Genomic DNA, 62,441 nt, shown 5'->3' with positions numbered 1-62,441 from the left:
TAATCAACTCAAATTGATTAAATAAATTATTTGAGAACAATTTTCCTGCATCACAGCTTTGTTTTGTTAACTTCCCTGGTGCTAAACCTTGGTTCCACTCTTGTGTTTCACACGGACACTTATTGTGACGTAAAAGACGCCAGATTAGTCCCATGTTCAGTTGTTAGTTAGATAGTTAGTTGGATCCAAATGTGTTGAAGACTACAGTGCACGTATTGTTAGTAGATGTCATTTGAGTTGTTTGTTGTTGTTTATATCTATAGATGTTTTTATTTATAGTTTTATGTTATTGTGTTATTTTTATATATCTTTAGCTATTTTTATATGTAGGGCACTTTTCTACTGTTGGTTGTTGGCATTTCGATATAGATATTTTTTTTATATATCCTTTTACTTTTATACTTTTTGTGGTTGTTGTTTCACGTGCTTCTGGAATAAAGGACACATTGTTTGTCATTTTCAGACATGTCTTTTTCACACAAAAGCAAAAGAAACTCATGAATTTGAAACTGAATCTTTAGAACATTTATTTTTTGACTGCCCATTCACCAGGACATTTTGGACGGCATTTCAAGACTCGACATCTGAGAAGGACACTCAGTCGCCCAGACTGGAGTATAAAGACATTAAATTCAGAGTTATAATGAAAAACAAAAAAAGGGAAATTATGTATAACACTTCAATTATTATGGCTAAACAATTTATACACAGATTTATGAAAAGACCCCCACTGTTCTTAGCCCTTTCATGCATACTGGTCATTACAGTGGACAGTTATTCTACAGCTGTTCTCTTGTATATTCATGGATTTCGTTGTTTTAGTTCCATATCAGCCAACACAGTGGATGCTTATGCACCATCCCATAATACACTGCAATGCATACCATGACTGTAACTTTGCTGTTCTTCATAAACCTGATCTGCAGTAACATGTTTGAGTGTAAATCAATTGCTTGTTATTGTTATTAGACTATAATTAACAGTTTGGGGTTTTTTTGAACAAAAAGGTTTTTTTTGCATATTATGTCCATGATGTGAGTAGTGACTAGTATTAGAGTATGTTAAAATGTGAGAAAACATCAGCATTAAAAATGTTTTTATTTAATAGTTTTCACACAATATATCAGTAAATTATATTTCTTTGCTTCAAAATTAAACTCATGGTGTCCAGCTGAGTGGACATTTTTGGAACTCCATGAAAAATAGGTTTATGAGAAAATTTTCTATCGCATTTTTTTCATACCTAAAGAGGAATAAAAACACTCAGGAAAAAAAATCTTGATTAAGTTTGTCATAATTCATGCATGAAAGGGTTAATTTACATAAATGAAATAACAAACTTAAAAAAAAAAACCCACTGAAACATGTAAAAACCAAATAAGCTGTGTTTGTGAAAATTGGAATGTATTGATTCCTGATTAGACCTCTGACTTTATTTTGATATTTATTTATTTATTTTTTTATTTTAATTTGTTTATTTATTTTTGTAATGTTCTTTACAAATACTGTTCAAATAAGTGATGTTGTTGCTCAGTCTGAAAAAAAAAAGTTTTTCTATGGCACAGGTGTCAAACATGCGGCCCGGGGGCCAAATCGCTAAAGGGTCCAGTCCGGCCCTTGGGATGAATTTGTGAAATGCAAAAATTACACTGAAGATATTAACAATCCTTTAAGTTCACGTTCCACAATCAGACCGATTCAATCTCAAGTGGGTCAAATCGGTAAAATACTACCATAATAACATAGAAATAATGACAACTGCAAATTTTTCTCTTAGTAAATGTAAATACAGACCTGATCAAAATCTTAAGACCAGTTGAAAAATAGCTAGAATTTACCTTTTGCACATTTGGATCTTAATGAGGTTTTAAGTAGAACTACAATATACAAAAGCAAGAAGGGGGAGTGAGACAAAAAGCACTTTGAAAAAGTAATTTATTGAAAACGAGTAAACTGAAATAGGCTGTTTATCAGCTGATCAAAAGTTTAAGACCGCAGGCTATAAAAGCCAAAATCTGCTCCAAATTCTCATTTTCTGTCGGGCATTCACACGGTCATGCCCTCCTGATGGCTAAAGCTAAGAAGCTTTCTCTTCTTGAACGTGGTCGGATCGTCGAGCTGCATAAGCGAGGCCTCTCGCAGCGTACCATTGCTGCTGAGGTTGGACACAGTAAGACAGTCATTCTAAATTTTTTGACAGATTCTGAGCATTATGGAACAAAAAAGTCAAGTGGTAGACCCAAAAAAATGACACCTGCGCTGAGCCAGAGGATCCGATTGATTGTCCGTCAAGACACAGGGCGGTCCTCGACCCAAATGAAGGCCCTTACTGGTGCCGACTGCAGCGCAATAACCATCAGACGGCATCTGCGGGAAAAGGGTTTCAAAAACAAAAAACGAATTCAAAGACCTCGTCTCCTACAACGCCACAAAACTGCCCGTTTAGACTTTGCCAGGGAGCATCAAACATGGGACATTGAAAGGTGGAAAAAAGTTTTATTCTCTGATGAGAAAAAATTTAATCTTGACGGTCCAGATGGCTTCCAACGTTACTGGCATGACAAGGAGATCCCACCTGAGATGTTTTCTACCTGGCACAGTGGAGGGGGGTCCATCATGATCTGGGGTGCTTTTTCATTCAGTGGAACACTGGAGCTTCAGGTGGTGCAGGGTGGTCAAACGGCGGCTGGTTACGTGCAGATGTTGCAGCGGGCATCCCTCATGACTGAGGACCCTCGTCTATGTGGTAACAGCTGGGTTTAAAAACAGGACAACGCTGCAGTTCACAATGCTCGCTTGACCAAGGACTTCTTCAGGGAGAATAACATCACTCTTTTGGACCATCCCGCATGTTCCCCTGATTTAAATCCCATAGAGAACATTTGGGGATGGATGGCAAGGGAAGTTTATAAAAATGGCCATCAGTTCCACACAGTTGATGCCCTTCGTGAAGCCATCTTCACCACTTGGAGCAATGTTCCCACCAGCCTCCTGGAAACACTTGCATCAAGCATGCCCAAACGAATTTTTGAAGTGATTAACAAGAACGGTGGAGCTACTCATTACTGAGTCCTACTGAGAAAATTTTTTGTTCTGGTTTGGAGAGTTTTTTGTAATTTTTTGAGCGATGGTCTTAAACTTTTGATCAGCTGATAAACAGCCTATTTCAGTTTACTTGTTGTTTTCAATAAATTACTTTTTCAAAGTGCTTTTTGTCTCACTCCCCCTTCTTGCTTTTGTATATTGTAGCTCTACTTAAAACCTCATGAAGATCCAAATGTGCAAAAGGTAAATTCTAGCTATTTTTCAACTGGTCTTAAGATTTTGATCAGGTCTGTATTTTCATGTATTTACACTAAAACAAAGTATAATTTTGCAAAAAATGTGAATAATCGGAACAAATATGAACAACCTGAAACGTTTTAAGAGAATAACAATGTTAACAGTATTCTGTCTGTTACTAAATGTTTTGTGTATTTGTAGATCCACTGTGATCTGTAAGTTATAATTAATGTACATGTGTAAATGATAAACTGAGGCATAATATTGTTAAAATTACACTTTTTTTTTTTCAGTTTGTTCATGTTATTCACATTGTCTGAAAGAATAGTTTGTAGATGTAAACCTTTTCATTATATAAATTTACTTTTTTTGCTCTTAAACAGAGGAAAGTTTGGAGTTGACATTATTTCTATATTATTATGTTATTTTTTTTACTGGTTCGGCCCAGTGCAGATCAAATTTAGCTGAATGTGGCCCCTGAACTAAAATGAGTTTGACAGCCCTGTTCTATGGAACTTGCTTGAATGTATAACCAGAGTTTGATTAATAAAGTTGGAAAAAAAACCAAACATGTCTTTTTTCACATTTTTACAGTTTTTTTTCGCCTGTTCAAATAATTGTTTACACGAATTGATTCCAAAAGTAATGGATAGCTGCAGCTCTGATGTCTTGTCCTCTGCCATCTGTGTGTGAGCAGCAGCAGCAGCAGCATCCCGGTGGCCGGTGCCACACCCCCAAACGGCGTTACCGCAGGAGCAGCGGTGGTGTGATCATGTGACGCCTGCATTTCCGACACAACAATACAACATCGTATCGGTCCGTATTCACGCTCCCACTCTCTCCCACCCCCTCCACGCCTCGCTCTCGGTATGGCGGACGGCGAGAGGTCCCCGTTACTATCAGATCTGGGAGATGGTGCACTCGGCAGCGGTAACGGCGGGGTGTCTCCCGGTGCGGCGTCCTACGGTGTGCCTAACAAACCACTGAGTGAGTATCCATGGTGCTCACTCTCCTCCACCCGACTCTGGGCTGCGTTAGCCTAGCTTACTTTAGCCTCTACTGACTGGGCATCCCCGGTTAGCCTGTTGGCTCAGCTGGAGGAAAAACAAAGACGCGGCCGGCCGTGACTGTATTTGTGCTTGACATGATGCAGGCAGCCTGGGCATTGAACTACCAGCGGATAGAATATGTGTTTATGACCAGACGTGGAATAGATGCCGAAAAGAGTCAGCTAACTAGCCAACCCAGAATCCGTTATATTAGCCTGTTAGCAAGCTTAGGCGTACCGGCACAGTGTCTTTGTGAAGCTTTGTCTTTTAAACACAGTGTTACACTCAGTCAACTGTTTTATTCGCTATCGCAAATTAATGTTTTGCATTTATTTACGCGGACGTGAAAATAATGCTTAGGGTACTCGTGGGCTAGTTAACTGTACCACTAGCTAGCTAGCATCCATGAAACACCTGATTTGATTGACACATGGGAACGCCATTGTGGAAGCAGCAGAGGGATGCTGCAGGAGACCAATGCGACCAATGGCACCTCAAATAGGGAGGGATTTAGGCTAAATAAATCAATATGAGAGGCATGTAATTTAGCCCATAATTATGTTGTGTTCCCACTGTCTGCTCTAAACCTGGTTGTACTGTGTCTGTAGAAGTGACTAGCTCAGAACAGGTACCAAGGTGGATTAAATTTCTAATAAAGTCCTTTAACTCCTCATGTTACACAAACTCTGTTTTTTTTACCCTAACAAACAGTTGCATGCTTTTTCATTAAGCATGGCAGCACTCAGCATTCCAGAAGTGTTTTTTTCTCTAAAGCTTCTTTCAGTTGAACTCGAGACCAAATCTTATTACCCTGTTAATCGTAACGTAAGGGGTTACTTGTCATGGGAATTAAGATTTTTTCCAGTCTGTTGCGTAACTCTTGTGACTTATTCACTGAGGAGTTCATTCATTTTACTGGTTTGCAACCTTTGTATTCCTCTTTTCGTGTCTGCTCTGTATAGATTTCCCTCCGTTCCCCAGCCCCACTCAGCCCTCGGTGCTCCTAGGGGAGGACCCTCCGCCCTACTCCCCTCTCACCTCCCCAGAGAGTGGCAGTGCCCCTGTGATCAGCTGCAGGGTGTGTCAGAGCCTGATCTCAGTGGAGGGCAAGATCCACCAGCATGTGGTCAAGTGTGGAGTCTGCAATGAAGCTACGGTAAGTTTTGTGAGGAATCCACACTAGATACAACTCTCACCAAGTTTGTGTTGTTTATTTATTCACAAACACATATGTACAAAAACCTGAGCATTATCTTGTTTTAGAGGAAAAAGAATATATGCCAAGATCTAAGTACAACTATGCGTTGTCTTCACAGCAATTAAAAGTGAGACTTTCACACCTTCTTTTTTCAAGCTTCTGAAAATGACAATTTTAGGAAAGCTGCTCTGGTCTAATGCATTTACAAACTAACCTGGAACACCTAGATTCCAACAAAAAGTAGTGTAGCCTTCTTTTTCAGATGGACTGCAGTATAAACGAACCTGACTTTTCCTCGATTGAAAAATGAGACATGCTCGATACAATTTTAATAGAAATCATTCATCCATGTTTTGACAGACATAAGAACAGCCAACCATAATTAAGTAGCGCCACACCGAACCAATCACGCTAGAGCAACAGCAAGTTAGGTTGACGCACACAGCACAGGCGTAAGAGCAGCCACAGCACACATGCTAATGTTTGGGCTGCAGCGGGAGGTAATGAATGTTCCCTCAGGAGAAAATTTGACCAAGAACTCAGGCGACTGGGTTACTGAAAAGTAGGGTGCTGCATTGAAGCCAGGAGTCAGATGTTAAAAGCATGTTAAGTTTCATTTTCGGTTTACGCCAGTTATGGCAATTAAGGAACACACCCTCGCGTATATGCCCTCGGCATTGTTTCGAGAAGATGGTCTGTTTTGTTTGTGTTCTCTTTTAAACTTGAAAGCTTTTGCCTGGTGGTCAGACTTTTAGTCTAGTTTTAAATATAAGTACCTGTGTTATTTATCTGAAACAGTTGTATAGTGTCCTTCAGCACATCTGTCACGTTCATCCTCTGACAGAAAATAAATCATATTTAAATCAAAAATAACCTTCTGAGGTCCTCATATCTAACTTATGAGTGACACAAAATTTAAGCTTGACAAAAATAATGATTTGATTTATATTGTGATGCATATAAATCAGCCCTACTTTAAATACTAATGTAAGCTGAAAAGTGAAAGTATGTTACATTCCATTCTATAGACTATTACCTACCAGTCCACTACCAAGTCAAGACAATCTGCACATGGTATTTTAATCAATTTGTCCAGAATTAATTTGATTTTCACAAAACCTTATTGCATAAAATTGAAGAAAAGTTAGGATGAGACTCAATTACTTTTTCTCCTCAGGGAGAAAAGGGGTGTGTGACAGCAGCATTGGAAACAGACTTTGCTGCAGTATACTAAGGCAGCAGATGCAACATAACCTTTTTAGTACTGCATGAAATGAATGTGTGGATACCTGGTCGACCCCGTCTGTTCTGATACTGATAAAGATTCTTGTCCTTTGGGTATCAGCTAAGTACCACTCTGATAAAGAGGTTAATTAATGAGCAGTATGCTTCACTCTGTGGAGGAGATGAGAATCACTGTTATATTAAATTAACATCAGGCTTGATCTTAAACAGTGACTTCTAACTCAATCAAACAAAAAGTAATGAATGCATATGTAATACATATAGACCCGAACCTTGCAAAATCTACAGTTGGTGTGGCAAGCTTCTGACCCTCTGGGTAAGACGAGATTTATTTTGTAAGGATTTACTTTCGCAAAGCCCTTGTATAATTGAATGAGTTATGCTGTAATAATTGGACATTATTGTGCCTTATGAGTTGTGACATCATTGTTTTCTATCTGCAGATTGTCAAAGTGTGTGTAAAATGAAGTTCCCTGTCTTTTACTCATGATTCTGATGAAGAACATAAATGGAGTATTCCATTCATAGCAGTGGATTTGTCAACATTAAACATTAAACTTCCTCTAACTTCCTTCACTCCAGCTCCTTCTGTTAAAGCTAAAACTGAGTTAGTGATTCCATGTCCTTGCTTGTCCCCAAGTCAACTAAGGACATCATTTGTGAGTTACAGGGACTGACAAGAAGGACTTTGTATCACATGTTTGAATGCTTCGTGGATTCTCATACTGTATGCTTAGATCTGTGCCTCCATCTAGCAAACAAGTGCAGATATACCACACATCGGTCGCAAAAATAATATAGAATTGAACTAAATAGACTGGACCATGGATTAGAGCCATTGTCAAGATACCTAATCTAGCTGTTTGGATCAGTATTGGATCAGTAATGGACTGACATCCCATACCAGTATCAGAGCTGTGCATCCCTACTTGAAAGCACTGAAAAATCAACAATATTTAATATAGTAGATCAGATTTCAGGAATACCTAAAGGGTGAGGGTGAAAAAATATTCATATTGCAGACACGTTATTCTCAGAGTTGTGGCAAAAGTAGCCAGTATTTACAGTAGAATCCCAATAACTCGATCAAGTTTAATAATGCATCAAAAGAATAATTTGTCTGCATTTATAATTGTTAGAACACTTGTAGGATAATAATTTTGATTGAAAGACACTGCAATAAAATACAGTATTTACCATCTAATATTCAGTTAGTTTGCATCTCTAGCACCCCCCAGAGGCAGTGTTGTACTATAGCAGTGGTTCCTAAAGTTTCACAGCCTGGGAACCAAATACTCTTATTGCATGTTTCCCCTGGACCCAAACTTACAAAAACATGTAATGATTTACCTTGATGTTCTTATTTTTACTGACGCTTGAATCGTCAGACTTCATTGAATAAATGCAGTTCTTCTCATTTTGTCTTCTATATCGTTTTTGTGTTCTTGGCATCTTTAATGTTTTTCTTTCAAATCATTTTTTGCCCTGGTGCATCTTTAACATTCCTTTTTTAGCTGTTTCTTTTCCACCACACCCCACTACTCGAGTGTGTTCGGATGGACAGACAAATGATTGCGATACACTTGTAGGAGATGAGCTGAAAAAACCATATTCGGCAAATGGACATTGTCATCTGCCCACTTCTTGTAACTTGTCTTCTTTTACTCCATTTTCAAAATGATCAAAACACAAATGAAATGAAGCGTGTAGAAATAGAATAAACAGGTTTGCAGTTGCACACTGGCTGTAGTGTGTGAATTCAAGTGTGGAACGCTGCAAGTGTTTTCCATCTATCAGCATTCTTTAGCAGACAGCCCTGCCCCTCAAGAATTCTGGGGAGTCTGGAAAGACCTACCCCCCACTAGGAACTTTTTTCAGGAAAGGCTCAGGGTTGAGGGAAAGGGTTTTTTTTTTTTTTTTTTTTTTTTTCTAACACAAGTTATTTCGATGGAAATGTGCAGAGTTTTTCCAAAAGTCTGGTTAAAGCTAAACTTCCTGTGGTGGAAATGGGGCTGGATTTCAATATCATAATATATTGTGTATTTTATTATGTATTTCATTGTGTATTTTACTCTGCCAGTTAGTGGTTCAATTAAAAAAAACAGTCCTGCCAGCGATTATGGCTCCCAGCCCCAAGTTTGGTAAGGGCTGTACTGTAGTCCAGTCTTTGTGACAGATATACTCAGTTAGATTACATTGCACCAACCATGACCGAACAGTTCAGGACAACTGCATGTACCTTTACACCTCTGATCTTATATAAAAGCTTCAGGTTGGTGCCACCAGTGATCTTGGCTAGAGTGTGTAATATTTACTTTGTTTATCCATGAGCAGAATAAATAATTAACAGGTTAACATCAAAAACTGCTGCACATTTTGAATGAAGCCTGATGTAACTGGTAGGGTATGGACCAAGGATGAACCTGTAGAATTTTAGAGTAGATCCATTAAAAGGGCCGGAGTAGGATAAGGGGGCCTTGGCAGAGGTACGTGTCCTACCCAGTGCCCCAGAGCTTAGTTTATGCTGTACTTATGCGGCTGTAGTAAAATGATGATACACTGAAGTTTTCCATTTACCTCCTCAGTGAGAAAGGGAGTGTGATGATTTGGACAATTTGAACGGGCTTCTGAATATATAACAGCATGTAATGTTGACAACCATCACTGTCATATTCACAGGTTGAAAAGGACTTCATGGTTGTGCATCACCAGCAAAGCAAATCACTGTACAGATGGAACAAGAAACAAAATATGTCCAGATGCACCAATAGAAGCTATTCACAGACGGATTAAACATGTGAATGTGCAGAAATATGTTCAGGGTGGGAAGATATGCATTCTAAATACAAAAATGAGGAGCCGTTTACACAGAAAGCAGTATGAACAGGCAAGTGTTTATAGTTAGCGTTACAAATGGAAATTACATCATACGGTGGCAAGGAATCCCTCAAATAACAGAAATATACAAAAAATGAAAAGAAACAAAGCTCCTTTCACAATGCAAGCCTTAGTGCTCTTGTCAGATTCATTGCTCAGCACAGATATTTTTACATGTGGATGTTCTTATTATTTTTAAAAACTGACTTTTCTTGTAGAATTCCTTTAAGTCTTAATTCTGCCAGCTTGAGCAAAAGAACAGTAACAAAGATGCCACATTCCACATTTTATCATAAATAAGTAAACCTGGAGGCCACTGAAGTCACTATTAATGGTATTGATGGTTTTGTTTATAAGTTGTGTGCAATGGAAGCCAGCAAATTTATGAGCAAATGATCCCAAGGATAATGAGAGAAATCTACTACATCAGATTCAGTACAGAGGAATGTGGAGGTGCAGTCTGGTCTAGAAGTGGTGGATAATAAAAGTAGTAGTAGTAGTAGTAGTAGTAGTAGTGCTAGTAGTGATAGTGATAGTAGTAGTGATGTGCAATGAGGTTCATGGCTGGTGAGGCACTGACTATTTCAGAGTCAGATCTATAAATATATGAACCCAAAAGAATATTTTTTGCAGCTGCCTCATGAGCTGAACATAATGATGGACACAGGACCACAGTTAACTGATAAACTAAGCTTTATTGAAATGTTAGAATCAAACCAAAATGAAGACCAAATGTCTCGGTACAAGCGTCTAAGGCTCAGCTCACCATGCCTCTCTTCCCTGTATTTGAACAGGAAATGTGGAAATTCTACAATTTTGAATTGAAAAATAATCAAAATTATTGGAATCACAGAAAATAAGTTTATAGTACAGATCAGCAGACAAATATCATCATTTATTTCATTTTATCATTATTTGTTGATTGTTTTTTTCTTTTCATGATGACAGGTGAAACTCTGCCTCCCCTGACTTCACTTCACTGAGCAGCAGTAATAATACCTTTTGCACTTTTCAAAACAACTTACAAAGCACTTTACATAAAAAAAAACAATTTAATATTAAAGTTGCTAGAACAATAATAAAATAATGAAACAAATGGTAAAATCAGTAAGTCTAGATCAAAGGTGTCAAACATATGGCCTGTGGGTCAAACCCGGCCCACCAAAGGGTCCAATCTGGCCCTCGAGACAAATTTGTGAAATGCAAAAATTACACTTAAGATATTGACAATCCTTTTATTTCAGGAGCCATATTCAGCCCAATTCAATCTCAAGTTGGTTGAATCACTAAAATACTATCATACTAACCTATAAATACTGACGACGCCAAATTTGTCTCTTTGGTTCAGTGCTCAAAAAAGTAAAATTGCATGAAAATGTTTACATTTACAAACTATCCTCTCTCAATATTCTGTCTGTTACTAAATATTTTGTGAATTTGTAAATCCACTGTGATCTGTGAGTTGTAATGCACTTGTGCAAATGAGAAGCTGAGGCGTAATGTTAAAATTGCACTTATTTTTCTTAATTTCAGTTTCTTCGTGGTTGTTTGTGTTATTCACATTTTTTACTGGATAGTTTGTAGATGTAAACATTTTCATAGTGTAATTTTACTTTTTTCATTCTAAAACAGAGAAAAGTTTGGAGTTGACATTATATATTATTATTTTACTGGTCTGGCCCACTTCGGATCATAGTAGGCTGCATGTGGCCCCTGAACAAAAATGAGTTTGACAGCCCTGGTCTAGATGAATGATTTTTTCGAAGGGACTTAAGAAACTTATCTTCCCTGATACCCTCTGGTAAACCATTCCACAGATGAAGGGCTTCTATGTAAAATACTAAATCACCTTTAGTTTTGAAGTTCCACATCAAATTTTAATCAAGAGTGATGCAAAAGTCCCTAGAATTCAGATAGTATTCTGTCTTATGCTTCATTCTAAACAGTCCTGACTTTTCCCTCCTTTGTTCAAACAGAACACAAGCACTGTTAAAAAATAATCAGTCCATCAGAAAACAAAAAAAAACAGAATAGCTGTTGAGAGCATGCCAGACCAACAGGGGCCATTATAACCCTAAAGCCAAGACAGCCAATCAGAATCCACAAAAATATCTACTCCATGAGGCTCTGTTCCTCAAAATAGTGTAAGAGGGAATGTGTGTCTATGTGTAAATATTTAAAAAGTCCTGGTAACAGGTTTATTGTGAGCACTATATCAACCACTTTACCACATATTACTGCATTGCATAAAATCACATCAAACTGAGAAGACTCTTTAAACATCTTCGCTCTGGAAGGAAAAAGGCAATAAGCATTGACAGAGCTGTGTTTTATAAAATGCATGTAAATGTATGTATGGTCTCTGCCTCTGATTTGGGATCTTGTATGAAGTGTCCCAACTCACAAATATAAACCTCAGATTCATTGTGATTTATGAAGTTCATACTGACATGGGGAAATGATGTATATGAGAAAGAAAATCTAATTTGGACCCCTTTTGCCTGCAGTCTGAACATATCTTAACTATTGCATCAATCACCTTTATACGCCGCTCCTAAGGGGGGGGGGGGGTCTGTGATTGTCATGAGGTGACTATAAACAGCTGATAGACTTTAAGACTGCAGGGCAGAAACAACTGCAATCATAAAACAGACAGAAGACAAAAACTTAACAGGCCAAGTTCCATTCCTTTAACAATGGCAGATTTAGAAAATGTCATTATTATTTATAGAGAACAGCATTATGATTATTTCACTGCCCCAGGTTAATGTTGAAACAGCTGTTTTTATTGTAATACATGGTTGTAATTAAAACCTAAATTATTTCTAATACAAGTCACTTGTAGAAACTTGCAGTTTTCTCCATCCCTCCCTGTGAGACCTAGACAGTGTTCACTCCCACAACCGTTGTAATTGAAGCTGATAAAGGAGCAGGAAACACAAGAGTCTATCTGATCTGGGTAGTTGGAAAGAGAACCATCAGCAGGACAGACGACAGGAGGACGTCCTTTTAAGCCCAGAGGGAACGTGTAGTTCTTTAAACTACGGAGACCAACCAAAGACTTTACTGTCAGATCAAACAATGGCTCTGATTATGATTGTGACTTTCCCAGTAGTCCTATGGGTCACTATGGGTATTTACTGAGACACATCAGACTGCCCCAACAGAGTATTATATATTTATATGTAAGAATAGCCTGATCTGTGGGCTGACTGGGCTGTAGTAGTACTCCATTTATTATGTATTATGGTGTCATAGACCTTAGTTGACTGGTGAACCATACAGATCCGGCCCCATGGTTTGGCACACATGAAATATAGTTTAATCATAGTGTGTAATACAGTTTGAATTTGTGCAATAAGTAATTGTAATACCTAATAATTCCTTTTAATCTCAGTGTAGACTCGCAGTGAAAAGATACAGATTAAATAGTGTGTATTCATATTCATCACAGGGGCGTGATGAATGCAGGTGACAGAGACTGTCATGGCTAGTGGCAAAGGCCTCTGAATCATTTAGGTTTCATTTATGAACTTCCCTGTAAAATATAAGGATGAGGAAAAAAAGGTGGTGAACAAACCTGTTATTGACTTTTGGCATTGCTCTCAGTTTCTATTAAAGTTAGTTTACTCGCTCATAATCTGGACAAAAGATCATGTGATTATCTTTTGAGTTGAAGTTGAAACCAAACAATAACTTGACCTCTAGTTTTCTTCGTGTGGGTTTCTGTAGAATTTTGTCTGTGATGGCTTTTGTTGTTATTCGACTTCAAACTAATTTTTGCATCCTTTTTGTCTGATATCATTAAAACATTCATTATCTAGATGAAGTAAGATCATGTTTTCATTATTATGCATGCATCTGTGACAGCTGCAGTCTTTTTTTATTTACTTGGACTGCAGCCTAATTTGTCCAGCCAGAGTTCATAATGAATCAAAAACATTTTTGCACTTTAACATAACTCTCAACCATCTGGGTGTATGAGACTCATTGCACATTGAAGTTCAGAGGCCAGACTTGCAGCTGTCAGACTTTTAGTAATTCTTCAGAATTATTTCTTTAGCAGCAGAAAAACAACAGCCTATGCTAGTGACATAATGCTACAAACCCATAGGTTAGTGTAACACATAAGTCCAATGCTCTCTGTAAAATAACATAATTAGATTTAAAATGAATGGTGGCCAAACAGAAAAGGTTTGACAGCACCATATCCCTCTGAAAAGCAGATCATGTGACATCATATGAGTGATCACAATCACAAAATCATGACATGGCCCATCCTTAATGACCAGCAAACAGAGAAGCCTTATGCTTCAAGCTGACTTTTCTCCTCTATGTTGACTGTAAATACACTGTATATTTCTGGTCACACACAGTCAATACTTCATTTATACTCGCAATCACCAGTTAATAATGAAAAGACTATAATCATGTTTTCTGTCTTATTAAAATGCAACAGGGAGGTGCTAAAGTGTTGGTGAAAATGAATCACTAACAGCATCATTTCACTTTAGCACTAAACCCATGGCTTCTTACCTGTGACTGCAGTACAGCCACTTCTAATATCTCTGAGCGCTTCTCTCTAGTGTTGCTTTATTCATGCCCATCAAGAATAATTGGCTTGTTATCTACTCCTATTCTAATATGGTTTTGTTCTGTCTTCCTATCTCGGCCTCCTGCTCATCTCGGCCTCCCTCTGCAGCCCATTAAGAATGCCCCAGCAGGGAAGAAGTACGTTCGCTGCCCTTGCAACTGTCTGCTCATCTGCAAAGTCACTTCCCAGAGGATTGCCTGTCCCCGGCCATACTGGTGAGACACTCTTCTTGTGTGTGAGCGTTGTGCACACCACTTCGCGAGAATAAGGAGAGAAAATGTGTGTGGGTGAGAACACTGTGTATTTGTGTGTGATGAGGAGAGGAAGAAGTGAAGCAGAGGAAACAAGGTGCAGCGGGAGCAGTAGTCCCTCAATTAAGGCTATGCTCTCAGCACAGTTTACATGTGGTGCTCAGCGAGCCGGATGAGGAAATAACAGCCTCATTAGAGGAGCCAAATCATGTGTTTCACTTCTGAATATTTTCTGTGGTATGAGAGAGCTGTTTTTGCAGAGGTTAATGTAGAACCAGGTGACAAATGAGAGGTTTGTTCCTGGTTGACTGTGCCCCCATCCATAGGGCACCAGGGCTCGATGAATGGGTTGATGAGTATGAAAATGATTGGCCTTCACACTCAGCACATTTCAACCCAAATGAACACCTATGGCAGCACAAGGGGTACCTGTACAGCCAGTGTCAGGCTCGTGTTTTAAAATGGACTTGCAGGGTTTTCCTCTTCATTATAAGCTGAGGTGCACCACCCAAGCCTTTTTGAGCACTGCCTAAGTAAAATGACTTAACTAACAAAAAGACCAATGCTGCTTTTTCACTGAACACATCAGTTTGATTCGCCCTGACACAGCACAGTGTTTCCACTGCATGAGACCAGGGACTACCAGCTACTATCAGATTCTTTTTCCAGTATCACCTTTGCTGAGGTTCCACACAACCTAAAGTCCTGTTAAACATAATATTAAGTCATGCAGATGACAGTTGACACTATGTCAGTGTCTTTTTGTTGTTATATTGTGACATGAGATGCTAGCGGGATATCTTAATAAATTGACCACAAGTTGGAAGTCTAAGCAGCTGTGTTTTCACATGGAATAAAAGCTTAATGTAAGTTGCAAGTTAAAGTTTGATCTTTCCCCCTGGTTGTTACACTCATGGCTTCAGTCGTTCTGATACCAACAGAGGAAAAGTATTAAAAATGACAAAAGTTATAGAAATTCACCAGTGGACTTCTTTGCTGCTTTTTGGATGTGTTTTTTTTAATTATCTGATCTAACTTTATCTAACTGTGTACCCAGATGTCCCTCCACCCCCCAACTATGAAAATGCAAATTTTTCCATAGGCTCTATCTTGACAAATCAACCCCACAACAATGTTGCCTGAAAATTTCTTAAAAACCACATATTGTGCAAGAAATGTGGCAGTGCTGTGTTCAGTCACATAAACATTTTCCCTAAGGTACTAGAAGACTTAAACACGTGCAAAAAGTTTCAATAAGGAAAATATACAGATTCACCTCATTATTATCAACATTTAAAAACAGGACCTGTCAACAGGAAACCAGCCGCAACCATTGGATCTGAAAAGTTACTTAGCTTTTATTCCCCAGTTTAATCGGGTGTCAGCCAAAGGTTTGGGTGCAATATCTAGGCCTTAGAATTAAGTAAGAAGTGGGTTTTTAAATTATGTTTTTGAGTCACAAGTTTAATTCTGCCACCATTAACAAAGCACCAGATGAGAGAATATCACAGAGTCACTGATGTATTGTATACGTGTGTGAATTAGAGGTGTATAAATTTCTCGATTCCAAATTGCGTGCATCAGTCTGACTATATCTGGGTAGAAGCTGAGTTTGAGCCTGTTTTTGCTCAGATGCAGCACAGCCTTTGGTAGCTTTGAGACTCACCCTGTGGCCTGTATCTGGCAGCCTTCATAGCCAAGGGTTTATTGCTTTATTTGGTCATAGAAAACCTTCACCACCTGTTGAGCCGTGTTATACCCTCCCATCCCAAAGCCACTTTACAGATTTGACCTGCCTTAGACCTACACACCACGACTAAACCAAACCACAGGTAACACAACATAGTTTGTAATGATTTTTTTTTTTTTTTTTTTTTTTTCAGGAAATGATGAAACCTTTCTTAGAGCTGCTATTTGAAAACATCTGTATTGTATTGATTCCAGCTCTACTTGCGTGATGGACTTCCTGCAGATGGATTTGGTTTTGCTTTGTCATGGTTACAGACTGAGGGGGCTCATACACACCCTGGTATGGGAAAATGCAGCTGTTCCTATTACATACGGTTATCATCTGATTAAGTTTTTTTTTTTTTTTTTTACACATCCTTAATATACAAGGGAGTTAAGATTTACCTGTCTAAAGACCATTTATATGGAAAAATAAATGTATAGTATTATAGAGTGTATTGAAAATGCAGCCACAGATACATCACAATTCGTTGACAGATGAATTGTAATTGAATGGTGATGCCACTGAAGATTCACATTCTAAGTGTAAATATCTGTAGAAACAACACATGGTGTACATTTAACAGATTAAAAAACATCTTGAAGCAAATTTGTGGATATTGGACTGTACAAATGAGACTGACTTGACTTGAATATCTGTTCAGAGAATGGTCTGTCATTCCTCTAGTAGAGTTTCAGAGACTTGTAGAATCAATGCCAAGGCGCATTAAAACGGATCTGCAGGCACATGGTCTCCCAGCACCAGTTCATACAGACCACAGTATATCATTTGTATAATTTCAGTAGTCCTCAAACCATTTAGTGAATCGTCAATCTCTGTGGATCAAGGCAGTATCATCCCATTAAAGACCACCCGGGTCTGTGCTTTCATTTGTTGCTCATCTGTTTGTATTGCGTGTTATTTGGAGTGCTGTTTTGTGCAGGAATTGGAATTATGTTGAGGTTTAATTTTCAGCTTGTACCTTGCAGCTACAAACAAAAAAAACACAATTTAACAGCATGTATCTGCTTTAATTATGCACTAAGTTCCTTCAGAGTAGCTACCAGCACTTGCATACTTAGCATAGTCATTCATATTAAAGTGGCGCAGAACATAATCAGCCCACAAGCCTCTTTATTTATGAGCGAACACGGTCAGAGGTACCTGTTTATACCAGCCGTATTGGGAAAATTTTGACCTTATTTCTGGGTAGAAAGAAAATATTAAAAGGTTACTGACACTGAAAGAGAATGTGGAAATGTCTGATACCTCATGTTGGGCAATGAGCAAATTTAAAAGCTAAATTACACTGTTCACAGGACAAATGGATGTCAATTTGTGTGGATTTTTGTCATGCGTAAGACAAGGCCTGATATCCGTCATTTGGCAGCTCATCTGAGCATCGCACTGCCATTATTGAAGGAAAGATATGATTCCTTGTTTATGCTTGAGGCACAAAATTAACAGGGACAATATTTTTAGTAGTCCTTTTTTGTTCATTTTTCACTGATTTAAAAAATGTGTAATTTTTAAACTGTACATCACAAAATCTCTTGTTCTAAAGATTTGTAAAGCTTAATTCATGTGTCAGCTTCAGTGCTGATCAGGTTATAGCTGGAGGTGAGTTTAACTATTTTGCTGTAGTTAAATATATCCATTAGGGAAAGAATAATTTCAAATGTCAAATGATCACAGTGGAAAGCCTTTTTATCTTTGACAATGTTGCATATTTTGCTTCTTTAAAATATCTACATTGCAGTCACATGACAGACTTTAAAAGTGATGGGATTATGAGGTTAATGTAACCTTTTAGAAAGTTGCATTACTTCACTTTTAAACATGTGGGGAAATTTTGTAGGAGTAAGCTAAGAAAAATGGCAAATTCTCATGAGGTTATAAAGGTGATTGTGGTAATCTTACTTCCATCTAATATTGAGCGTGTTCAGCATGATCTGGTTTAAACACTGTGCTTGGTTGAATACTTTTTTTGTATTTAGTTTGAAATCAGTTTTAAAATGACTTAATAATAGTCTTAAATTGAACTTAGTGAAAAGTTCATGCTTTACAAAAAAGCACCTATTTAACTTTACTTAAATAATATGAATAAATAAGGCCTCTACCTCAGTTTGATCATTTATGTTTGGATCTCTCCATGTAACTTTATTCATTGTATAGTTATCGCATTTGACAAAATGTTGCTAGAGGCACCTTCGTTTTTAATCCTCAAAGGCCATCTCCTCCTTTCTGACATGAAATTGCTCCAGAGTTTTTCCCTCAAGTGATTCTGTTTTGCATTCCAACCAGACACAGGGACCAAGCCAGACATGTCTTCATGCCATAGTCTGAAAGGAAAAAGATGTAGAACAGCAGCAAGGGGTGGTAATGAGGTGGTGAGCTGTTGATCAAAGGCAATTTGGAAAAGTAAAACTGTACTGTACTGGATTTGGGAAATAGAATGGAACAAAATATCAAACAGTATGAAAATATCACAACATTTAAGATGTGTAACAGCACATCAGTAATAGTTATTGATGGTATGTTATCATTCAGTCTCTTTTTTCAGTATTTAATAACTGACTTATTCTTTTTTATGGACTGTATACATTAGCTGATTAGCCAAGTCATATAACACTGGGGTAGAACAATATAAGCTCAGCTTCTTCCTACTCCATTTCGAACATAAAGTGTTGTTAAAGAGCCGCAATGAAATGGTACATCGTGTGACATTATTTCCTCTTTTTGTTTAACCTTATTGCCTTCAATATTCTGGAATGTTCTATTTAAATTTTTTCTCTTTGCCTTTTGTTCACCTTTATATTTTATTCCTACTTATGTTCAAAATAGAGTTTATCATGATCCTGGATCAGCAGAAACAGGGGCCGATTTCTTCCTCACTTCTATACTGAGTAATGTCTGGACTCATTTGTGCTCTCTGTTTGTCTCTCGGTCTAGTAAGAGGATAATCAATCTGGGTCCAGTCCATCCCGGTCCGGCCAGTCCAGACCCCCAGCCAGCTGGAGCCCGGGTCTCCTGTGGACACTGCAGCAACACTTTCCTGGTATCATGACACACACACACACACACACACACACACACACCAACAAACACACACACACACTCTGCTGTATACAATCCACCAGTCTGAGCCTCCATTTAATGCTTCCCTAGTCCATACAGGAGACCTGATTTGTTGTAAATGGAGCAAAAGTTTCCACCCATTTTGAAACTTTTCTTTTGGATTTATATCAATGAAAACAACCTACACAGCTTCTATACTTTTCCTACATGATCTTTGGTTTTACTAGTTATGAATGTATCCCACCTAAGACACAGCTAATACTCCAGGAAGGAGTCATGGACAGACTCTTTTCGAAGTATTTCTAAATAAATGCTTTTCTTGTTTTTGTCAACAAAGTGAAGTAGGGGTCATTTTTCTTTCTTAAAGGTCCAGTTTGTAGGATTTAGAGAGATTTAAGTTGAGAAATATAATAAGACTAGTAATACCAGTATCTAGGGACAGAAGTTGTCATTCCTGTTTTTAACTTCATTTCCCATCATGCAGTGTGGTACTGTGCTTCTGGTCAACTGAGCAACGTGATTGTAAGGCTATTTGTATTCCAAAATGACTAATACCTCCCAAAATATTGGTCCTATCAACTTGCTGAGATATTTAATGTGGAGATGAGGCTATTCCTCAACTGTAGGAACCAAACTGGCCAGGTAAAAACTTCTCAATTTCTCAGAACACACACACACACACACATACACACACACACACACACACAAGACCTTCCAGTATTATGGTATAGAGAGATATTCATTCAACCTGATGAAACTGCTGTATATCAGTAAGGGTTTCTATAGGTTTTGATGAGGTTTAGGTGCTCAGTGGATCCCAGTGTTTTCCCATTGAATCCACTGATTACCTGAACATCCTCCTACCAGAAAAAAAAAACGTACAATTTCACATGCCACTGACATTACCATATCTGTATACAATATTGACCGAAGACGAAGTACATAATAGACAATAAACAAACTATTTTAAAACAAAACATCCTAAAGAAGTCCACTGAGGATCAACTGCATCCGTTAAATGTGACATTCATTCACTTAGTTTTGATTCTCACACTTGATTTGCCCAAAATGGCTCAGGTGCTGAATAATTTAGAATTATAACCACAATAAAGTTGTTCAAGCAATAAGTCTTGTTTTTTATCTTTATATGTGATAACATATTCTGAGGTGAAAGTTAAGCTTGTTCGTGTGATAAATACACATGTGAGCTCCACCTTAAATTGATTTGTTGCAATTTTGCATGTGTTTTTGCGTTTGTGCCCAGTAAATTAAATTCCTGCCCAAAGATTCCTTTATTTAACTATTTGCTATTAGTTAATACTTTGATGTAGAGCTATAGCAAAGAAATCAATGAATCCATGACTTATTGACTTATAAATTAATCTGCAACTAATTTACTAATTTGCTTTTTTAAAAAAATTTCTTAAATACAATGTTCTTAAATGTGAGTATTTTCTGGCCTTGTCTTTAACAGTAACTGAATATCTTTGTTCACAAGATCATACAAGATATTTGAGGATGTCATGATGGGCTCTGGGAAACACTTTTTCATAATTTTCTGACATTTTATACACCGACACCAGCAATTGCTAAATAAATAGAACATATAATCAACAGATGAATCAACGCTTATAAATAATGGTTTGCCGCAGCCCTGGTTTGAATGGAGATGTAGCAGAGATGGTAAAAACCAGGGAAATCCAGGATGTTTTCAGGTCACCATCTTTTAACAACATATTAATTATTTCTTATTGTCCAGCAGTAATGACAAACATGAAATAGGCTATTGTTTGTAATATGTGGTAGCAAACAGAATATGTCAGACAGAACAAGGTCTTTCAGTGTATCACCTTGGCCTTTTGGAAGGCAGAAATTGCTTGTTTTTCTGTTATTTCAACTACACACCAGCAGATTAATAAAGGGCAAATAATTAAAATAGCTTGACAGTTCCCGTCTTCCCCTGTCGCTTTTGAATTATGTAACCTGTAAAAAAAGGAATCAAAAGCAAGTCACAGAGAGCCAAGGTCCAATAAAACATTTGTGACGAGCTGATTTATTTCTATGTAAAACAGGGTTGTAATAAAGCCACTTTGGCGTTTGCTTTAAATTAAGCTTTTATTAGTTATTTTATTAGCAGCTAAAATATCTTGGCCTGGAAGGTTTTTGTTGTGAAATGATTTATAACACTGGCAAAAAAAATCAGAGCACCAGGCCCGGTACATGTTGAGTTATTGGTGTAGATCAATAACCCTATCAACTCTGTGCTGATATATTCCGGTCATTTTGTGCTAAGGGGAAGGTAAAATTTGAACTTACAGCTCTTTTAACAATGTGGGAGACAGGTAAAGATGGCCGCAATGTATAGTGAAAGAGCAGGTGAGTCAGAAAGAGAAGAATGGAGCTGTGGAAGGAGGTGAGATGGATGGTACGAGGTGTTTAACATTCGGTTCAAGCTCTTCTCAGATGCTTAAAGACAGAGCGCTGACTGAAAATACAAATCCATGCCCTGGGTGGCGTCGCGGCGATCCTTTTGTCACAGATCTAGCGATAATGTTCTCTGCACCTCCCATACAGAGTGTTCCTTTCAGAACAAGAAGAATGTACAGCTTGCAGAGTACTCTTCTGCTCTGCCGGGTCTACAGATGTATCATAGGGAAATGTAAGGAGGGGGGATACGTATCAGCAGCCGGAGAGAAGATTATTTTTCTTCCTCATTTTGGGCTGGCAGGTAACACCTGTTTGTGAGAACTGCAAAGGTTGTGCTCAGTTTCTTGAACTGTATTATCAGTCAAAGCAGAGGGCACATTTAAATAACACCGTCTGGAAGAAAGCAGTTTTAAAGGTGCAGCTTAACCCGAACAGTGACTCAGTCGGACCAGATTTGTACGTATTTATCGAGTTCAAATAACTGATCCTTGGCTAAGTCCTGGTTTCTGTTCTGTTCACACCCCTGCCAAGCCTCCACATACAGCACATCCCTCTACGGTGCTTTCAGTGTCAGTCGGAGATCTGCCATAGGAAATAAGTGTACATTTCTGCATCCTGCAATCACAGAAGACCTAGAAAAGTCATTGAATTTAATATATTCTTATTTACCTGGGCAAAAGTCTTGAACTGAAATAAAATCATGAAAATCATTTCACATCAGTTGACAATCTGAAGTCGCAGATCAACAACAATAGTTTTAACCCAACTGCTGTCAGACTGATAAACACACACAAATGTCAGAGATAAATAGTGCAATATATGGAGGGATCACAACCACATTGTGCAATATTGATTGACTTGGGCTATATTCAATGCAATACTTTTAAACATTGGATTAGTACCATTTTTTTATACTTTTATCACAGATTTTATTATGTGCATTATTTATTTATAGATTTTTAAATATATTTTTATACTGACTATTTTATTCTGTCTATAAGTGTTTTATCTGTGGGTTGTTTTTTTAAGAGACCAATGCATATAATGATGGGAATGTTTAAATGACAAATAAAGAATCTGAATCTGAACAATATAATCACATAATAGAACAAATGATGAAATTGAATGAATAGAATTTCCAAATATTAAACAGTTAAATTAGGAATAAAAAATAATTTGGAGGTGGGTTTTTCTCTGTCTTGATGCAAAACTCAGTCACATCGCCAGGCCATAAAAAAAGACCTACATGCAATATTTTGTTGTACCACTTTTAGCTTTGACTGCAGAACAGAATCGCCACAAAATATGTCACAACATTTATTTCTATCCAAAGTTATAGTAATTTTTGGCCAAGATCTTGTATTAATGATGATGAGTCGGACCACTGTGTAGTGGTTGTGAGTCATGTTCAGGTCTAATCTGTGGTGTTCAGGTCTGATCTGTGGTGTTGTGGTGTTCATGTCTGATCTGTGATGTTCAGGTTTGATCTGTGGTGTTCAGTCAGTCATGTGCGAAAATGTCTCATGCTTCCTGAACCACCCCACAATTTGACCTGATGAATCCTAGCATCCATTCTTTATGCTCTCAATTAAGCTGATGGTTATTGAAATGAGAAGCTACTCACTGCATCAGTTAGGATTAAAGAATTTGTGGCAGCTGAAACTTATTAATCACTGCTGGAAATATCAAAAGGAGGGGAAAAAAAAGACTTGCAGTGAATACTACATTCATGTTCATCCAGCTGATAATTTGGTGCTTTTCCCTCTGAGATCAAATCTCTTGTTGTAATTTCAGTGGACAGAGTTCACAGACCGGACGCTGGCCAGGTGCCCACACTGCAGGAAAGTGTAAGTATCTATATTATTCACTCACCTGTGCCCTTTTTCATACAGGCCTTTTCTTGTTGCCCACTGAACAGGGTCATGGTGTTTATCTAGTACAGGGCATGTAACACATTTATCTGTGAATCAGACCAGTGACCTGTTCTTGTGACTTTGCACATAACCTCAAGTACAGCACCTCACTTTTCCCACACTGCACGCTGTATTTCCTCATCTTCATATCATGAGGTCTCCGATCCATCGGATTAAGTGCATGTGTATGTTGTTTTTTGCTTTTCTTTGAACTGTATTACAGCACATATTCTTTCATCACCATCTCCATAAGCTCTTTAAAAATCAGTAGGAATGACAGGAATAACCATGTATGATTGACAGTTCCATGCAGTTGTATAATCAGGGTCCAAGCCTAGTCTAATTGTTAGCATTATTTTTATCTCACCAGCCGATTGGCCATGAGCTGTTGTGAAACAGTGTATTAGGAAGCGAGCCGTGTACCCATGATTTGCACGGTTAATTTTTGAAAAGCACAACCAAAAAAATGGTGCACAGCTTGCTCAAAGCCGTGCTAATTATCAATATAATGTTCTCTTACCTTGTCATGGCCTAATTTTGGGTAAATCCATTTATTTTTCACAAAAATGAAGTGAATCATCAATTAACTCTAGAGGGTCCCTGGATCCGCCTGCACTTCCTGATGACATGCACGATTTAAGATGTCAGCAAGACTGAGCCTCGCTGAAAGTCTGTTTTAATTTGTGTGGAAAGTGCAGATGTCAAACTAATACTGTGAAGTCAATCATGTTGAAAGCACATGGAAGACCAAAGTTATGTAACACAATTTTTGGGTGGTAGTTTTAGTCCGTCGCTTTTACAGCTGCCGGAGTATTACACACCCTGTTTTGGGTTTTTTTTGTTTTTTACACCCCCTGTTCCTCCATTTCTGCCTAATGCACTGTTGTGAAGGCATTGTGTCCGGTGTCGCTTTCATTATTAATTTCCTCAAACATCTCTGATGAAACTACTGGTCGGATTCATTTAAAAAAAAAGTTTTATGTAGCTTCCCTGGGACAATATCTGCAAAGTTTGTTCACAGTTTTGAGAAATTCAGATTTTTGAATTTTTAAAGTATTAAAAATGTGCCTTTACTTATAATGGTCCTTATTTTAGTGGCTTATAGCATGCAGATGGTTCAAGATATCAATATAGTTACTATTGAGCACTCATAGAAGTTATATATGGATTTTCACTGAATTAGTTCAGTTCTCCTCCAGTGAAAGCACCACCCCCTTCTATTGGGAGATCGATCGCTTGCATCAAGACCACAGGAGTCTAACATAGCAGCAGAACCTGACAACCTCACAAATTCAACTTGGTATTGATTCTTGACAGAACATGACTCTGAGATACAGGGACATTGGTCCTATTTTTCACTTTAAAAGTGTTTGTGTTGCAAAAAGTATATCCCTTATAATCACAGACTGGCAGATTGATTGTAAATTCTATGCAATACTTGGATATAAAAATTGATAGGATTTATCACAATGAACATTTTTGCAATTGCTTCAAATAATTTATTGTTGAGTAATAATTCAGCAAATTTATAGATATCTTTGCTGCATTGGGCTTTTGTTCACATTTTAACCCAAGTATTGAAGTGTCAAAAATGAAAACTTATTCCTCCCATTCATCCATGTTTCCTGTGCCATGTATATTTTCATTCTATCTAACCTATAAGTCAACTGATAGTGGATTTTTTAGTCCAATATGGTGATGGTTTGTAGCAAGATAAAGCCAATATCATACCTGCATTACCCCAAAAACCTTCTAAGGAAATCAAAACACATTTTGCATATGTGACATTAACTATGGTTCACATTTTTAGAAACAGTTGAACTCAACATCTAAGTGAAAGTAACATCGTCATCAAAAGAATTTATCAGACTGTCCCAAATACAGACAGACCCAAAGACAGACCCAAAATAGCCCAAAAATGTGCCCTTGAATTTGTGCTGTATCATCTTCATTATCCATCTTGTATAATTATAAATATTATATAAATAATCTATTTATAGATCCATTTTACATTGAGACCATTTACACACACACTAATACTCTGATCATTATTCGGTTTCTGGAGTTATTCCACTGATCATGTAAATGTCATAATCTGATCTGTTTCATCAGATAACAGCACAATCTGATTATACTAAATCAAATTAACACACTTGGATTTCTCCTCAATACTCTGTCTTCCTGCATGTTTACAGGTTAATCTGATTTATTTCATTCTTTTATATCGGCACATGTGTAAAGACAATTGAAATCATAGAAAACGGAAGTTAAGTAGTCAAACATGAGCTGAAGACAATAACAGGAAGTTTAAGTCTGCCATCACTAGCTGTGTATGTGCTTTGAAAGAAATCCAATAATGGATTGGGACGTCTAAACCAGGGTTTACGATTATCACATTTCTTAAGTGCATGTAAACGTGTCAAATCTTATTATTACAATTATCTGATTACTAACATTTATCAGATTTTTATGGTCGTGTAAACTGGCTCAGTCGCTGAGCCACAGAAGAGTCGATGTGTATTAAAAATTTCAGTTGTTACAAAATTGAATGACATAAAGGGATGGCCAAGATCAAGGAAGGAGCTAAGAAATACAGATGTGGGAATGAATGAGAGGGAAAATGAGGAAGTGACAACAGAAAACGCTGGAGTAATGTCGACTTCTGTCATCACACAATTCAAATCCACCTGAAATCAACAGGTCTGCACCGACAGAACTCCACTGAAAGCTATTTCTGCAGATGCACAATTAATGGCGATAGCCATGTAACAAAGTATTCACTCCTGTCTTAAAGTGTACTTTCCCCTGCGTTGGGGTGTTGCTGGGCAACCATTTTGCTCAGCGTCACAGAGGAACTACATTGCTTGGCAGAAGAAAGTGTATTTGTTGCTTTGCAGTGTGCCTAACAACGCCCCTGAGCTGTTCTAAAATTGCTAAAGCACAGCCTCTCTGGGCCCTGTAGCCTTATTAAAGTCATGTACTTCTAATCAGACTACCTGCTGTATGTAAAAACACCAGTTATTACATGAACATCACCTTGTGTTTCATTACTCATTGTATTACCATCTAGAAATAGAAAGTCAGACAAATAGAATTGTAGTTTGTACAGCCATGTTTTGGTTCATTTGCCATATATTTAGTTTGAGTTCATAGTGTTACATTGGGTTTGGTGCTGAACTTTATACTTTTATGGCACTAAAAAACTGGAAAGATTCTGTGGATTTTATGGAATTGTTACAAATTGTAGTTAATACAAAATGCTAATAAGCAGTAAATCTGATCAAGATCAGTGCGTGTATCATGTCCCCACAACTTTAAAAAAAAATTTTTTTAATGACATTATGTTACCAAATTCAAGTTGTAGTAGTAGACCCATTTTGTATGTTTTAAAGCACTGAGTGGGAAAATGTTAAGGTGTTGTATCATTAAACTAAGTGGAAACAGACAAGTTTTGTTAAACCACACTCTGATAAGTTGGTTTATATTTTTCATGGAATGAATCAGCTTTGAACCTGTAAAAACAAGGTTTCATTCAGGACCTGGCGCCGAAGCCAAAGTATTGTATTGATATTCTCAATACCCAGCCCAACGTGTACTACAATTACTGTGCTTTTTTTTTTTTTTTTCTATTTATTCAAGCATTTCTTTCCCACATCACTTCTGCAGCTCCTCCATTGGTCAGAGGTATCCCAGGAGGCGGAGCTTGTGGTGTTTTCTACTCTGCTTGCTATTTAGCATCTCCACCGCCGGCCTGATGGTAAGTAGACGCTGTGATACAATATGCTTTTCCTTCTTCACATGAACACCAAACCCACCATTGAGCACAGGAAACAAGTTTTCATCGGTTGTGGAATCGGCAATTTACCACAAAACATGCCTCTCTTTTGTAAACTGTGTCCTTTAGCTTCCCCTTGAAGTTTTACAAACACAAAAACAGAAGGAAAGAAAGGCAGTGAGACGATTATAATCTGTCCTTTTGTTGTCACTTGTTTAACATGGATGTGGTGCAGCTTGCAGCTGCTCTCCAGACACTGTGACAGGCCTCTATTTGTCAGCGAGATACAGCACAAACACAGTCTAGTTATAACTGTAAGCAGCAGCAGCAGCCTTGGTATCCATCTGTAAAACCAAACAGTTACTGCCACTGGGTTTTGACCTTCATCTTACCTTTATTTCCATTTTTCCTTCTCTAATTGTGCCCACAACTGTTCCAGGTTCATAGTGGATATAATACTGTGCGTTACTAGCTTTTCCTTTTATGAAGAGAGTGAAATAAGCCCGTAATTACTGTTTGGGATTTTATAGACAGTTAAAAAGGAGTGAAAACGTGCAAAGATGCACAGAGTAGGAGCTACAGAGTGGAGACATTTCTGCTTTATGGACAGCAGAGGGCGCAAGATGAACACAAAAGCACACTGAGGAGTGTTGGCATGTAGAGCAGAAAATGAATACATGCCTGCCAGAATAGAGAGCAGTAATCAAACAGCAGTGAATAAATATACTGTGTGTTATTGATATAGCATAGATCTGCTGTAGTAGCATTTAATGTCACAGAATGTATTGAAATGGCGTTGAATAAAAACCCAGTTTTAGTCATAAAAATGGCACCAAAGCTATGTTTTGATGGTTTAATCTCTGTAGGTGTCTGCTGCATTAATAAAATTTAGTGCTGGAACCCAAGACCGGTCACAGAGCAGACTTGATTTTCACACCACATTTAATTAGCTGAAAAAAAAAAGCCCGTTTTAAATGGAGGTAGTAAAGAAATAAAGGGAGTCTTAAGATTTATCAGCGTAACAGCTGTAACTTTCTGTAGCCATGATGTGTAATCCACTCAGCACTCATAGACAGTTAAATGCAAAGAAGTCCCCAGAGAGCAGACTGAGTCATTAAAACTTTGCACATCATTTACAGGAAGTAGAACGACCATCTGACATGGGAATATACATTTCTGTCCTCTGTGTTTGATATTTTTCTGGCCTGCTTTACCAGTTTTGATTACCTTATGGTTGGATACAGCTGCCTGTCAGTGTCTTTAACTGCTATAAACAACATCTGCCTGTTTATTCTCCTGGCGTTGTAACTGTGCGTCTGTGCAGCCAACTACACAGAAGCACTATCACTGACTTGTTCTGGATATAGAAAAGAAAATGGATGAGTAATGTTAGGCAGCTTTAATTATCCCATCCATAAGGAGATGACAGCATCAAAAAGAATAAAGCATTTCAGAAAATTTGATGAAACCCATGAAAAGGCAAAGTATATAAAAGAATGTCCATGAATCAGGCCTCGTATATTTAACAGAAATTAGCCGCACTCTTGTGTGACTGTAAAACATGAATTCATGTTTCAATATTCTCCCAAAAATCCCTGTGGGTTCTCTCAAAGTCACTTTTGCCATCTTCATTAAATGATTTTCTTCTGAGCAGCTGCACACTTAATACTTGATGGGAAAGCAATTTTCTCTCTTAGCCTCAGCCGTATTTAAGTATTAAATACGAGCACAACTTGTACTGTTTCATGAAAATGTGGTTATTTGAAAGAGGAAAAATGTACAATTGCATTAGGATTCTGCAGGTGGATTTATTATCCATTCTCAGAGACTCATAAATGAAAGTCAGTGTTTGATCTGATTCAACGTCTCAACGTGATGCTGCTGTTATTGGAAAAATCCCTAATATCAGCGTGAACAGACCTCATCCTTTTACTGTCACTTTAACCCTTTGTTGCATAGCAAACAGGAGTCGACTGGGTTTCCATATTCTTTATCTTTGCAGTGAATTAATTTTAGTATTCAGTATCCCAGATAGCCTTGTTTTCAGTTGTCCTTTGTTTTTATTTTGTATCTTTACCCTGTAATGCACAGCATAGGAGGAAAAAAAAAAGACCCATTAGTCGAGTGTTTTGTTTTTTGTTTTTTTTTTACTATACCTTAAATATTAAATATTCCAGGTATTAATTAAATACCTTGTATTTGATGAAGGAAAATTGTTTTCATTTTTTATTTTTTAATTTCATAGTTTTTTGGTTATATATCTTTTTTTAATCAAATCAGTTTATTGTATTAACATTATTTATATATATATATATATATATATATATATATATATATATATATATATATATATATATATAGTGTTTTAATCCCATTTAACATGTGTATAAACCTCATGAAATAATCTAAAATCTTTATGTATTCACTAATGCAACAAAGGTGAAATAAAAATGGTAGTTTGTTTTTTGGATCCCCATTATCTTACAGCAGTGCAGTTGCTAGTTTATGATATCAAAAGAAGACAAGTGCATATGAATACACATAAAAGTAGAAAATACCAAAATAGAATGTTCATTCTAGATGCAAAACATTGTTTGGATTACTGATTTCCAAGTAATCGTAAGTCATGTAGGTAAAACTAGATGTGTTTTTAGATGGATATACTTTATTGATCCCAAACTGAGCAATTGTAATGGAATGTTATGATTGTGGGGTGTGTGGGGTTGTTAGTTAATACTTGAAGTATGTGAGGCTCTGAACAGAGCTGAATTTCTTAGAAAACTACAATTATTAAATGGTAGTTGGTTCATAGACATGTGAAATGATCTGAATATTGTAACTGTTCATAAAGTGAAATGGGATGTCCCTAACAATATTGCCTCCTCTGTGAATAGGAGTAAACTGTAGTCAAGTCTAACGCTGCTTTCATGTGCTATCAGGAAAATGATTCTTTCCACCAGTGAATTTGAAATTACCAGTGCATTGCGTTCAAATGCTTTTTTTGTTGTAGTGAAATGAAAAATGGCTGACACACAGTTTTTTGTGACCTGCTGCTTGGGTAAAACAGTTTTGAACGTGTTAATTCATCTGCTACAGCATTTTTGTACTTTTTTTTTTTTTGCAAATTATATATACTATAAATGTGCAAAATCATCAGCTAACAGCAGCAGAATGTTAATAAAAGCATTGTTTATCATTGGCCGTGAATCCCTCGTTGCTCTCCGCCATGTTGAAAAGGTCAAAGGTTATTTTCAGCTTGGCAGCTCATACATCACATTTTTTTTCCCAGTTCTCCTGTGGAAAATATGACGTGAGGGGGCGTTCAGGTCCAATTTCCCAGTTTGTAACTAGTATCTACCATAATTTCCACAGCACGGGAAGGCAGCATAAGTCTTGTACAGAGAACCAGGACGTTACTCCACACTAACCTGACAGCCTGATGCCGGACACTTCTGTTGGCAGTTTTGTCATTAGTAGCATATCCCATAACTTAGGCGTACCTGAAATGAGATGACACTCATGAATTAACACTTTGCATAACTATAGTTACAAAAAAAAGAGTATTTTCTGGCAACAGTGACACATTTTCCTACTTTATTGATGATCTTGCTGAGACCAGGATAAATGAGGATCCAGATATTGTCATTCCTACGCACTAGATCTGATTGACCTACTCTAACTGGGTAACTTTCCTCACAGATGGGGCTGTTTGGAGGTCACTGGGACGTCATGTCTGTCCAGTCTTATGAATGTGACGTCTCAGGAAAACCTTGATGGATTTTCTTCTAGTTTCGTGCAGCCTTTCTCTTGGACTGATTATACACAGCCTGGCTAAAAAAAAACGTCCCACATTCTGATGTTTAGTTGGACCTCCTTTAGTTTTTATTATGGCCTGCATTTGCTGTGAAATTTTTATACTTTTATGCGTTGTCACAACATTTATTTCTGTCATTTTCAGGACACATAATGTTGTTGAACCTAGACCTGACCAACTGAAGTAGATGGATAGACTTTATTGACCCCAAACTGGGAAATTTTTGTGCAGCAGCAGCAGCAGCATGACAGACTGTAAAAATAGAATACCAGAATAAAAATTAGAACACAAACACACTATGCATAATAAATTTGAAGTATAAAAACAGAACTGGTAAAAAAATATATATATATATCAAAACAGTAACATGCAACAATAAGCTGTAATGTGCAAAGTAAAATGGAATTTTTTACTAAGATAAAGTTTAATATAAGTAAGTGCCCACTGATCATAACACTGTACTCACAGCCTTGGACTGTAGGCACTAGGCATGATGGGTAATCACTTCATCTGGACTCATCAGACCCAAGGTTCTAATAGTTTTGGATTTTTCATTATAGTTTAGTTTTATTTAGTTTTGACTTTTTTTTTCTCTAATTCAGTTAGTTTTAATTAGTTTTTAGAGCAGGTTTGCTAGTTTTTATTAGTTTTCATTATTTTCTAAATGCTTAGTTTTAGTTTAGTTATAGTTTAGTTTTAGTTTTCTCGTATCTTTTATCTTCTTCGCCATCGTATCCAAATAAATCCCAGACAGGACTCTGCTGCTTTCTCCCAACTTTAGTCTCCATGCTTCCAGGTAGAGTGGGGACCAGAAGATGACTCTAAACCACAAGTGACGAGAAGTGACAGACCATGGAGTGCCGTATAGTGACACCAGCTAAAATTGCTCGAGTAAAATAAATTGATTTCGTATCAATCCGACGTTGACAAAGACGAAAACGAAGGGAATTTATCCATAATTTTTATACATTTAGTTAAGTTTTGTAAGCACACAATACAGTTTCAGTTAGTTATCATTTTTTCTTTTAATTATAGTTTTTATTTATTTCAGTTAACAAAAATGTTTTTTCAAATCTAGTTTTCATCATTTTGTTAGTTTTCGTTAACGATAATAACCTTGATCAGACCACATGACCTTTTTCCATTGAACCACATTGATGCTCTCTGTCAAGCTGATGGTTGTTGAATAAATGAGTAGCTAGTCACTGCATCAATTAAAGGGTTAAAGAACTTGTTCTCAAAGACCTCCCTGTAATTGACAAATTTCCATGAATAAATTAAGATACAAGGATAGTGTCATGTGATTGAGTTTATGGTTATTTTTTGGTGTTTTTTTTTTTTTTTTCAAGCAAAAAACACAGCCATGCGTAACATAACACTGAGTGTAAATGTGGATCGTTTTTGACCTGCAGCTTGTGCATTAGAAGGGGTCGGCTGCAGTCACATGACCCACATAATCCATGCACATGACATCCATAATTACAGCTTTAGCACTGATGGCAGTTGTAATGAGACGGCTCAAGTCCAATCAGGCTAAATGCATAACATGCTCAGAATGGGCTTAAATGACCACATTTCCATACCGAGGTGGATTTGTAAAACTCTCTTTTTCTCTCTGTCTTTGTCTCTTGAGGCTGGAACATGGCTGAAGGCTCAGACCTACCCGGGGATCTATGCCTCATGGGCGGTGCTGCTCCTGCTGGTCCTCGTCACCCTGGCCCGGGCCTTCTACTGGGCCTGCATGAGGGTCAGCCAACCCCTCCAGAACTTCACATAGAGCCTCCCCTTCTCCCTTACTGCCCTGCCACAGCCTCTTTACCCAGCAGGAGGAACGATGGCTTTAACAAAAACACAAAAAAATGAATACCCAATATTTATTTAAATCCAAACCCTGGAGAGAAAGTTTTCCTCCTTCTGTCCTTCCCCTTTTAGTCCAGTGTGTTTGGAAAACCGGATGGTGGTGGCTGCGACTGCTATTATCTATTGGTAATTATGATATGTATAGCCTAATGTACTATTTAACTATTCTAATCTCGTGGCCAATGTGGGGTTCATTTTAACATTTTTAACACTTCTTCTGCTCCTTCCCCTCCTGCGCTGTTGATAAATTTCGGCTTTTAGTCTGTGGCACATCTGTTGCAATCTCGCAACTTGTGAGACAAGGACTTAATGGTTAAGTCGTAGATGTGATTACTGCCCTTTGTTTGTTTCGGGGGGACTTTCAATCCTAATTTGACATTAGGCTCAAGCATTTAAATTTTCTTTTTTTTTTTAAGAGGAATTATTTTGTGAAAGCAAGTCAGATAAAGCAAACAAAAATTGAAGTCGATGAGCAGCTGGAGGGACGTCAGCCTCCACCCTGCTGTGACTCCGAAAATTTAGTAGATGTCAAATGTCTGAAAAATTGAATTCAGCAAGTATGTGAAGGAAGGCTATGATGTTTCTGAACTCAGTGTTTATGCTGAATTATCCCCTGGGACTGACTTTGATCCAAAGCAGCATGAAAAGCCTTAAACAGGAGTTGTGATAGAAAGGATTCAACTCGCATACACACAAACACACACGCACTCATGCATACGCAGCCGCATCACTTCAGACCGTCAACACAACAAAAGGAGGGCTGCTCTGTTGGAGTTACACAGCTCAGGAGCCAGTTTAAGTCTAAGGCATCCCAGCCTCGCTCTTCAAGGACGGAACTGCAAACAGACGACGTCCTCGTATCAGTAAAGCCAATGCCGATTTCCATGGAAGGGGGATACTTGTCGTGTTCAAGTGTGACGGCAAAAGGTCAAAACCAAACAGGATTACTCTTTTGATTCCTCCAAAACATTAGTTTTAATATTGCCTAAATGCTACCTTCCATGACAGATCCCATTGCAACATATCAGAAACAAATCCCATTCTTTCATTTCCAAAATGTAGGCAAATTACACGTTTTTCAGGGGGTTGACTGTGGGTAAGACTTAATAAAGGTTGAAGACACTGGTACTAATGCATTACTCATGATGACTGAATGGAACATTTATCATGAAATCCCCATTTTTCATGAACTAATGATCAAGTCACTGTGTCTTTCTATGTTTACTTCACACTGACTTGATCATCACATGTTAATTCACCGCTTTGACTGACAGGTGTGTCGCTGCCATGTGGGTTTTGATTGACAGCTTGCTTGCCTGCAGAGTCTGAGTTTTGGAGCTTCTGTGTGTTAAATCAGAAGGGTTTTTGCTCATTTCTGACAGAGAGCTCTATTCTAAAATGTGCTTAATGAATTACAGTAACAAGAATGTCAGAGAATTCTGTCACTCAAATATTTTCTGACGTTTAGGACTTCACTACAATAGCTGGTCTGTTAGTGGAACTTAGCTACATAAGGTAATGTTGGTGTAAATTTATATAGTCTGTCAACTAGCCTGATAAAGACAGCTAATGCTAGTTTTATTATACATCATGCAACGCTGACATTACTGTTATTAAACACAACAGTATGTGTTAACACTTAGTAACATGTTGGTGTTTAATACAATATGTGTTTTCATAAACGTCTAATGCCCATTTTATATTTTAACGATTGAAAATGTTCATAAAAAACATGCTTAATTTAGCAAAGAATATGTTCTGATGTACTGGACATTTAACATCTGCTGACTCTTGACGGATCCCTGGTGTCCTCTCAGATATTTTCATAAAGTGCAAAAACATGACTGGTTGTAGAAACTTATCAGACCAAGTTACTCCTCTGCCTCCTCCATGAAAAAGTGTTACTATTATTGAAGATGAAAAATGACAATGGGGTGAAAAAAAATCTTCTTTATGGTATAGCACCACCTCTTGAACCCCTTCCTACCGTTGCTAGCAGTCTGGCCAGTATGTTTAGGAAGTTGGGGGTTGCATTAGGTTGGCAAGACACCCCCCACCCCCCCACCCCCTTCTCCAGTTCCAACTAAACTCTGATTCTAAACAAACACAACTCGGTGAGTGACACTGCAGGGGCTCCATCCACTGGTTCCAGGTGTATCCAACTTGGTACCATGTCTCACTGCTGGTCTTAATATCTAAGTAATAAATTCTCCCTAAGACATTCCTTATAAAACTCAATTACAGATGTGGGAGCACAGTCAGAGTCCAGTTATTTCCAAAAAAGTTTTGTGAACCTCAGATAATGCTCATGTAAGGCTTGAGCAGTCTGAAACAAATTAAACCTTGTTCCTGGGGGTCCTGAGCTTTTTAAGTATAAAATATAGCATCCCAGTCAGTGTTATAAGGTTATGACATTAACATTAATTAATTGGTAAGTGTGAGGTAATGGCATAAAGCCACAGTGACTTGATGATTAGCTCCTGGTGTGCAACAGGAATTCATAAAACCATCCTGCATTAATTCATCATGAGTCATGCATTACTTAAGTATATGATTTATTATAAGTATCCATTCATGCTTTTTTTTTTTTTTTTTGCTCAACTTTTTCAGCAGAAACAAACAGAACAGCTATCGACTATGAGAAACCAGTATCTGATTTTCATTTTGTTTCTGTGGTTGGTCTTAAATTTTCCTTTAAACTGCTCCAAGAGTCCAATTTCCAGAAGCTGAACATTGAGTTTCTTGGGTTTCTACAAGTCATTTTTAACAGCCTTCAGTCCAATCATCTGAAACTTTGGCCTGAAAATGTCTAACACATTGTCTTCAGTCGGGTCTTCGATTGGATTCAGTGCTTGAAGCCTGTTATCTTGACGTCAGAGCCTCAGTGAAGTCCATGAAATTTGTGTTCAGTTGCATTCATAATGGTTTTAAACCAACAGGTCTTAAACCGAACCTCTTGAAACCTGCATTCACCCTGACTGCAGATCCTGATACCACCCCCTACATTTCTGGATTGTGCTCTGTTGGACCTTTTCCGGGCTCTGGTCCAGTTTGAGTCACTGAAGATGGAGGCTGGTGCTGAGCTGTGTGGTTTTTTTGTTTTTTGTTTTTCTTCTTTTCATTCTTTTCTGTTGGTTAGTCCACTTGTAGACTTGTGTGATTCATTGCAGGTGGTTGGAGGCCAGTAGATGAACAAATGTGGCTTATTAAACAGAATTGGTCAGCAACAGGAGGAACACACTACACTTCTCACTCTGTAGGTCCCTTAATGACTCATTTGTGGGTCTGAATGTGGCAACGTTTCTTTTATTATGACGTCTGTAATTTTTTTTTTTTTTGATTGTAAATATATATTTGTTGTTTTATGTGAAAGGAAGTGACTAAGCAAATTCTGTTGCACTCTGAGTTTAACACTACTGCTGTGATCGTCGCAAAGGATTTTGTTGTTTTTAAGAAGGTTATTTTTGCAACTCTTCACCTGTTACATATTTAATGATCTGATGAACTACTAACCTAATAAGCCTCTGGACACGTGTCCAAATCTTACACACACACACACACAGACACACACACACACACACACATACATATAATATAACACAAAAAGACATACACAACAACATTCTGATCACATTCCAAAGTCAGCACATTTCTCACATACACACCCAGCACCTTATACAGTAGTGATGCACACTGCAGACACCAATTAAGATGAGATGAAGTTAACTTGAATGAAGTGAGGTCGGAGACAGTAACAGCCTCTATGGAAGTGTCATGTTATTTATTCCAACACTGCAGGGAAAAAAAAAAAAACAGCCCCTCTGAACGTTACTTTCTTTTAAATGGTCCTAAAATCTTATTTTAAGTGCAAGGAAGGACTGGAATTTCTGCAGTAATGGTCCAAGGGCATTTTGTTTTTTCCCTAGAAATGCTACAGGGGTTGGACAAAATAATGGAAACACCTTCTGTGATGCCACAATGTTAGGTGTTTCCATTATTTTGTCCAACCCCTGTATTTTCCAGTTCAGTTCAGTGCATTCATCATTTCTCCATTTGAAACTCACAACAGTGCTATGTAAAGGAATTAACACAACAGGATGGAATACTAGAGTAGATGGTTTGCACAGACTCAGAGGGGCTGTTTTTTTTTTTTTTTTAATTTTTCTTGCAATGTAATGATCATGTTTTATCCATGACTGCAGAAGAAATCAATCATGTTAACGCCAATAATCAAGATCCTGGCTGATGCTCTTTTCAGAGTTTGTTTACACACAAATAAAGACATGATGATGTAAAAATCTGGATGTGACTTTTTTTTTTTACCAACATGTACACGGTTTCGAGTGTCATTAATTTATTCAGTACTTAGTCCTTTCTTGTTAACCACTCTTTGTCTCATATATATATTTCTTGGATTGTGTGTGTTTATACAGTTAATGCTTCTATACATGCGGGTTAAATGCATTTTAACGCAACATTTGTTTTAGATTTCACCTCTTACATTCTATTAATCATTTTACAGATGGAGACCATTAGCACTTAAAACTACCATATTGTGTCTGTTACTTCCACCCATGCTAGCTTAAGGCCAGCAGAGACATTGATGTGATTATGACTCATCACATCCATCTGTCACAAATCACTCACTTCATTCAGGGTACAACAAACTGCTCTTGCTGCTGCTTAGCTTGGCTTATTAGCTAACTAGAGAGCGTGGAGAAATAATAGTCAGCCCACACTGTCAAGTCGCACTAAGCCCAAACTAGCTAAATTGAGAAAATATGAGTTATGTGGCACAGCAGTAGGAGACAGAATGGGTCAGGTGTCAAGCTAAAGCCACAGCTGTTTGCAAAGTACTCAGAAAAGAAAGACAAAACAAAGAAACTTAAGTGTTCTTATGTTAAGTTGTTCAAAGCTCTGCCAGTGGTTTCAATGAGGAGCAATAACATCATTAATTTACAGTTGAATCCCCCAGCGCTGGGTCTTACAAATGTCAGGGTTCATTAGGAGGTCTGTGTAAGTGCTTCCTGTTCAGATATGTTTAGAAAATTTCAAATACAGAATACACACTGGTATTCAAACAAATAAAAAAAAAACCAAATAAACAAAAACAGGAAAAAAAAAAAAAAAACTTACAAAACCCGCTTAACCCTCCCAAACCCCTTGCTGTCACCAGATCTATATGCATATACAATATGGAACTGTAAATATAAATAAAGTCTCATATCAGTGTTGCATACACATACATCTAAACTTGTTAAGGACCTTGTACATGCGTCGTAGGATTGTCAAAAAAAATTAAAAAAGATTTCCAGACTTTTTGAAACTTCTGTTCAGATCCATGTAATGTATATTGGATTTTTTCAGGTTTAAGGTTGGACCCAGTGTCCAACAGAGGGTGGGGCAGCTTCCTTCCACCTTGTTAGAATAAGGCAGCATGCCAAAAGAGTACTGATGGCGACCACCTTCTGTCCTCCTGCGGGTAGCTGCGGCCTTCCAGGAACGATACCGAACAATGCGGATAAAGGGTCAAGGGTGATGGTAACTCCTAGTACAGTAGTGAGCGCTTCAAAAATACTCCTCCAATAATGTTCAAGACTGGAGCAGGACCAGAACATGTGTAAGTGTTGCTTCACTTGTTTTCCATCTATCACAGGTAGAATCAGTTTGGGGAAACATTTTAGTCAGTTTGGACTTTGACGTGTGTGCCCGATGAACGGTCTTAAATCGAATTAAAGAATGGCGTACGCACACAGAGGATGAATGAATCTGCTTCAAAACCGCAGTCCATACATCTTCCATCCTTAGTAATTTTTCAACTGGATGAAATGGCTTCAAGAACAAAACCAGTCCAACTGAACTTTGAAAAACTATTAAGGACGGTTTAGTAGGAATCAATCAATCAATTTTTTTTTTTTTTTTTTTGCACCAAATCATAACAAAAGTTATCTCATGTTATCAAGTTATCTCTTTCCATTTAGAGCTGGTCTAGACCAGACTCTTAAGCCAATAGGCTATATGCTCAGCCCCACTACTTCCTGAACTTCAGGTGGCTCCCTTATTCCCTGTCTTTCATTATTGAACACACTGATTGATCCAGTTGTGCCTAATTAATCAGTTGTCACAAGAAGAAGTAGCAGACACACCTGGATTAATCAGTGTATCCAGTAATGAAAGACAGGAAATAAACTGCTTTGTATAATTATTCAACTTAATATATTTTAATGTGGATGGAAATTAGGCAGGAAGTCAGCTCAATGTAAATTGCTAGTACAGGAAATGTTTTTAATTTGGCAGCAAAAATTAATATTAATAAAGAACAATTCTAGATGAACAGTAAAGGCATTGTTCAGCCTATGGCTCTGACTCATGGTGCAGCTCTACAAAAATACAAAAACCAACACAAAAAGGCCAATAAACACTGGCATACACACATTCAGTCCAAATTAACACTAACACCACCACCGTGCTGAACCCCTGCACAGAAAAAGAACACATTTTCAACATGCCCAACACCCACAATGCAATGCGGAGATAAGGAGGTGTGGTCATGACTAAAACTTAGTGATTTAAATCCATTCAACTTAAACTTTTTCATACTTTCTACTATGTCTACAAATTAGTAGAACACTAGCAGCATTGTACCCGTGGTGCCATTGTACGTTAGCGCCCTCCCACGGTGCAACAGCAGCATTGCACCCGTACGCCTTCCCGTGCTGCAACATCAGGACAAACATCCGGACACGTGTCGGACACAGAACGTCCATTATAGTAGAATACTTAACATTTTATAGTAATGTAACAAAACTTAAATCATTTAAGTACATTGTAATTAAAGCATTTCAGTAAATACAAAGTCCAGGCTTACAGCGTAGTGGGGCTGTGCATAGAGCCCATTCATAGACACCAGCAGAATCCTCCAGGAGCAAACACATGGACACAGTGGTCAGGAGAAACTTCCTTTAACAGACAGACACCTGGAGCAGAGCCCGACTCTGGGGGATGGTCATCTGTCTTGACCCTTTGGGGTTATAGACGGAGGGGGGAGTATGTCCAGCTGGCTGCTGCTCTTTCACTGGAAGCTGAAAAAATAGAAATGCTTAATTCACATCTATTTCAATAAAATGACCTTCTGTTTAAAGTATGAGCTGTTGAGCTGATGTGTTGGTGTTTATCACAGTGAAATGTATTAAGGTTCAAGTGTTTAGAGGTCCAGTGTGTCAAATTTAAGAGGGTTCTGATGGATCCAACCTGAATGTAAACACTGCTTTATTTTGGTCCAGTTGTTACAGATGAACTCTGTGGTTTAGGCTGGTACTGTTCATTCATTCATTCATCTTCTGAACTGCTTTATCCTTGAGAGGGTCACGGGGATGCCGGAGCCTATCCCAACCACCTATGGGCGAAGGCGGGGTGCACCCTGGACATGTCTCCAGTTCATCGCAGGGCTGACACAGACGAACAGTCCCTCTCACATTCACACCTATGGGTAAATTAGATTAACCTATTAACCTGTTAGTGCATGTGTTTGGATGATGGGAGGAGCTGGAGTACCCACAGAGAACCCACGCAGACACGGGGAGAACATGCAAACTCCACACAGAAAGGTCCCGCCCCCATCGTCTGGTGTTGGAATCGAACCCAGGACCTTGTTGCTGTGAGGCACCAGTGCTATCCACTGCAGCTGCTACTGTTACTACATTACATTACAAGAGTCTTCTGGTATCTCTTCCAGAAACCCACTACTTCCTTCCCCAAAACCAGCAAATTTTCAAGTTACTGGTTGCATGTAAAGCAGAACGTTTTGCTTCAATCACAGTAATAATGTAAACAAAAAATCAGACAGTGTGGTTTTGTGAAACACCTGCAGTCGTGGCCTCAGCTGGTTTACCAGTAAAATAAGCCCTTCTGTCTGAAACTGGTTGAGAATGAAATAAGTAACAGATCTTTGAAAAGTGGACTGAGTGCTACAACACAACCCTGGACCCACAAAGTTGTCTTGAACATTCGTTTCAGTATCTCATTATGGGACATCCTCCTTGCACTGTTCCTAGAAGTCCTGCTACACTACACCAGCCTTTACGGGCAGACATACGTCTACTCCCTGAAGGAGGGACTTTCATACGATAGATAGATAGATAGATAGATAGATAGATAGATAGATAGATAGATAGATAGATAGATAGATAGATAGATAGATAGATAGATAGATAGATAGATAGATAGATAGATAGATAGATAGATAGATAGATAGATAGATAGATAGATTTTTTTTTCTTGTACTGCTGCTGTTGTGACAAAGTAATTTCCTGCAAAGGATCAATAAAGTATCTATCTATCTATAAGAGCCCACAGATGAGCTAACCCAGGGCTGTCAAACTCATTTTAGTTCAGGAGCCAGATTCAGCTAAATTAGATCTGCAGTGGGCCGAACCAGTAAAATAATAACATAATAATATAGAAATAATGTCAAATCCAAACTTTTCTCTATGTTTTAGAGCAAAAAAAAGTTAATTTATATTATGAAAAGGTTTACATCTACAAACTATCCTTTCAAAAGATGTGAATAACATGAACAAACTGAAAAAATAAGTATAATTTTAACAATGTTCTGCCTCAGTTTATCATTTACACATGTACATTACAAATTACAGATGACAGTGGATCTACAAACACACAAAGCATTTAATAATAGGCTGAATATTGTTAAAATTGTACTAACGTCTCTTAACACATTTCAGGTTGTTCATATTTGTTCAGGTTATTTGCATTTTTAGTAAAATTATTCTTTGTTTTAGTGTAAATACATGAAAATATTTACATTTACAAAGAGAAACATTTGAAGTTGTCATTACTTATATGTTATTCCGATAGTATTTTACTGGTCCTGCCCACTTGAGATTGAACTGGTCTGAATGTGGAACCTGAACTAAAAGGATTGTTCATATCTTAGTGTAATTTTTGCATTTCACAAATTCATCCCAAGAGCCGGACTGGACCCTTTGGTGGGCCGGATTTGGCCCCCGGGCCGCATGTTTGACACCTTTGAGCTAACCACTCAGAAAATTCCTCCAGAATGTATAATGCCTCTTTATAACCACAAAATTACAAACAATACATTGCACACTTCCTAAATCTTCACATTCTTACAAAGAGTAACTGGTATTCATGTATATTTCTTTTATTTGTCATACTGATAATACTAGTACATATTGTATTCATTGCTTGTTCAAACTGGTGTATGAATGTGAGTGAATGTTTGGTGGTGGTCAAACAGGCGTCTGGTGCAGAGTGGGAGCCACATTTCTGTCAGTCTGCCTCAGATGTATTAAATGTATTAAAGACATTTTTAGGGGTTTTCTTTCTTCCCGTACCGAACCGAAAAATACGAACTGTGGCTTTCAAAACCGAAAACGTACTGAACCGAACATTTTGTGTACCGTTACAGGCCTAGTGGATACACATGTAGCTCACCACCACCACTGTTGTGTGATTGTGGATTGAATGAATGATGGATTTAGTGTAAGTACTTTGAGTTCAAACAAAAGAAAAGTGTAACATAAATCCAATCCATTATTATAGATCATTTCTTCCCCGCTATTTTTAAGCTCACCAGCTGATTGACCATGAGCTACTATGAAGGCACTGTCTGGTGTTACCGTTGTCGTCTTCGTCATTGTGGTCTTTGTCATCGTCGTCTTCATCATCGTCTTCGTCATCATCGTCTTTGTCTCCTTCATCATCGCCACCTTTGTCCTCGTCACCTTCGCCATCGTCGTCTTCACCATCGTCACCATCGTCACCATCGTCATTGTCTTCATCATTGTAGTCTTTGTCATCATCGTTTTTGTCGTCATCATCTTCGTTGTCTTCGTTAGCAATTTCTTCAAACATCTTCTCTGACAAAGCTACTGATCAGATTCATTTTAAATTTTTTATGTAGCTTCCTTGGGACAATGTCCAAATGTGTTCACAGTTTTGAGAAATACTGATTTTTGAATTTTTGACAAATTTTTAAAATATTAATAATGTGCCTTTACTTAAAATGGTCCAAATTTTGATAACTTATATCATTAAAATAATTAGAGATATTAATATAGTTACTATTGAGCACTGATCGAAGTCATATTTGGACTCTCACTTAATTAGTTCAGTTCTCCTCCAGTGAAAGCACCACCCACTTCTATTGGGAGACTGATCTCCTGCATCAAGACCACAGGACTCTAACATAGCGGCAGAACCTGACAATCTTGCAAATTTAAGTTGTTATTGATTCTTGACAGACCGTGCCAGTGAGACACAGGGCCATTGGTCCTACTTTTATTCTTATACTTGCATGGAACAGCTGTGAGTGATTGTGTGGAGAAGGTCGCATCTGTTATCACTGAGAGCCACACATGTACCTTGCATATTGAACCAGGGGGCGGAGTTGATGTTGAAGGGGAGTCTTCACTACAAGGATTGGAAAATTCCCAGTAAGGTGGTGGCTCAAACTGGCCAGGAAAGCAGTCAAGTGGAGATAGACATTTTTGTATCAGGGGACAACTCTGTGTCCTCTGCTTTACTTCTTGACCAATCAGAACACTGCAATGGGGCTGGATGCTTTCACACATCAGTGGCCACAGGTCCTCCTGTATGTTCCTCCCCCCTCCCACCATGTATGTTCTCTCCCATCCTTGCCAGGGTATGAGAGGGGGGTCTCATGTTTATTCTGATAGCTCCTGCTGGCTAAGGAAACATCGGCTAGAGGAGATGTTCCAGCTGCTGCGTGGCCAGCCGTGGCCCCCGCCCCTCCACATGGACTGTTGTATGTGCGCAGGGAGATCTTCCCCCCTCACCGGGCCTGGCCTTTGAAAGGTTAAACCTGTCCACTGCCGGGTTTCCACATAATGTCAGTGTGACCCTTCAGAGTCCCAGAACCTCCTCTACACATTGTGCTTATGACAGTAAATGGCATGTGCCTGAGGACTGGTGCATAAATGCAGAGGTGATGGCTTTCCAGACTTCTGGACCTGTTATTTCAACAGTTCCACAAGGGTTCCTAGATAGAGGTTTGGCTTTCTAAACCATCCAAGTGTATTTAACTGTTACATCAGCTCGTCACATAGAATTTGGGGACAAAATGGCAGGGCAGCATCCTCTCATTTGTCAGTTTGTGAAAGGTGTAATTACTCCTAATTACTCCGTAGGACTTTTCACGGGCACTTGTCGTGCCCACCTTTTGGGCCCATGAATCAGATAAAGATTAAAATACTCTCTTTAAAAATAGTTTTATTGCTCATGCTAGCCTCTGCTCAGTGTGAGTGAAATCCATGCTTTGTCGGTGAACTCGTCCTGCAAGCAGTTTCTATGTCCAGATTCAAAGGTTTTGCTAAAACCCAATCCTATGTACATGACGAAGGTTTGTGAGCTAGCATTGTCAGATCACCCTGTTGAGCTGTCAGAATTCTATCCAACCCCCTTTTCCACACAGGAGCATGAACGGCTTAATGCGCTCTACCCAGTGTGCACATTACATGCTTTCGTGAACAGGACAGCTGGTCATTCCACTTGTGGAATGGTATTATCCTACATCATGGGCACTATTTCAGAGCACTTCTCTGGAAGAGATTTGTGTGACTGCCAGTTGGGCGATGAATCACATTTTTACAAGATTCTATAAATTGGATATTACTGCACCTGCATTGTCTGACACAGTTTTGAGCGTGGGGTCAGTCCCAAGTATGCCTGTCTAGTTGGCTGTGTGGGGGTTACCTTCGAGGTCTTTGACGTTAGCTTGTCTGGCATTATGGGAATCTCTCTATCCTGAATTTTGAATGAGAACTTCAGGTTAAGAAATTAACTCCGGTCCTCTGAAACATGACTCACCAGATCACCCTCCTTGCCCGGAGTGAGGAAGAGGTGGGCTTACTTGGTGCTCTTATAGTAGGAGGAGACCCCTCCGTCAAGGAGCAGAGGTCATGTCTGTCTGCCGGTCAAGGCTGGAATAGTGTAAACAGGCTTCACAGAACAACACAGGGAGTGTGTCCCATAGTGAGATACTTCACTCATATTTCAGAGGACCAGGTACATTTCTTAACCTTTGATTCTGTTGGATTAAGATCTGGGCTATGTGGTGGTCACTCAAACATTTACTTTGTGGATCTTTGTAGCTATGCTAAAGGTCATTGTCCCGCTTAAAGTTCCATTAATTTTCAAGATCACCCCAGAATTGTCCTTATTCATGAAAGGAAGCAAAACACCCTGACAGCATGATGTTCCATGCCTGTGCTTTACAGTCCAAATGGTGTTCCTTGGGTCATCAACTTCTTCTCACCACATAAACACAGATCAGTGTGACAAAAAAGTTTTATTTGGATGACTGTCCAGAGGATGTTCTTACAGAAGACATGTGTGGCATAGCTCATTTGTAAAATTCAGTCTTCTATTTTCTGTCAGTCTTCGAGGACCGTCTTCCTCCTTCTGGAGCAGCCTTTCAGGTTCTGATGATACATCAGTCTTTACTGTGGAGATATTTTCGGATCTGTTACCTCCATCATCTTTAACAGTTCAAAGACTGTTGTCCTGGGATGCTTTTGAAGAAGCCATACTGAAATCCATCCATCTGTGAGACTCGGTGTATGCCTCCTTCCTTCAGTGGCTTTGTGGGTCGATGTTTGTACACAATACTTTCAAACATTTGGAAATTTCTTCCAAGGACAAACTAGAGTTATGGAAGTCTACACATTTTTTCTCCAAGGTCTTTGTTTATATTTCTTTAGATTTTCCCATGATTACAAGCAAACGGACACTGGGTCTGAAGAAAGGCCCAAAAATATAAACACATTTTCACTCCCAATGATGACAATAAAATGGAAAATAAAATTCATAAACACTTTCATTTGTGTATTCTCACTTGGAATTGTTGGGTTATAATGAAGCATTTTAGCTTTAGAAGTGTTTTTAGCGGCTACCGCAGGTATTCTTTAGTTTGCAAATTGTAATTTCATCATTAGATCTGACCAGTGATTACATACTGAGCGTGTAACGCACCACATGTTGATTAAAGCATATAAAAGGAACAGAAACGAACCTTATGTAAGTTGCAGTATATTTGTTATAACTAATACCTAATGACCGGATATAGAGTCAGAGCAGTTTGGCCACCGACACAAACATCACCTTTTTGGGCAAATACAACCCTCATCTGTTGATCATAAAAGTCCAATGTATAATATTTAGGGGGAACTAATAGAGAGGTGAAATCCAGCACCTTCCAGGGTGCCCCATGGAACATTATTTCTGAAACACTATGAACGGTAATCAACAGTGAAAGACATCTTTTTTTTCACCCATTTGGAAGTGCGTCATCAACAATACAACAATGACTGTCTATTTAAAATATAGTTGCCCATGTTAAGAAAGTCCGTTTGTGGTGACGATATTAAAGAAACATCTTGTTTTATGTGAAATGGCTCAATAGAATGAATCTTTTGACGCACATGACACGTCACCAACACCAAAACCACTGTGACCTTGGCATATTTCACCTAATTAGGGTCAAATGTACCATTTTTGAGAGTGAGGTATTAAAGGGATTAAAAAAAAAAAAACAGGCTGGGGATGTGTTCATGGCCTCTTGGAGGCAGTTCTTAAGTTTAAAATTTGTTTTGACTTTAAGACCATGTATCTCAGTGATTTAGAGGAACTCAAGTGTGCTACGAGAGATAAATGTTTATTGAGATTACTGTTAGTGCCAAGTAAGAAAACTCTGACCAGAAAATGGCTGAAAAGAGACATACCTACAATAAATGACTGGACTGATGTAGTGTACAATATATATGTCATGGAGAGAATCACATTTAATTTAAGATGTAAAACTGATATTTTTATTGAAAATTTGTCAAAGTGACTCACTTATATTGTAACTGTGAGACCGGACTTTGTATAATTTTAAAGGACCTTCAAACTTTACTTTAAAGAAAAAATGAATAAGGGTATACGGGTATATCGATGCATATGTGTGATGTATGTATGTGTAGACTAGATGCTGCTCTAATGTTGGACTCTCCCCCCTGTTGTCTGTTTGTTTTGTATTGTTTTGTTAATGTAATTATTTGTGTTATGGTTTTCTCAAAACAAAATAAAAAGAAAATGTAAAAAAAACAAAAAACAAAAACTACAAGTCCGGTCATGTTGAACCTGCACAGACATAGACTGAACAGACTGTAGCAACAGATGATTATTGTACTTTTCCAAGTGCTGAGTCTTCCTGTTTATATATTTCCTCAGTCCTGTACTTCAAACTGAACAAGCAGAGGGAATATAAGGGTGACATGATGGCACAGTGGTTCGTGCTTCAGCTAAACAGTTAGAAGGTTCTGGGTTGAGTCAGACCCGTCTCCCTCTGCACCGTGTGGGTTTCCTTTAAGGTTTCCCATCATTAACCCTCTATGGCATGACTTTTTATTTTTGGAGGAAAAAAATATCCCCCCCTCCACCAGATTTTGGTTTGTTGCCCCAGGGCAACAATATGCAATAAGAGGACTAAAACGCCAAGGTTTTCTATATTATTTATTAAGTGAGATGAGGAATAAATAAACAATAAATACAGCAACACCAACAGTTTCAACACATTTTATTTCAACAAACATCAGTCAGAAAGGGTTTCTCTGTCACTGGGTTAGAGATGAGCTGTAGTGTGTGTTTCTGAATGTGTGTTGTTGTGTGGTACTGGTTGAATCAGTGTTTCTCCTGTTAGTTTGTATTATTCTGTATGGAACCTCAGAAAGCAGTGGTTGGTGGATGTGAAACAGGTGGACATCACTTTTTTGATACTTGGTGTTAGAGGTACCTTTGCATCCTGGTACCTTCCTTCTCCATTTGCCTTCATCCATGTCCATCCAGTGGGCTGTGGTGTCCAAATGCACATCATGGACAGGAATGAGTGGCTTTTCTTCATACTCTACAGCAGTTGTGGAACTGGGAAGATCTCTCCTTTGCTCCAGATTTTTGCCAGTTTTGCTCTTTCTGTGATATATGACTTGAACATATAAAGCTTCATCTCTTCCTCTTTTCTCGTCCCATTGTTGCTACAGTTTCTCTTGTAGAACAGCCAGTCAGTCATCATGGTCATGTCCATAAAGTGGAACATCAGCCAGTGGTACCACTGCTTCATCATCTTCATTTTCCTCTTCATCCACAAACTCGTTGTCAGACAGGACATCTGTTTTCAAAAGAAACCAGGAGGCATAATGTTAGAATAGGTCAAATACCTCTGTTCATCCACTGATGCATGCATGCACGTGCACTGCACACACACACACACACACACACACACATACGTGCACACACATGTTCATTCCATACAGTATGTTACTGACTGGACCCTGGTCTCCTATCTGTCCCTCAAACCTGTTTCTGGGTCCACTTTTCCTCACTGTCCTCACTGATGGAATGAATGACCCTAACTGCCCGATCATGTTCCTTACAGTCACAAAATGTTTATACATCCATTTCCTGTGAGTATTGGAAGGTAGTGCAGCAAAAAAACTGATAATTTTGATGACTCTGCATCCCTACACATCTCCACCCGTTGGAATGTTATTGGTCAAACAAAAGTGGTTGATCTGCACGATGTTGCCCTGAGGCAATGAATGAAAAACTACCATTTTAGAATATAAATAAAGACCAAAAGTGTCTTTACTCAATCAAATATGCTTCTTCACATATTTGTTCACATCACAAATATTTTTTGTAACGTTATTTAAATTTAAGAATAATAAAAAGTGAAATTTGTCTTACCTTCTGCTAGCGGTGTGTCCAAGCCGACTGTGGTCCCAAAAAGGACTGTTCCACCCACAAATGAAATGTCAAACCAGCACCAACTTCAGATTTCATTGATCACAAACTTGTCATCAAACTTTTCAAGTGATGTTTTACTTAAAAAATGTAAAGGGGTATTGTATGGGTCAAAATAGTGGTTTGTTGCCTGAGGGCAATGCCATACCACAGAGGGTTAAAACAGGTACACATAGGTTCATTCTACTTTCGGTGCTCCTGACCACGGTGCTGGTGAAGATTTGGCGTTGGCCCCTGACTGCCCTCAGAGGCAGTTCACTGCTCCAATGTGTCTTATGCTAATTGCTAATACTAGGTGCTGTGTGTTTATTAAGATGATAAACTGCAGAAACTGAATCCCCCCTATGAGGAAAATAAAGTTAGTTAGACTTCAACTTTTTATACAAATGTATATGAATTGTTTAAAGTCTGAATGCATGTACCAGGGGTGAGTGTTACATTCCAAACTGGGATGGGATGTGTATGTTATCTTCACTCATTCACAGACACACAGTCACCATCTACTTAAGCGTTGGATATTTAATGTTCATTAAAATCGGAAATCCAGTTTTGTTCAGTGTCGCTTTGGAGATAATAGTTGGAACTGAAACCTGTGATTAAAGCTGCCATCCATTCTTTTAATTGGGATAACCTTTTCTCTCTTTTTCTGTTTCTTCTTCTTGCAATAAATGACATCAGTTTATTTCTAATTTCACTGAAATTTAAGTAGTCTAATTTTAGAAGCAGTAATTCAAAGCATTGTAAAGACAAAGAAAAAAAAGAGGAAGAAGCCAAATTAGTTTTTTTTTTTTTAATCTGTAACAGCCCCACTTTTCTTTCCCTTCATACAAAGCTGGAAAAGGAGCTCATCATTTTCTCACACCACTTGGCCCCTGTCGGCCTCTAGAGTTTCATGCGGATATATTTTTGCCTGGACACAAAGAGATGGAGGGATTAAGGACATTGAGAAACCTTTCAGAAACCACAGCTCCCCAGAGAGAGCACGCGCACGAGGCTGAGAGACCAGAAAGTGGAGGGGGGAAAAAGAAAGACAATTGGTCCCATAACCTTCTGCTTTTAAGTGAGAGGGCATTAGCCTGCTTTTATTCTGTAACATAACACACATCTGCACTCTGCCTCTTTTCTCCTTTTTTTTTATTTTATTGTGTTGATTTTTTTTTTCTCTTCTCGAATGCGTCCTTTCTTTTTGAGATTCTCTGGTGACAGTTCAGCTGATGTGAGACCCCTAAAGCAGGAGAGAGACAGAAATACCATTTAATGTAAATCCTTGTCTCCTTGTTTGTGCATCAACATTGAATAATTTTTCTTTATACTATAGCAGAACATTTTAATGCAATGCTACATCAAAACAGATGAAAAAAATCTGCTTATTAGCATTTGACAAATCCAATCATTAGGAGAAAAAAAAAGCTTCTTCTTCAGGAGAATTATTTTTCCGAGAGCATAACTTGAGCAGCGAAACAACAAATCCACGTTAGAATGTTAATGGATTTTACATCACCCACGTTTGACAAAGCTGCTATTATTTTGGATGTGATGTTCAGGGCACAAGTCAGAGAGAATTTAAAGTCAAGAGCAAATACAAAGGAAAAAATAAGGCAAGTGTGAGTTTAGAAGTGTGCAATGAGGCTGAAATGATAAGATATTAAGGATGTTTTCATTGCACACTGTATATCCTGTGGTGTTGTGTTATAAAAGTATAATTATCCTTTAACAGCACATATTTGAAAAGCATTTATGTGGAAAACCTTGGTCTTGAATAAATGTAAGTAGGCATAACAGACATCTTCTAAATGCTGATTGATTGATTGATTGATTGATGTATTTCTTTCGAATATGAAAGTCTAAACAGAAGAAAATAAATAAAACACTTAAACATAAGACATATAATACATATTCGAAAAGGAGTGAGAAACAGTACAACTTATAAACTCCCACCCTTTCTCCTAATATAATTAATAACAATAATAACCTTCCTAGTCTAAGCATATCTATACTATATTCCATAATATGACTGATACTTACTATTAAATAATTTGGTTTCTGGCTTTATATTATTATGAGCAAATATAATATGATTTACATAAACACATAATACAACTAGAAAAGCACTCGGAGGGTGCAGACCTCTGCCAAGGCAGATCAGTCTTCCCCACCCCTGATCACCACCAAAATTTAATCATTTGTTCCTTGTGCCAGTATCAACATTTCCTGAAATTTTCATCAAAATCCATCCATAACTTTTTGAGTTATCTTGCTAACAAACAAACAGACAAACCCAGCTGAAAACATAATAATAAGACTCTGTTACAAGCTATGGGTGGATCGAATTGGAGGCTAATCGGAGTCATTTGGAATTTTTTATGAATTTTCAAAAATTGCTCAGTGACGAGAGATAGGAAAATTGTAGATTTTGTGACCTTGAACTTTGGCCTACTTGGGCCAAAATTTAATGGGTTGGTCCCAGGGCCCAGAGGTTTCCTGTAAAGTTGCTCACAAACAAACAAACAAACAAACAAACAAACAAGCACACAAAGCAAATTGATCACAATACCCCCTGGCGGAGATAATAACATATATGTAAATACATATTCATACACAGATCTATACACCCACACATATACACCTACATATATACACACACACACACACATATACATACATACCATATACAGGGGTTGGACAAAATAATGGAAACACCTTCACCTCAAGATGATAATGCCCCAATCCATACAGCTAGAATTGTTAAAGAATGGCATGAGGAACATTCTAATGAAGTTGAGCATCTCGTATGGCCGGCACAGTCCCCAGACCTCAACATTATTGAGCATTTATGGTCAGTTTTAGAGATTCAAGTAAGACGTCGATTTCCACCGCCATCGTCTCTAAAAGAGTTGGAGGGTATTCTAACTGAAGAATGGCTTAAAATTCCTTTGGAAACAATTCACAAGTTGTATGAATCAATACCTCGGAGAATTGAGGCTGTAATTGCCGCAAAAGGCGGACCTACACCATATTAAATTATATTTTGTTGATTTTTTAAGGTGTTTCCATTATTTTGTCCAACCCCTGTACATACTTGTGCATCTTTATATCACCCAGTGATCCCCAACCCCTCCCTCATCCCTGTACCTCTGAAAAATTGTGTCTTTGTACTTCCTTTTAAATTCTTTCATGCTTGGACATTGCTTTAACTCTATATTAAATCTGTTCCACAGTCTCACCCCGCTGACTGAAACACAAAAACCCTTCCTAGTCATGCATACTAAGTGAATTTTAAAGTTAATTTTCCCTCTCAAATTATAACCCCCCTCATGAACACTGAATAATTTCTGTATATTTGCTGGTAAAAGATTATTTTTAGCATGCAGCAGCAGAGTAAAAAGTACAATATTGCTGCTTAAATATAAGTGGAGCAGGTTCATGCAAACTCTAAGCCAACAGTGCACAGTTTAATCAGACAAGAACAACAACATTTAGATTCACAGTGATGGCTTACATTTTCATTGTACAAAGGTTTAAATTAATTAAAGAATGTACAAAGTAGTTGCAGTATTGTCACCAAGTGTTTATTCAGATGTTCAACACAAGCCGCATCCTCCAGGGCTGGAAATGAAGGCAATATAAAAATAACACAAACTCCATTTTACATTTTTCCATGCCTCATTGGATCTAAGTCTGGAAAACATAAGAGCGGTGGTTCATATAGCTAACAGCTAATCCTCTAGTTTGGCGTTAAACACTTCAGTAGACTGCATCTCTCATCCTATGTGATACCAACACCAAAACAGCCACTGCCACAGTAGATTTGATCTCAAACTTTGAGAACGAGGTGAAAATCACTGTCTAGTCACACTGAAGCTGCAGAAACACTCATTCATTTTCCAAACCACCTATTCCTTGAGATGTTTTTTTTTGTGGGAATTCCAGAGACTATCCCAGCTACCACTACCACCAACAAATTTAAATTCCAAACGGCATCAACTTTTTCAACCTAATAACAACATATATTCCTATAAAGGCTGCCAAACATCCCATAAATTACAAAAAGGAGGAAAGAAGTGTGTCCAAGAGTCTGAGTAAGGGAGAAGGAATCCCTACTTGGAGCTCTTACCTGAGATTCACTTTGTTTCCTCACAGGATTCACTGCAATGCAAGTCCTCTGATTTAGAGGGAGGATGGATGGATGGATGGATGGATGGATGGATGGATAGATGGATAGATGGATAGATGGATAGATAGATAGATAGATAGATAGATAACTCAGCAAACATGAGTAAAGACAAATATAACACCAGAGCAAACACTAAACACTGTGCACTATAAATTAGAAGTATAAAAAGATCTGGGTAGAATCTGGATAATAACTAATGTGCAAAACAAGTTGAAATATTCCAACTGGGAATGTGCAAAAAGACATTTCAGTGCAAATGGATTTATGAGCAGAGACCTCAGACAGAGGGGAGTTTACTGGACAGCGTTATGGAATGTGGCATGAAAGATTTCCTGAACCTGTCCGCTCGACAGCGGAGCTGCAGCAGTTCTCCGCTGTCTGTCCAGTGTGTGGTGGACAGGGGGCTCATCATTGTGCATGATAGAGGTCAGTTTTTTAAGGGGCCTTCTCTCCACCACGGTCTCCAAACTGTCCATCCTCAGACTAATTACAGAGCCAGCCTTCTGGATAATTGGATCCAGTCTGTTGGCGTCTCTGGCTCTGATGCTGCTACCCCAACAAACAGCCGCAAAGAAGATGGTGCTGGCCACACCAGACTGGTAAAAGACCTCCAACATCTTGATGCATATGTTGAAAGATCTGAGCTTCCTCAGAAAACACAGTCGGCTCATCCTCTTCTTGTTCCCAAACCTCAGTGTTGGATTTCCAGTCCAGTCTGTTGCCGATCACCACCCAGGTATTTGTAGTCCTCCACCCCCTCCACAGTCTGCCCCCTGATCTGTAGGGGCAGTGAAGGCGTCCTCTTCTTCCTGAAGTCAACCAGATGATCCACTGCACTGGGAGTCCTCTGATTCACATTCATGCATCCAGGTCTGACAGTGATTCCGGCTCAGATGACTTATGTGACTCAATAGTACCCAGATCATATCAGTGAGTGATCCAGAATGATCCAGGTTCATAAAATGATCTGAGTTTCCCATCACTGACAAACAACCAGATAAAAGAAATATATACAACATATAAAGATAGATACAGGTAATAATGGATACATACAAAGTACAATTAAAAACAAGGTGTCTGGGTTTATTTATAATGAGCTGAAGGACTGTAAAAACCTATTCCAACTGAAAAAAAGTGTATAAAGAAAGAACAATGAGATTATATGAACAGTTGTAAGTTTTCACGTTTTGCTTTGTATTCGTATTGCATCTTGCGGCATATTTATTTACTTATTTTGGTCTGGTATAATGCTTTTGCATCATTTCCTCAGGTATATACTTAGTGATGTTTTGTACTTCCTGGACATGTAGTTTTGCACTTGGTTTAGTGTTAATTTTGTATTCATTTGGTATTATCTTTAGATGTAATTAGTTTGGTTTGTCTGACTTTATACAGTATGATTTTATAGCCAGTTGTGTTTGGCTAACCATTAAGGTTATTATTATTTAGAAGGGGGAAGGACATAGAAGATTTTCTTCATCCTGCTCCCTTCCGAGCATGGGTGTGTATATGTTTATTCACTTGATGATTATTGAATGTTTGCTGATGAAATGCACAACCATGAACGAAATAAATGAAATTTATTTATTCAGATCGAACTTGTTGCTTTGAGGCCACAGTGCTAACCACTGCACCACTATGGCACCAGAGACACCTTCAGTGAATTAGAACAGATCCTGCAGAGAGAATATAATGAGGCCACTTTCACAACTTTAAGTGTGGAGTCTTTATGTTTGGGTGCTTCTATGAAACTGGTCCCTAAAAGCAGGACGGAGGGGCTAAAAATTCAAACCAGATATAGACTAATGTTATGAAGCAAGTTTGGAAGGATTTTAGGTCTATTTTAGAAATAAATATTTACTGAGATAAAAGAGAAACTAATTTTCAGATATAACACAATTGTATTTGATGTGTATACAAAAATCTGCATGTGTCTGAAAAATCTGCATGTAACACGGACACGGACAATTCACCATCATGAACTCCCATGTCTTTGTTTCAGATTTTTTTCCCAATACCCACACTGTTAGACAAGTCAAATCCAACAACTCAGTGATATCAGAGTTTTCCCCTGAAATTATAATTAGTCAGTATTCCAGCAGTTCATGAATGCACATGCAATGCAATGATTACCCCGATGGAACCAAGGGAAAAAAGGACACCAAAATTATGAGCAACAATGTTTTCCTCATTCTCTCAGGTACATTTTGGGAATCAAAGTAAATATGCAAGGCAGAGTATTTCACAAAAATGACCGCTGTTGCAAAAATCACTCGTGATTTATTAGTGTTTAAATGGGCAGGTTCTGTACATAACGCAAATGAACATGAGGGGTTACGCATGAAACCTGGAATGACTCAAGATTCTTTGTCATTCAACATATGACACATTGAATGAAATTCCGATCCACAGGATCAATAGTGATTTAAACAGACACAAACACGCAATTTCTTCTTTTAAAAAAAAAAAAAAAAAAAAATAGAAAACCACAAAAGAAGAGTGCAGGCAGTATAATAATAAATATTAAAACACACATTAAAACAGCAATTTGTACAATATGTACTAATATGTATTTATCAATATATTATTGATATGATAATTAAAAAATATATACATAAATACATGTGCAAAAATATTGTTGTATTATTAAAACGATGTGGTTATAGAGTTAAACAGTCTGATGGCCACAGGAATGGTTAACAGTTTCTAACAGTTTATTATTCAGTGGTAGATTTGGGCAAAAATCCAGGTATTAAAGTCCAGTGTTCAGAAAAGAGGCTGAGTTCACTTTTGATCTACAGCCTGTGGTTCAAACTCACCCATTTCTTTTAGTGCAGACTATTCGGGTCAATGGAGTCAGATTCAGAGGCACCGGGAACTGATGCGGGAAGCACCAACAAATGACAGACAGGAAGCTCGGCCAATCATTTTATTCAAACCAAATAAAATGATTGGTCAGACTTTTATCAGGAATATATGAGACTTGTAATAGTTTGCTATACTATGTTGCAAATAAACGTTAATTTTAGATTACATTTAGTTTATATAATGTATATTATTCTGGACAGAGGCAGTACATCCAGGTGTAGATTACTGCACAAAGGGAGACTTTGATTTTCCTTGGTCAGGATATGTACAGTCAGTCCAGCTTGGATTTACCAGGCTGACAACTGAAACTAACTCAAACTATGAATTATGAAAGAGCTGCAGCATCTGAAACCGACCACAATGAACATTTGACAGATAAACAGAACCACAGTGCTGCAGTTTCAGCTTCAGTTTGTCATGTCTTTTATGGATTGTGATTGCCTCTGTCAACTCACCATATGTTTTTTATGAAGTTTTTTTTTTTTTAATCAATTACTAGAAATTTCAGGCGACCCCATTTGAATTCCAGGTGACCCCACATGAAGTTCCGCCCCCAAAGTTGAAAAACACTGTCTTAGACACAATTAGTCTGAGGAGCAGGATGGTCTCACCAAATACTTCCACAGCTGATTTTTTCCTCTGATAATGAGACTGGTGGCAAAAAAAAATCAGGCTGGAGTGGTCTGTTTTTCCCCCCAGGCCTAGTAATCTTCTGCATGTTCCAATTTGGACCCATCCTACAAACACTGTAAGTACCTGTAAGCAAAATAAGCAACTTAAATGCAACCTTTTAAAAACTATATCTTTTCATTAACTTATTTTGCCCTCATCATCAGAGTATTTTCCAACTCATTTGAACTGACTAGAACTGAATAACATAACTGACTCTAAGAACCACCAGAGCAAAATGTTAATTTATATCTCTTCAAAACATAACTAGATATGTGATAAATGTCATTTGAAAGTTGCGGTGAATTTACATATTGTGAAAAACAGATATATATATGACTTTCTTAAGTTAATACAAATTCCTTTTATCCCAAGTACTATCCACACCAGTACTTAAAAGCTTATTTACTATGCTTTGAACCTGGTACCATTTAGTTTTCAGCTCAAATAAACATCATTTGTGTTATATTTACATGGTGAAACCAGCCAGTGTCACTTTAACACTTACAAAACATAGAAATAAATCCACAATCAGTCACACTTCAATACTTTTTAATTGTACACTCTTCTCTTTCCCGCATGGAGGAGACCGATGGTGATGAGCAAAGATAATATTTAAGTGCTCATAATACCGCTTTATGTTGACTGAATATCAGTATTATCAACAGCACAATGGCATCTTATCTCACTTGGACATATGAGTGAATGGTTGGATGTGAATGAATATTTTACACAGATGGAGTTATAAATATGCATTTTTATTTATTTATTATTATTATTTTGTTTTTTACTGTTTTTTAATGTTTTAGTTTTTTTTAATGTCTGTTTTTTTAATGACAACATCAGCCCGCCCAGGGGTTACAGGTGGAAATTAGCACTAGTGCTAGAACCTGGCACACTACATGTCTCCTTTTTAAGGTTGTTAAGGCTTAGTATTTTTTTTGTTGATTCTGTCATGAGCTGTGCCATTTGTGATTATTGTATTTTTGTAGTTTTTTGTTCTCTTCCTTGTGTGGGTGTGTTTTGTTTTTCCCTCCAACAGATAGCAGCTGACTGAGGATGAGCTGCAGGAGTGGTATTGGTGCGCTGGCTCTTTCTGATTGGTGCTTCAGGAGATGAGCCGGGAAATTTAAAGGGCAGAGTTTCATTCCTCCCCGGACTCCTCTCATTTCATCTCCCCTTCTGTGTGCAGACCAGCCTTTTGTACATTTTTTGTTAGAACTTTTGTAAACCTTGTGATCAAGGAGGGAATCCTTTTCTTTAAATTTTTGTTTGGTAAGATTGTTGTATTTTGGTTTCCTTAATTTTGTGTTTGTAGAATATGATTCCCTTACCTGATTTAATTTTTCTTTTTTTTGTAAATAAATAACTCATACTGCATTTCCACGGTTGCTGGTCATTTTTTGATATTTTGCCCTGTTTGTTAAGGGACATGGAGGGAGAGGAGTCTCACTTATCATGTTGCGTCTCGGCAACCCCTAGACCGAGCGTAACAAGGTTAATGTATATTGTGCATTGTTTCCTGTCTAAATTTAAAAAAAAAAAATTATACTATTTCATTCCATCTTGTCTTGTCATATTTTGTCTCATTTCATGTCTCTTCCATTTTAATCTTCAGTCCCTCCAGAAAAATGCGTCCAAAAATCTTTCATAATGTGATGGAATATGTTGGGTTTTTATGTAATTTCATGCAGTGAAATTGAATAGAAGCCGATAATGTAATAACAACCGATAACGTAATAACAGACAATAACGTAATAAATTTGCCATTTTTAAAAGGTAATAGGCCAATAACGTAATATCTGGCCAATAACATAATAAAAGTCCTGAACTGATAACGTAATAGCTTTTGTCCAGTAATGTTAGAACTTATTATGTTATTGGCTCAGTTATTACATTTGCAAAGAATATTTTTTTTTTAACCAGGCCAATAACGTAATAACTAGCCAATAAGTTATAATGTTATTGACCAAAAGTTATTACGTTATCGGTTCAGGACTTTTATTATGTTGTTGACCAGATATTACGTTATTGGCTTACTACATTTTAAAACTGGCAAATTTATTGCGTTATCGGCTGTTATGTTATTGGCTTCTACAATAATATTCACAACGCTTAGGGACAGTACAGATGGGTAATAATATGAAGAGGGTTTATCTGGAAAGATAAGCACAGAAATACTCAGTTTTTCTTCATTAAAAAAAAAACAAAACTTTTTAATGAACTGAACATTAACTAGTTCTCAGTTGAGATGGTGAACTCTGAAGGTGAATGAATTTATTTTATTCTGCATGAACTGAACTTTGAACCAGTGAAGTGTAAACTTGTACAACACTATCACCGATTGGACTTTATTATTCACCATAAAATGAGAATGGAAACAAAGGGAGCTTATCTCCTTGGAAAATTAGAATCAGTTTTAGGGGGGGTCTGGGTCTTCATCGGGGGGTATAGATCCCCCCCACTACCCCCTGTAATTTGAACTATGGAACAGAGTACTATCATACAGAACACCGACATAACTACACCATACCATATCATATATTTTGATTTTTTTTTTTTTTTTTTTTTTTTTTACATATTTTCAGCCCTGTGATAAACTGGTGACTAGGGTGAACCCCGCCTTTGCCCATAAATAGCTGGGATTAGGGGTGTTAGAAAATATCAGTTCTGCAATACATCATGATATTTCATTTCACAATACTGTATCAATATTAAAAAGTACTGTATCGATATTTTTAGGTATTTATTCAAATGCAGATATGGCGGAGGTTCATTTTTGTTTTTTGGCTTTCTTTATTGTTTATATCTTATTTATTATATATATATATATATATATATATATATATATTATATATTATATATGGTTATTTGAAGCATCCTAAAAGCACTTTTTACTGTCTGACAGGCAGATGGTAGTTCCTTTGGAAACTAGGAGGATTAGAAAAATGTTGTGATATAGCATTAGATCCTGTTTTGATCAAATAGAAATGTGTTTAGTATTTGTGCATATTTCTGGTGTAATTCAATTCTTCCAGGAAATAATCTTTTTAAAAAAAAAAAAGAAACAAAAAATTGTCTTTTTAAGAGTATCATGATATATCGTAATATATCATATCATGATCCTAGTGTTGCGATTTGTATCCTATCGCCAGATTCTTGCCAATACACAGACCCCTGTGACCCTAGTGAGGATAAAGTGGGTTCAGAAAATGAATGAATGAATGAATGAATGAATATGTTTTTGAGTTATTTGAGTATTTCCATTATTTATAACTTTATTTGCTGTTTCTGTACGTCTTAGTCAGACTTTATACTTTTCAAAGTTATTTTTCAGACTACAGTTTTTCATCCTGTTTGGAACCATGTAAACTTGCATATATGATTAATAGATAAATAAAAACCTTTATTTGTTATTATTTATTTGCAACCTGCTTTACTCTTTAAACTTCCAAAACAGGTCATTGACCATGATTGTGGATTTCATAGAAAAAAAATAGTATATTTTTGTGTATTTTTAGGTCCAATATGTTATTAAAGTAAGATCAACTCTGAAAAGAATTTTTAGATGATATAAGTGAAATAATGCTGAAAAACACATATCAAACATGGGTATGGTTAAAAAAAAAAAAAAGTATAGTGCTATATAAAGGTAAAATCAGTTTTGGAAGGCAGACCCCTAAGGGTTAAACTTGATCTTCTACTATGAACCACTAGATCAGTGAGGTCCAATCCAAGAAATGACATATTCTATACAACCAACCATCTGGGTTCTTTTAAAAAGACACAAAGACACAAGAAATGAAGTTTGTGCAGTGTATTGTAGTTACAGTTTGAGGCAGAGGGGTCATTTTGGGTTTTGTGGGAGGGCCTGGTCTGGGGTCTGGGGTCTGGTCCTGGTCTCCCTCACAGGTCCATCACTGACGTCTCCTCCGATGTCGTTTACACCCACATCTAGAAATATCAGGACAGAATCACTGACACTGTGTGGATGAGGAAGAGTGATGTCAGGAAGTGATTTTGTAAATGTGGGTCTTCAGGAGACAGGAGGTGGATTTGTACCGACCTCTGGATCTACTGGTTCTGATGGAAAATGACCGCTGATGGATGAACGGCTCCATCAGACAGGCCTCCTCCTTCACAGATCATCTGCATCTCTGTCTTTCCTGCAACAGTAAAAATAAGACCCAGGTTCTCCACTGTGACCCCCACTGGCACACAACACCACAAACGTACACCTGTACAGGACATTCCTGATCAGATGCTCCTTCTACCACTGATGATCCAGACCAGTGTCCAAACAAAAAAAAACAGGCTTTTGTTTTTGTTTTACTTTTTTTTTTTTTTTTTAATTTTTGTTGGTTTTTAAAATTTTTTTTTTGTTTGTTTGTTTTTTTTACTTCTTTAGCAAAATTGTCTTTTTTGTTTAAAACCTTTTGTGTTTGTTTTTTTTCTTTATTTCTACTTTTTCCCGCCACCACCCTCCTCTTTGGAGGACAACTTTATTTTTTAATTACAGCATTTTAAAATTTTTTTGTTTGTTTTTTTACATTTTAAATATATATATATATATATTTTTTTTGTTTGTTTTACTTTTTAGTAAAATTGTTTTTTTTTGTTGTGTTTTTTTTTTTTTTTTTTTTTTTTACATTTTTTGTTAGTTTTTTTTCTACTTACTCTCCCCCCCCTGCCCTTTGGAGGACAACTTTATTTTTACAGCATTTTTTACATTTTATTGGTTTATGGTTTTTGTTTGTTTGTTTTGTTTTCTTTTTTTCATTTTACTTTTTCCTGTCATCATCCCCCCTCTTCAGAGGACAACTTTATTTTTAATTACAGCTTTTTTTTTTTTTTTCATTTTTGTATGTTTTTGTTTTGTTTTCTTAATTTGTCTTTTAATTTTTCTAATTTTATGTGTGCTTTTTTATTTTATTTTTTTTTCATTTTTGTTTGTGTTTTCTTTTTCAATTTTTTTCTTTTAATTTTTTTTTTGTCCCAACTTACTTTTTCCCACCACGCCCCCACACCCCCCTTCGGAGGACAACTTTATTTTGAATTACAGCATTTTTAAACTTTTTTTTTTGTTTTTTTTCTTCATTTTTTTGTTGTTTTTTTTCTTTTTAATTTTTTTGTGCTTTTTTATTTAAATTTTTTTTTTTTTTTTTTTTTCTACTTACTTTTTCCCCACCACCAATCCCCATCTTCGGAGGACAACTTTATTAATACTTATTATTAATACAGCATTTTTTTTTTTTTTTTTTTTTTAATTGTGTATGTTTTTTTTTTTTTTCCCTTTTTTTGTTTTTTTTCTTCTTTTTTTAAAATGTTTTTTAAAACTTTGTTGTTTGTTTTTTTCTTTATTTCTACTTTTTTCTGCCACCCCCCCCCCCTTTGGAGGATAACTATATTTTTTAATTACAGCATTTTAAATGTTTTTTTTTATTATTTAAAGAACATGCTTCTTTTTTTTCTTTTTTATTACCCACGAGCAGTTTATTTTATTTTTTTTTTACATTTTTGTTGTTTTTTTTGTTTTGTTCTTTTTTATAAACTTTTTAGTAAAATTGTCTTTTTTTTTTTTACTTTTTTATTTGTTTTTTTTCTACTTAGATTGTCCCGCCACCACCCCCCCCCTCTTCGGAGGACAACTTTATTTTGAATTACGGCATTTTTAAACATTTTTTTGTATGTTTTTGGGGTTTTTTGTTGTTGTTTTTTTATTTTTAATTTTTTTTGTGTTTTTTAATTTTTAATTTTTTTTTTTTTTTTTTACTTACTTTTTTCTGCCACCCCCCCCC

At 37.5% G+C, this 62,441-nt stretch overlaps 1 protein-coding gene across 1 annotated transcript; it reads left to right on the top strand.

The window, feature by feature from the left end:
- The first annotated feature begins 4,038 nt into the window (after positions 1-4,038).
- pip4p1a (phosphatidylinositol-4,5-bisphosphate 4-phosphatase 1a) lies at positions 4,039-36,935 on the top strand. Its single transcript, XM_030160917.1, has 7 exons — positions 4,039-4,269; positions 5,294-5,487; positions 14,354-14,460; positions 19,178-19,283; positions 23,525-23,577; positions 27,310-27,400; positions 32,866-36,935. The coding sequence occupies exons 1-7, from the start codon at positions 4,152-4,154 to the stop codon at positions 33,007-33,009; spliced, it is 813 nt and encodes a 270-aa protein (XP_030016777.1). The 5' UTR covers positions 4,039-4,151; the 3' UTR covers positions 33,010-36,935.
- Positions 36,936-62,441: the final 25,506 nt, after the last annotated feature.

The sequence above is a fragment of the Sphaeramia orbicularis genome, chromosome 17, assembly GCF_902148855.1.
Source record: "Sphaeramia orbicularis chromosome 17, fSphaOr1.1, whole genome shotgun sequence".
In the NCBI taxonomy this organism is placed as follows: Eukaryota; Metazoa; Chordata; class Actinopteri; order Kurtiformes; family Apogonidae; genus Sphaeramia; species Sphaeramia orbicularis.
This window is presented reverse-complemented; position numbering and strand designations above follow the sequence as displayed.

What these genes read in the sequence shown, in the direction of transcription:
- pip4p1a (XM_030160917.1), top strand. Translation starts at nt 4,152, where the DNA reads ATGGCGGACGGCGAGAGGTCCCCGTTACTATCAGATCTGGGAGATGGT. An exon ending in GCCTGTCCCCGGCCATACTG is followed by an intron (nt 14,461 to 19,177) that starts GTGAGACACTCT and finishes CTCTCGGTCTAG; the next exon opens with TAAGAGGATAATCAATCTGG. An exon ending in TCTCCACCGCCGGCCTGATG is followed by an intron (nt 27,401 to 32,865) that starts GTAAGTAGACGC and finishes TTGTCTCTTGAG; the next exon opens with GCTGGAACATGGCTGAAGGC.